The 72089-nt window shown below is 38.3% G+C and overlaps 1 protein-coding gene and 1 non-coding gene across 2 annotated transcripts; both read left to right on the top strand.

The window, feature by feature from the left end:
• The first annotated feature begins 19363 nt into the window (after positions 1-19363).
• On the top strand, positions 19364-34247 carry GPR37 (G protein-coupled receptor 37). Its single transcript, XM_059932661.1, has 2 exons — positions 19364-20438; positions 33241-34247. The coding sequence occupies exons 1-2, from the start codon at positions 19413-19415 to the stop codon at positions 34057-34059; spliced, it is 1845 nt and encodes a 614-aa protein (XP_059788644.1). The 5' UTR covers positions 19364-19412; the 3' UTR covers positions 34060-34247.
• Positions 34248-37866: 3619 nt separating this feature from the next.
• Positions 37867-38013, top strand: LOC132372266 (U4 spliceosomal RNA). Its single transcript, XR_009505137.1, has one exon. It is a non-coding gene; the product is annotated as a U4 spliceosomal RNA (small nuclear RNA).
• The last annotated feature ends 34076 nt before the right edge of the window (positions 38014-72089 follow it).

Below are 72089 nucleotides of genomic sequence, written 5' to 3' on the forward strand. Positions count from 1 at the left end.
ATCTTATAACAATGAGTTGTGACGGTGGTGGCAGGTGAGGTTTTGAATACTAGAGTGTTTTCTTACTTCCAGCATTTTGAGTATTTATTCTGTATATTTCACCTGTTATCAATAAATGAAAAATTATCTGACACGTATTAGTTAAACTGTCTTGATCTTCAATATGTCTACAGGTAAGCAGATCTTTCTGTGGTTTGTGTCATTTTCACTACAAGATTAAAGCTTTAAATTTTAATATTTGGCACTAGTACATCTGTCAGAATTCATTTTAACTCATCTATAAACATGTCATTTGCATGTTGATTAACTGTCACAATCTCCTCTGTAACAATCTCAGATTGGAATTGCACATAAGTCACAACTGAACAGATTTCTATTAATTCCAAAACCTCATATGAAATAATAGTTGTTTTTCTGAAGAAAATCTGTAGCCAGTGTGCAAATTATACATTTTGTTTATATAGTTGATGTTTTAATTATGCATTTGTTTATACATAAAACTTGGATTTCCAAATCAAGGACTATAAATATAAAAAAGATCTAGCCAAACTAAAACGCAAACCTCATGCGATCAAATTCAACAGTTTGGCAGCGGGAAGCGGTGAATGGATCCACCCTGGCAATCCGACGCAGTGCATTTCCTACCGTAAGGCAGGCGAGGGCGCTCTTCCCCACAGTATTTTGGTTTAATCCTCCAGGGGCAAATCAGGTGTGGGAAGCCAGCCCAGTCAGAGGAAACACCGCACAAGTTCAAGCAGCATCTTGGCGGAGTCCTATTGGAGACCTTGAGAAACTAAATTAAACCTGTCACAGCTCCGGGCGGGAGAACCTTTCTCAGTTCTGTTGAGGTTCTCAGAGATTCCAAATGGCTTTGGAGGAATACTGAAGTTACACTGTCCACTTAGAACTAAAAAAAGGAGGGTTTCAACCCAGTAAGTGCATCCAAGTGCATTCCCAGCCAGCAATCTTAAGTGTTCGATGAATGCTTTCTGACTAGATTTCCCTAGGTAATTAGGGCAGCATTTATTTACTCCTGAGTAGGGTTCTAGAAGGTGGAGGAATTCACAACTCTGAAAATGCAGTAGACATTGAATTCTGGATCCCTTCCTTCACATGTCCTTTAACAGTTTGAAATACAACATTAAAGTTCATGATCTCTGGAGGGTTGAAGCTTTGAACTATCTCTGCCCTTTAAAGAATGGTTCTGGCTCTATGTTTTGGGAACTCAACAGCTAGAATTCTCCTGCATTATTTTTATCCTCCTTTAAATTACACTATGATTGTCATGAGCCTCATTTCTTAAAGTAGTATTGATAGCATGGAAACATTTATTTATTTTAGTTAACGATGAGAGGGAGATTCACATACTCCCAGCCTTAAGAGTGAGTGACTATACCAATAACTTTTAGGTCTATTTTTAACTGAACTGTTACCTTTAATCCTGTCCTCTGAGTTAGTTTTATGTAACTCTACATTATGGAGGCTTTGAGATGCTCAGCCTTTTATCCCAATCGCTGTTATTAATGCCCAAAGAGCACTATGACCTTGATTTTAGCAAATCCGTGGGCATTTCTTAGTTTCAACAATAGGCTGAAAATAAAAACAGGGTTGACACTTAATTGTGATAGGATGAGTTAAATAATTCACATTTGTTCTCAGAAATAAATGAAAAAATCATCTATAAACATAGGTTATCATGTTGAAATGATACATCTTTCAATAGGTTTCTAACATTCAGAAAATAATTGAAGGGTTATGTATGTTTTCAAAGAAAAGTAAGTAAAATGGAATGAAAAGGCATTTATTGGCAAACTGATCTCTAGCTATTCTTCAACTAAAATCTTTAGCTAGGGAGGCAGTTTGTGCCTTAGAGGAAAAAGCAGGAAAGTGAGGAACCCTGGGTCTTGGGTTTACCATTAATTAGCTGTATCACTGTGATGTTTATTTCCAACTCTGAGTCTCAGGCTACAGAGTTGTCAAATGTGCAGGATGGGGCATTGCAGATGGAAAAGTCATCTGAGGAGTTAAAATTATTCACACTTATATGGTATTTATTAGAACAAATAAAAACATATATATATGTATCTATATTTATATAGCTATAAAGAAACTAATGCCTATATGATAGATTTAGATAGATATAGATACACACACGTGGCCAGTAAGGCAATATGGTGAAACAGGAAGTAAAGGGTAAGAAAGGAAGGAGAAAAACAATTTGTGGGTAATATTGCTCTTCTATTTTTTCCTGGCAAAGTTGCTTCCAAGTTTCTTGAGTTAAAAGGAAAAAAAATTATGTAAGAATTATTTTCGTCCCTTGGAAATACGTTTTGTTCCATTTCCAAATTGAATGAATTACTTTGACATAATTACTTAAGTCAAAATGTCAAGGATATTTTTTTTCCAGAAACTAATACATAAATTTTACAAAGCACTTTTCCCCAACATCTTTTCAAGTTTAAAAGGCTGCAGCTTTGCCTGCAGTCCTACACTTTTGCACAGCTCCTAACAACTGACCCATTTATTTCCTGGGTCCAAGGATATGTCTTACGGCCCCTCCCCTTCCCTTCCTCCTCCCCCTCCTGCCCGTGTTCTTCCCCCTCATCCTTACCCTCTCTTTCCCTGGCTCACTCCCCCGCCCCGACCATCTCTCCTTAGGCCCACACTGTTCTTTCCTGGAAGTCCCCTGATCCATGAGTCTCCTTTACCATCTTTCTTGATCTGTTTCTTAGTTTGTCTCTCTGCCTTTTCTATTTTTTTCTCTCCCTTTCCCTTTCTCTATCTCCTTTCTTGTTTCTTCACTGAGGACAATGTAAAATGGACCTATAGTTTAAAAATAAATGAATAAAATTGTGCTTCCTCTTCTAATTTCAAAATAGGGTAAATTGTTTCCATGTTTCTTTTAAAACAGCAATCAAACCACAGTAATTAAAAGAAGGCTCTGTGCAACGTGCAGGTGTGCACACCCACGTGAGTGTGTGAGCGTGCACACTGCACTTGTGTTGTTAATCGGATATCTGTTCAGGAGAGCAGTGCAGTTCTTCCGTTGAGACAACAATGCAGTGTCTCTGTTTGCTCTTCAGGATCCACGCTCCACCCTCCTCTCCGCTGGTCACACCCCCTTGAGGCTAATCTGCCTGAACGAAGTCAACAGACATCCTGTTCCCTCAAGTCAGGTTTAGCAAATGGGAATTCTGGGAGGATGCAGGAAGAAGGTCACTGCTCTGTGCCGGTTGACCCACCCTTTCTTTCTGAGTTTTGGTAACTTTACTTCCCACCATCTCTTTAGCTTGGGTTTCTGCCCTGTCCTTTCACTTCCCCTTTTAATTAGATTTTTGATAAATAAACCCTCCTCAAATTATCCTAGTTCAAGTGTGTCATAGGTAGCCTGTTGGAAACCTGGTGGACACAGCAACCTTCACTCATGTATTCATTCATTTAGTAAATATTTTTTCAGTGCCCACTAAGTGTCAGGCTTGGCACGGAGCTTCAGGGAGATAAGTAGTTGGCAAACAACAGTCATAGCCTCTGACCTCATGGAGATGAAAATTTAGTTTGGACATGTTTTTCCACCACTGTGGGTGGCCGACATGGATTGAACTTATCTTTTTTTTCATTCAATACTCGATAAAATCTAGCTCAAACTCAATGTAAATGTCACACTCCAAGCATTGTAAGCAGTTGCTTTATCTCCTTAAAATACTTCCTAATAGATGTTCTGCTGGAGTACATGTGGGAGCAGCAGGGGCAGGTATTTCCAGACAGGAGCATACTAATGAGCTACCAGCATGGTCCACCAGTTGGAGCTGAAGTCTGCAGCAAAATTCCCTCTTGCTTGGGGGAGGTCAGTCTTTGGTTCTCTTCAGGCCTTCAACTGATTGGATGAGGCCCACCCAGTGTATGGAGGACAGTCTGCTTTACTCAAAGTTCACCAATTGACATGGAAATCTCATCCAAAATCACCCTCACAGAAACATCACATTTAATATATCCCCCAAATGACAAACGACATCTTTACACCTTAATTAAATAATGAAATATTTCAGATCAAATACATTTTGAAAATTTAAGAATTTAAGTACATATTACATGACTATGACGTGCATGGCTCTTTGCTTGATACTGGCCTTACACAGATGAATGACATAGACAGATTTCCCATATTCATAGAACTTAGTTTGATGGTAAAATAAATATATTCATGAGATCATATGGTTTTTATGTGCAACATGAAAAGAAACAATTGAAAATTTCTCCACTCAGTGTCACAGGTACACATTTATGAAACTGATATCTTCTTTTATTCACGATGCTTATCCTATAACTGTTCCATCAGCTTCCCTGACCTTTTCCAACAGTTATATCCACAAAGACCACAGCTGTGTTATCAGGACCTCAACACTGTCACTCGTTAATTTGGATGAGTTACTGTAATGCTCAGAGCCTTGTGTCTTCATTTCTAAAGCGAGTGTGAAAATTTCTGTGTTGTCACAATGGAATGGTAATGTGTTTGACAGAGAGACGTAAGGTTTTAGTGGCAAATGGCAAGGAAATTTACAGCAACGGGAAAAACAGAGAATAGTTACGTAAAGCAAGGGTTTACACAGTGAGGTTTCAGAGACCGGGATGGCTTCTCATATGGCCCCACATTCCAATGAGATCATGCAGCTTCAGATGGTGCCGCCTGAATGGAATGAGGATCCTTCCAGCTGGTAGAAACTTGCTTTGCCATTTTCAAGAGTTTTTTAATACCCTATTACTGGTGTCAGTCAGGCTGTCCTGGAGATTCTGGCTATATGCCTGCCTCCAGACTAGCTGCAAATAACTAGCACAAAACAAAATTAGCACCTTCCTGAGTGTTTACATGGAGGTGGGATGAAGCGAGGTTCTATTACCCATGATCAAGCTTCAGCAGGCCTGGGCTTCAAGCTCTAGGAGGGTCCCTCCCGCAAACAACTAGCTCACAAAGATCCGATATGGAAACGTTTAAAGCACCCGGCCCATGATGGGCACCCAATCAATTAAAAACTAGAATTCCATGACACGAATGATCTTGGTCATATTACTATATTAGTAAAACGACAAGAAAAGATAATAGTCTGTGAACTGGGTTCTCTTTATTGCTAAAGTCACTCCTAACAGCAAGTTATTATTGTTATTTTTATTATTATTTGTTATTCTGTATATTATTATTTAATATACTATACTTAGAGTATATTCGGGTTTTTCATATTCCCAACCTCGTACATTTACTGTACCCCAAGTTTCTTAAAAAAGCAATACTTCATCTTTGAATGTAACTAATACTGGTGGTTACATAATATTTTATTCATTATTTTTCTCAGGAACAACAGTGTGTATGCTTAAAGACGATTATTCAAATATTTAATTGGTTTTAGTCAGAATGAGCTTCCTCTTGATTTTCTTCATGTTAAGAATAGCAAACTATACTATTTTTGAATGCAAATCATATGTTTTAAAAAGCCATTCAGTTGCCTTACATTACAAATGAAAACATGCAGAACTTGTGATTGTGTTTTTATATATACGGTTTTAATACTTTTTTTAAAATAAATTTATTTTATTTATTTAATTTATTGGCTGCATGGGGTCTTCGTTGCTGTGCGCGGGCTCTCTCTAGTTGTGGTGAGCGGGGGCCACTCTTTGTTGCAGTGCACGGGCTTCTCATTGCGGTGGCTTCTCTTGTTGCGGAGCACAGGCTCCAGGTGCACAGGCTTCAGTAGTTGTGGCTCGTGGGTTCCAGAGCGCAGTCCCAGTAGTTGTGGCACATGGGCCCAGCGGCTCCGTGGCATGTGGGAACTTCCCAGACCAGGGCTCGAACCCGTGTCCCCTGCATTGGCAGGTGGACTCCCAACCACTGCGCCACCAGGGAAGCCCAGTACTTTCTTTATATAGGATGCCATATTTATGTTTTCCACAATCTAGATATAAAACCACTTTATATTCAACTCCAATTACTCTTATAATATGAAGAAACTGTTAATAAGGACTGCTGTCTGTCAGTAAAATTAAGAAGTGATTAAAGTATAGAGTATGAATGCAAACTTCATCATGCCACACCACTCAAATAGCATGACATCTCACGCAAACACACACCATCATGTACACACACACACACCTGAAATACTCCGTTGACTTTATATATATCTCGGGATAGAGTCAAATCCCTTTACCATGCCTGGGAGGTCTTTCATGATCTGGCTCCATCACTGCTCTTCAGCCCCACTGCATTCTGCAGTTCCTTGGCACTCTCTGCTTTAGCCACAGTGACCTCCTTTCAGTCTCTCAGCTGATCATACCCTCTCCTGCCACCGTACTTTTAAGACATGGATGTTCTTCTACCTGGTGCATCCTCCCTTCCCCTGCTGAGTAGTTAAGTTCTAAGAATTCTTCAGAACCTCTTTATAGAAGTTCTCTTTGACCTTCAGGATTTCAGAGAGTCTAAGCATCACATAGCTCACCATCAAATTTGTCTCCACTGCAGTTTCACATTTGCTTGTGCAAACGCTTCCTTTGCCAGCTTCCCCACCCCCATTAGACCGTGGGGTTTGTAGGGGAGAGTCCTGTCAGTTTCTGCTCACCATTACATTCCCCCAGAGCCCAGCACTGTGCTTTGGAGGAGCTTGATAAATATTTGTAGAAAGGGTGAAAGGTGAATATGAGCCGTGTGTGAAAGCATGTAATGTTGGCCAAATTTCCAGCTCATATATTAGTGCAATTGAACGTCAGAAGACATAATAGATGGTTTAATTTATCTGTTTGGAGTATTGAAATGTAAAGATTTCAGCGAATGAAGGGTGATTTGTTCCTGCCCCTGCTTTTGATTCCTTAGGGAATCATTTGCCGAGTGCCTTGGATGAAAATATTTGCATTTTGCTTAATTTTTGTTTGTTTTCTTGTTGTCCTCGGGGAGCGGAATGCCTGTCTGACTCTGCCTGACAGATCAGCTGTGGCAGGTCTGCTGTTATAGAAAATTCTCCCCCCCGAAGGCTGTAGATCTCCTGCAGGGAAGCCTGAGCAAATGCTGTCACTTGCAGCCATGCAATGCTGAAGACATGCAGTGAGAAAACATGGCAGGCATTGTTTCAACGTACAGGTTTTAGCAGAAAACCATGAAGAATTTTCAGGATATTGATTACAGATTAAAACAACAATAACCTTTAACTTAAATCCTGAGAGTTCCCCTTGTCATTTTTAGTTTCTTGTTTTTCTTGCCAATTTAAAACAATTAATGCATTTGCCCCCATATTTTTCAGGGAAAGATGCTTTCATCAGAGACTTTTTTAGCTATACTATTTCACTTCACTTTTTACATAGTCTATTTCATATTTCTTGTTTTAAAATCATCAAAAGAAACCTTCCCTAAAGCTAGGACAATAGGTATACGGAGCTTCCTGAGATAAGATCTCTCTTTTCTTTTTTTTTTAAATGTACCTGCAAGCACACTGCACTGTTTTGTGCATAACCGTCAGTGAATATTTGTTGAATTAGTAAGCACTTAAAATAGTTACATAATCTGTACATTTCTCCTCTAATAAATCATTCTGAGAAACAGTAACATTTCATTTAATTTGGTCAAGACAAAAATGTCTTTTACTATTCAAAACTATCAACTAGAGTAATAATCCTTTGGTCTGTATGGGGCAACCAAGTTGGGTGAATGGACTAATTTGACCAAGAATGAATTCTCTTGAAAATAACAGTTATGAGAATAATAGTCAAGATTCAAAGCAGATTGTTAATGGGTACTTCTGAGATAATTGTCTTCAGGATCTTTTCTTTCAGGTTGTTATACTTCAGGGTGTACCTATGCTTCGTTGATAATTAAAGAAGGACTTGAAAGGAATGAAAACATTAGAGGTTCAAGTGTAAGATGTAGTAAGAAAGGAGCCACAGAATGATTACTGAATACACTGGCATCTAAATAAATAGTTATAATAGAAAGTCTCTTATCTGGTGAGTAGAACCTGTTGTTGGTTACATCACTGAAAAGCAGTGAATGTGAGGAAGCATTAAAAAGTGATTAATACATATCTTAAATATTGTATTTTAATTTAAAACATACAAAACATACAAATATATTGTATATTATTGTATATTAAATATTGTATATTATTGTATATTTAAATATTAAAATATTAAAACATACAAATATATTGTTTAGTCACCAATCTTTTGAGATGAGGCCAAGAATTTGAGTGGTGTCTTCTTTTTTTTTTTTTTTTAGCACTTTTCTTTTTTATAGCTACTTTATTTATTTATTTATTTATTTTATTTTTGGCTGTGTTGGGTCTTCGGTTCATGCGAGGGCTTTCTCTAGTTGAGGCAAGTGGGGGCCACTCTTCACCGCGGTGCGGGGACCGCTCTTCATCGCGGTGCGCGGGCCTTTCACTATCGCGGCCCCTCCCGTCGCGGGGCACAGGCTCCAGACGCGCAGGCTCAGTAGTTGTGGCTCTCGGGCCCAGCTGCTCCGTGGCATGTGGGATCTTCCCAGACCAGGGCTCGAACCCGTGTCCCCTGCATTAGCAGGCAGATTCTCAACCACTGCGCCACCAGGGAAGCCCCGAGTGGTGTCTTCTGATTGAAGGTCCTCATCTTCTTTTTTACACAAACCACACCCATAATGCATCATTCACATTTCCAGTTTGAGTTTCATCATAGTAGAAAAAGAAGTTAACACTTGTAAAGCAATCTAAAAGTGTAAACATTTTAAGTTTTTGTCATAATATTTTACAGTTGTCTCACTCGCACTTAATTTAACAGCATTTTAATCAATTCTTTATAAAATATTCAAAGAAACATCTTTATTTCATAGAAACATCTCAATTTTTATATAATGTTAATTTATGTAATTACAGTGACAAGAACAACTGGTTTTCACAGGGGAAGAAACAAGCACAACTGAATTTGACTTTGGTAAGCAACATAGGTCAAGGAGCAAGGAGAGAGCAGAAGAGCCCAGGTTACCTAGAGGACAGTCTATCAGCGATTGGACAGGTCATCTGCAGCCTGTGTTTTACAGGTAGAATGAAGAGCATTAGTGAATCCAACTTTGGTTAGTTCTAATCAAACAGTTTTCTTTTAAAAAATTACTTTTCCTTACTTTAAAGATAACATGTTAATTATAGAAATTTAAAAAAATATGAAAATAAAAACCACACAAACACAATGCACCACCTGGAAAATCACTCTAAATATTTTCCATCATTACTTCAGTCATTCTAAATCCATAAAGTTCTTTTATGCATGGATCACATACAATACAATAGTTTAAAAAAATAGTCCATGTTTTTAGCTAATAGTGCATGTATGAATATACCCTAAGATATAAAAATATGTACTTATAATGAGCCTGTCATAGCTCATAAATATTAGTAGTGATGTTGGACCTAAAATCAGAGTTTCTAGATTTCCTTCTCTTCCATAAACATCCTATACAAAAGAAAGATTTTTTATAAACTATATAAAGAATGTGAATCACTAATATGAAAATTATATAAACATTTAAAACACTTATTACTTTTTTGAATATTATATTCTTTAAACAGTGCCTTAACCATTTACAAATGAAGATACATGGGTAACATTAGAGACACTCCCAAGATTACCCTGCTAGGTAATTAATGGTAGAGTCAGAATTAAAACCCAGATCTCTTCTCCACATTGTAATATATATTGGTACCTGTGAAAAGTCTAGTCTTCATGATCTAGGTGAACAGTCTGCTGTAATGGTCTGAGGGTATGTATTTTCCTAAATGTACTTTCCTCTAATAAAATGGCATATTTCTAATACCTTTAAATATATTTCCCATTAATAATTAAAAATTATAGCAATTTTATAAGCAGTTACAGAACAGCAATAAAATATCTTCAAAAAACAAAACCCTGAATTGCTTTTTCAAAATGGTACCTGAAATTAAAAGAATTTCAAACTTGTTAGAAGTAAAAGCGCCCTGTGTTATTGCCTCCAAAGTCTGGTACATAATTTTGAAGCCCAGTTTTAGACTGCAGACAACTCCAAGTTAAGAACTACCTCGGCTCAGCCCACTTCATCACGCACCTAGCACAGCGTCACATAAAATGGTGCATACTTGTTGGTTGACTGACTGCCTCCAGTCATTTTTTTTCTTTAATAGAATCTCCAAGTCTTTCTTAAATGTTGTATGTATTTTATTTCTCTTCATCTTGAGCGTGGAAGAAAGAAATGCTTTCTCCACACACCTCCCATATTCAGTGCCAGAGTCAGGTAGAACTGTTGTCCTGAGCTAAGGACCTGGGACAATTAAATCGTGTGGTTGTACTTCCTGTAAAAGTGTGTGTAGCTGGTGGTGAGACAAACAAGTGGCCCTTGTAAGAACTTCAATCTCTTCATTGATATTCAAGCAACTAAAACAACTCAGTCCAACAGTTACCGAGGACCTGCTGCAGGTCAAGGTGTGCTTTGAATTTATATACATTCCCTTTTCAATCATTACAGCAAACTTGCAAGTCAACAAAGTGATCACCCCTGACTTTTCCTGGTCAGAACCCCTTCTCATATTGGGAAATGCCCCCATAATTCTTCTGTGAACTCCCTTCTCTGTCTAACATAACTTGCAGGTGTCTGTGGAAGCTGTTTATTTCAGTTTTGTGCATGCTCTCTGACCACATCTGAGAGACCCAGGTATGATTATCTGACCATGTCGGGTCCTTTCCTCAGATATTGGAACTAGAAAAGGGAAGTTAATATCTTTCTCCCTCTAATGATTGAATTCTTTAATGTGTAAATGTGTAAGGTGTCGGCAGGTGTATTTTATCATATGTTTGAGGTGACAAAAGAGCTGGGATGCTGGAAGAAAGAAAAAATGGCAACTGGCAGAAAGAAGCAGAGACAAAGGATGGATCAAGGTTCGGATTAGTTTCCTGTGCCTCCATTCACTTCCATCCCATCCTCAGGGCACTCTGTAAGCCCTCCTTGCAGGGATGTGCCCTTTGAAAATGGTTGGTTCTCAAGTCCATTCATAATACCTCCCTTTATTGCCTCTCTGACCTGTCTCTCTCCATTTCTACCTTCAACTCTATTCCCAGCCACACTGTACTACTGCCACTATTTTAAGTCTATCACGTTGAGTTTTAGTTCTGCCCTCGTTTTCCCTGGATGTCCAACCCTCCCCTTCTCCCCTGCCTTCCCTACCTCCCCAACATTCATCTGCAGGTTTACAACTTTCTTCTTCAAGGGCATCAACTTTGACCCCTCCTCCAGTCAGAGTAAAACACCTTTTTATGTTTTCCTAAGCAACCCTCACTTTGCCTATTTTAGAGCTAACTTTGTCATCGTATATTCTAATTAAATGCCTACGTGCTTGACTGGATTCTCTGTTACAGTGTGAGCTCCTCAAAGATACAGATCATAACTGTTTTTCTCACCGCTATACATCTAGCACACATAGCACTGTTCCCGGCACGGAGCAGGCAAGCAAAAAGTATCTCTGAATAAATAAAAGATTAATATATATTTTAATATCACAGAGTAAGGAGATCTCTAAGTCAAATATTCCTAAGTATTGTGATTGAGCACTCTTCAAAAAATAAAATTGATGTTAAGCTCTTTTTAAGAACAAAAATTCTCATACACTATTCCTAGCAACACTGAACCACTTGTTCTATACACTTCCTTCTTTTTCTCTTCTCCCCATCTTGGCTGGAGTCAGTCCCTCTGCTTACAACATGGTTTCTTCCTCCTACACTTCAGTAATTAACGCCCACCCTCCTGCCCTATTACCTTCCATCTCCTTCAGGAAGCCTCTCTGAACCACTGACTGGTGGAACTTCCTCTTCACTCTCAAAGAACTTGGTTTTTAGTTCAAATTCGATTTCTACCGCACTGCATGATATAGGGCAAGTAACTCACCCACTTTGGCCTCAGTTTCCTTATTTCTAAAATGAAGGGGTTGAACTAGATTAATCATCTTTAATTTCTTTTTTAGCAGCCAAATTCTCTTAGTTTATACATGAAATTCCTTTATGAAGTCCAATCTCTCCATTAATGGAAGTCTTGTCAGAGAGTGAATGTATCTTCTCTCCAGTGAGCTAAGAATCATCTTGGAATCATGGAAACTACCCCAGCCTACATTGCCTAAAAGAGGCCACCCTTGTGATCACCAGGGGGTGCCTCTCTCAGAAGGTAGACCACTGCAAGGGGCCTTGGTCATATTATCACTTAAGCATCCTCTCTCTGATGCAAGAGGAGCTAATCAGCTTCTTTGTTATCTGCAAGTGGAAATGAAAGCCTTCCCTTCTCCTAAAAGGGATGCTCAAGGAAGGAGATTGAGTTCATAAAGGCGTGAACATGAAGCCAGTCCTGAAAAAGCACACTGTGGACCAGCTGGGGCCCTGGAAGTAGCTGTGCATGGGAACCAGAAAATGCAAACACTAAAGAACCAGTAGTCTCAAGTATCCAAATTTGATTACCTTGGGCCACATCTTAACATTTTTACTTGACCATTCAAAATTTCTGTCATCAGACCAATTTGTTGTGGTAATAATACCCAGTCCCACCCTCTCCACACACTAGGTTAAAAATAAATATAAAGCAGATCTCCTTCTAAAACAAGTGAACACAAATCAGAAAGTTTATACTGGAGAAGACCATGGTTTCCTCTTTGTTGACCAATCTTTGCGGTAGAGTTTTATGACTCTCACAAAGCAAACATTGTTTTGGCACCATGTATATTTCAACTACTAATCAAGAAAATAATGGCTAAAAGTGCCAAGACTCAAGGCTTAGATGAATCCATTGGATCGATTTCTTTGCTGGATCTAAATTTAATAGCTTGCCAAGAGAGCCAATCAATGATGCATTCTTTTTAAAAATGATTCTATCTCAGTGTTTCACTTTTCATATAGAAATGCATGCTCTTCCTCACTGGCTTTGTACAGAAAAATTACATTCTAGTGAATTTGCTAAAAATTCAAATTTACTAGTATTTTAAAATTTTAAACAAAGACCATGCTTCTGTGGTTTAGCTTGACTTGCTTTTATACTCGAATATCATTCAGTATCAACATTACACAGAATATTGCTTGGTCAGAGATGGAGCAAAAGTAGAATAGGATGATTTGTTTAGGAGAGTCTTAGAAGGAGTCTTACTGATACAAAATACAGCTTGGATCCAAATAATGGAAGAAGGAAGTAAAATAGGTACCGTTATAATATCACATTTTCTTTGGGTAACTTGAAAAGTTCTGCCTACTGTGGTTATTTACAGGATTTAAAACTAATGTGTTGTAACTGCTAGGGAAAATGTATTATTTGAGAAGTTATGAGGGACAAAAGCCCGAGGTGGTCTGGTCTCCTGCTATATCATATTGACTCAGTGCCAACCAAGTACCTTTGCTTCTCAACACATTACCATCAAAAGGTGGGGCTGCATTTCACAGAGAATTTACCTCTAAAGAGCTGAGAAAGGTTAGAATGTTTGTTTACGTATGTGTCAATGAATCTTCAATTTTACCCTTTGTACCCTTTACATTCAAATTTCTTTTTTTTTTTTTAATTTTATTTATTTTTGGCTGCATTGGGTCTTTGTTGCTGCACGTGGGCTTTCTCTAGTTGCGGCGAGCGGGGGCTACTCTTCATTGTGGTGCACGGGCTTCTTATTGCGGTGGCTTCTCTTGTTGCAGAGCACGGGCTCTAGGCGCACAGGCTTCAGTAGTTGCAGCATGCGAGCTCAGTAGTTGCAGTGCGTGGGCTCGGTAGTTGTGGTGCACGAGCTTAGTTGCTCCGTGGCACGTGGGATCTTCCCAGACCAGAGATTGAACCCATGTCCCCTTCATTGGCAGGCAGATTCTTAACCACTGCACCACCAGGGAAGTCCTCAAATTTCTTTCCAATTAAAAAAAAAGACCTGATTATGCAATATAGTGTAGTTTTCTAAACATTTTATGTATCCCAACAGCTACATTTTCTTCTGTCATAGTTAAAGAACTATTTTAATTATTGTTGATTCATTTAAAAATTTAAATACTTTAACATTGATATTTGATTTTTAAGGTAGACATGATCATGTTGGTGTTTTATCCCAAACAATACCATTTTTCCCATTAATTAATTCTAGTTGAGCTCTCATATGTGGCACGGGGAGGGGATGAAGCAGGTAGTCAATAGAGGCTTCTAAACTAACAATTTGCAATTTAGGGACAGAGAGTTTGCAACCACAAACTGTTTGTAAAAAGAGGTATTTTGAATCTCAGAACATAATAGTCTGCTGGTTGCATGTTACAGTTTCTTTTAGAAAGTGGTCCCTTCGAATTCTATGAAGCCAAACAAAAGGAAAGAAAAATTACTTGAAAAGTGAATTGGGTGCTGAGTAAAACTTCTTCCCTTGTTCAGTGATGTATCTTAGAACCTGAAATAGTAATTTCTCTTATTTTGTCATGTGCCTTTTTTCAAACACTAAATGAAGTGTAATAGACTGTATAGAAATGCCAAGACAGGTAACAATTCACACGTTCTCTTTTGTATATAAAGTCAATATTATATATTATAAACCCTGTGGGATGCTGACACAGAAAAATCCATGTTCAAATCAGTTCTTGTACAGATAAATGACCTCTGATGTAAACCAGACAATGATTAGCCAACATCTTTTCTGATCTATTTCTCTAAAACAGAAACTACAGAAATAGATAAATTGTGACTATTCCAATTTTAAAAATTATAGTTACATATGAGATAAGCTTTGAGAAAAGATTTGAAAGACTTGTTTTTCTTTTGCAGTGAATGCTTTCTAACTTTTCTTATATAATAAGCCCACTTTAGACTTTTACGTATCAAGCATGATCTCCTTCAAGGCTTTCATGTTCTTGATGGCATTTAAATGTTGCTAATAGCAACAAATAGTTGAACTACTAAAAACAACAACACAAATATTGTCCATTTGTAAAGTCTTTTCATATCTGTGTAATCATCACAACAACTTGGGTGGGCAGAGCTGAGAGGAGATACGGGTAGCCTTGTCTTACAGATAAGAAAATTGTGTTTCCCAAAAGATAAATGATTGACATTGTCCCAGACTCCAACAGGGTGGTTGGAGGTCTCTGTGATTTTATTCATGGTCACAATAAGTCTTAAGGAGCCAGAGCATGGCACATCCAAGCTGGAAGGCATCATTGTTCAGGTTAAGGAGGGAGCTACTTATGAATAAGAAGGTATTGTTTCAGACAAGCACGGACAGCCCTTTCACCAGGATTTTCCTAAACCTCTCTCCAAGCTGGCTACCTCAGTGCTTCAGCTTACCACTTGGAGAATGATGCCCAACTCAAGCCAATTACATATTTTTCATTGTATTTTCTCCTGTCTCTCTAGATATTCTTTTTTTTTTTTTTTTCCACTTCAAAATGTGTAAGGAAATAGAGAGTAAGAGAAGAGAGTAATGGATGGGGAAAGGTTGTCCTTTTAAAAGAATGGTCAGTGAAAGCCTTTCTAATAAGGTGATTTTTGAGTACTTACAAACATATATCCAGTAATCCCAAAGAAAATCCTGACAAATTGAATTCAGCACCATCTGTTTTTAAAAAAATACTATAGCATACGATAAGGCTTATCCCTAGGAATGCTAGGCTAGCTTAACATTCAGAACATTTTTAAAATAATTTATGAAATTGAGATATTTAAGGACATGGATCACCTCTTTTAGTCAGCACTGTACTGGAAGTACTTAACAATGAAATAAGACAAGGAAAACAAATGGTTGTTGTAAAGAAATAAATTTGGTGTTATTTGTAGATTAAGTCTACATATAAAATTTAAAGTTATTAACAAATTTTAGAGCTACCATATGTACCTTACCAGATATTAAGACTTATATAACTGCAGAAATAAAAATAGCATGATGTTGGTACAGGGATAGCCAAATAGACCAATGTAACCAATGAATAGAACAGAAAACAGGAAAGCATACGTAAACTTATGTGGGAGTTCAATAAAATAAGAGAACTGTCATTACAAATGGTAGGAACGGTTGGGCTAGTTGACAACCCATATAGGTAAAAATAAAATTATATATATTTCTTCATATTATATATAAAATATATTTCATATTAAAGACCTCAATATGAACACTAAATATTTAAAACTTTGAGAAGAATTTTTAGGAAAATGTCATTATGACATCAGAGTAGGAAAGATTTAATAAGCAAAACTCAAGAAGCAAAAGTATAAAGGACAATAATGCTAAGTATTTCTAAAAGTTTTACATTTCTGAACCAATAAGGACACCATCAACAAACTAAAAATCAAGCGACAAGTTGGAAGCAGACTGTGGTGCAGAAGTAGTGAGATCCAGTGTCTATCTAGGATGGGATCAGGAATGTCACAAAAGAATAAACCCAACTTACCAATAAAAGGTGGAAAGATGCTCAACCTCACTAATAATTATAGAACTACAGATTACAATAACAATGAAATGCTATTTTACCTCCATGAGACTGGCAAAAATGAATGACAATGACAATATCCAAACAAAACTTTGAGGGGATAGGAAGAAAAGGGGGGCTCTCATATCCTGCTCTTGGAGAAAGTAATTTGTCAATACCTTAAAAAGCTGATGGTGTTAATGTCCTATGAACCTGAAATATCATGCATAAGTATAAACCCTAGAGGAGCTCTTGCATGTGGGCACAAGGAAACTTCTATGCTTGCTTTTAAGAGTAAAAAGAATGGAAACAACACAAATGTTAACCAAGGTAGGAATGTAAAAATTAACTATAGCATATGCATAAAAAGGACAAACTAGACTTACACGTATCAATTAGGCTGAATCTCAGAATTATAAGTGTAAAAGGAAAAGAGCAAAATTCACTGTCTTAACTATTCTATGCCACCATTTGTGTAACTCTTAAAAAGCACATAGAACAGTATGATAAATCATATATGATCTAGCATAAAAGTACAAAATATGTGAATGAAAAAATACACATCAACTTCAGAATATTAGTCACCTCAGGTGATAGAGAGATGGGAATAGGGTGAGAGAAATCTTCTACTTTAACTGTAATACTTCATTAAAAAAAAATTCAGGAGGGGGTAATCTGGGTTAGTTGTGAACAAGAAAAAAAAAGTTGTCAAAATAAAAGCAGAGATATTGCCCCCCTTCTCATCTCATTAATTTTAAGTCTTGGTTATACATGTGAGCTATTTTTTTAATCCTTTTTTTTACTCTAGATCACATTAATGTGTCACTAATTTCCACCTCTACCCAGAGAGAAATTCAAGTTCAACAAGGAAATAGCTTTTGCACCCTTCCCAGAAACTCCATTGCAATTGATAGGTGGCTTAAAGTGGCTTAAAAAACACAAATTCATTATCTTATCATTCTGGGGGTCAGAACTCTAAAAATGATCAGGCACGGCCTATTCCTTGCCTTTTCCAGTTTCTAGAGCTCTCCAGCATTATTTTAGCTCAGGGTCTCACTTGACTCAGACCCTCCTACCTCCCTCTAGCACGGACCCTTGTGATTTCAATGGACCCACTTGGATAATCCATGATCTTCTCCCCATCTCAAGGGGATGAGAATCCCTTGAGAAATCACATCTGCAAAGTCCCTTTTGCCATGTAAAGTAACATTTTCACAGGTATTAAGAATTAGGATGTGGACATCTTTTGGAGGGCCATTATTCTACCTACCACAATAGGCATTATTTCTCATTGTGTTTTCTCCTGCCTCTCTATATGTTCCCTTTTTTCAAAATGTGTTTATTTCTTCCTCTATCACTTGCTCTCTCTTAATCAGTTTGTCTGATATTTGTCTGTCGTATTAGCTATATCCTGACAGCTGTGGCCTGAGTGTGGGGTTTTATAGTATAAAAGGCTGGAAAGGCCTGGTCAGCCAGGCTGGAAGTTCTGTTCAAGTTAATTTCCCCCTACCTATCATTTCCTTCTACTTCATCAAACAAAACTACTTTCATTGTGGTCTGAGTGGTTCTAAAGTAACCCCTGGTAGGATGCCTCCTAACCCCGTGTTAAAGGGAAAGGGGTATCCTTCGCATCCCCACTCTGCGTCCCACTCCCAGAACTGCTCATTCTCTATGATGGAAGCCTCTGAGCTTCCTTTCTTTCCCGTCCTCAGTTCTTGGAAATACCTAAGGAGGCGAGCGCCTCACCTTACGACTCCCTCGAGGACCCAGGCCTGGAAGCGAACGCACGGATCTCTCCCCACAACCCGGCTCTGGGACCGGTCAGGCTGGTTCAGACATCTGGGGAATTAACATGTCCCGCCCATCCCTAGCCTCGAGCCGCGCAGGCTCCGCGCCTCCGCCCTTGTTCCCTCGCCGCTTCCAGCTCCTACGCGTGGAAGCCGCTACAAAGGGCTTGAATGAAACGTGTGTGGGTTTAGTGACCTCGTAAGCCACCAGGGGATCCCGTCTCCCCACAAACCAGCGCATCTCCCGCAGGAGGCTGAGGAGGGGGAGGAGGCGAGGAGCGGAGCGCGGGGTTTCGCGGGCCCGCGCTGCGGCTGGAGCGGCGGCGAGGGGCTTCCTGGCCATGCACCGCCTCGCCCGCGGCGGTTCCGGGCGCCACACTCTCCGCCCGGGCTGCGCCCGCTGTCGCCGCCACAAGCTCCTGCGGCCGCCGGCACTGTCCACCGAGGAGCAGAGCTAGCCCTCCCCATCACCGACTCCCTTCTCCGCGGAGACGCGCCGCCCGGCAGCCCGCGCCGCCCCCTGGTCAACTTTGAGCAAGAGGACAAACAACTTTGGCCGTGGCCGCGGGCTTCGCATCCCGCTTCTCCTGGTCCGCAAGAGCCTCGCGAGTCGCTGGGGTTAGGTGGGGCGAGAGTTTCCCCGGCGCGTCTGCGCGGCGTCTGGCCGTGGGCAACCTGTTTCCAGCAAGCGGGAGCGGGAGTGTGGCTGCTAGTCATCTGAAGGTGGGGAGCTCGTTTTTCTTTCCCTTGAAGCGCCCTCGTCTTGCTGCTGGATAAAGCTATATCGAAAGCGTGTAAATAGGCAGAGCAACTGTTAACAGGAAGGCAACCGCCCCAAAGGCAGGGAGGAGCGTGGGGCTTCGTCCGGGCTTCTCCCAGTCGCAACATTAATCAACAGTCAGGCGTTGGTTGCAAGTTTTCAAGGCCAGCCACCGGCAGCAGCGATTCCCTCTCTGAATCTTGGGGATACGCAGCGCTCGGGTTGGCTTGGGCTGAGAAATGCACAGGACACCAAACGAGGAAGGATTGTAGAGGGGAAGGGCTGTGACCCCCCAAGACCCATCCCCCCAACCTCCCCCTAATCTCCCGTCCCCCGCTGCAGGGGCGGGGGTTAGTATGTGACATGTGTCTAACTCTCAGCGGCAACTTTGGCAGCAGGTGTCGGTCCTAAGCAGGAGCCGCCGTTGCCGGGTGCGCCCTCGCCCAGCCATGCGGGCCGCGGGCGCGCCTCTCGCCCGCACCTCGCGGCTGCTGCTTCTGCTACTGCTGGAGGTTTCCGCTTCTCCTGTCCTCGGGTCCGCCCCTGCGCCCGGGAACGAAAATTGTCTGGGGGAAAGCTGTTCACCTACACTGATCCAGCGTCGCAGCAGGGACGCTTGGGGACCGCGAAATTCTGCAGGAGACCTTCTGCCAACCCGTGCGCCCAGGGAGGAGGAGCTGGAGGCAGCGGTGCGCTTGGCGCCTTCATGGGACCCACCCGCGTCCCGCGGCGGTGACCCAGGTGCGGGCGGAGGGGCGGAGGCGTCGGCAGCGGAGCCCTCGGGACCTCCAGCCAGACCACCTGGCGCCTGGAGGTGGAAAGGTGCCCGGGGTCAGAAGCCCCCGGGTACTCTGGGGAGAGGGAACCCCACGGCTCTCCAACTCTTCCTTCACACCTCAGAGGAGAAGGAGAAGGGTCCCAGAGGCGCTGGCATTTCTGGGCGCAGTCAGGAGCAGAGTGTGAGGAAGGAACCCGGAGCCAGCGACCTTTATTATTGGCCAAGGAGAGCCGGGAAACTCCAGGGTTCCCACCACGACCCCCAACCCAAGACGGTCAATGGACCGTCGGGGCACGAAGGGCGGACGATTGCACCCCCTGGCAGGGCGCTGGCTCTGAATGGGTCCTCCCTTGAAGGAGTTCACGAACGCGGGGGTCCTCGGCGGGGGAACAGCACGAACCCGCGCTTGCGACTGAAGAACCCTTTCTACCCACTGAGCCAGGAGTCATACGGAGCCTATGCGGTCATGTGTTTGTCGGTGGTGATCTTCGGGACCGGCATCATAGGCAACCTGGCGGTGATGTGCATCGTGTGTCACAACTACTACATGCGGAGCATCTCCAACTCCCTCTTGGCCAACCTGGCCTTCTGGGACTTTCTCATCATCTTCTTCTGCCTTCCGCTCGTCATCTTTCACGAGCTGACCAAGAAGTGGCTGCTGGAGGACTTCTCCTGCAAGGTCGTGCCCTATGTAGAGGTAATGCCGTCCAGGGGGTCTCAAGCTACGGGCTTTATTCATTTCCGGGATTGATAGCATCAGACCGGCTGCTCCACGCACCTACCTGGCTGCTGAAGCCCTTCACTTTTTCTCAGGGTCCCTCCCTCATTTCTCTTGCCAATCATTTATAGACATTGGTATTTACATACTGGGCACAGGGGCGGACCTGAGCAGCTTTGTCCACTCACTTTCAAACTCATCTGCTCCAGGATTGGGAAATAATTATGATCTCATAATGTATAGAATTGTTTAGATTTTAAATTTATCTCTCTGAATTATGGTTTTATACATATAGATTTCTGACTTGGAGACTATCAGAGATTCTAGAGTTAATAAGTAGCCAGTCCATGACTGTCATTATTAGAACCTAGCAAGAAAAAAAACCCCTGCATCACTTATCTACTAGGTTTCTAGTGCTCCAATATGATTTCTTCCCCAAGGATATTATCACATTTCTTCTTAAATATCAAAATTGCAGTAATAGTTTATTTAACAAAAGAAATCTGCTTTTCTTTGTTTGTCACTTGGCCTGGATATATTAGTAACCTCCCAAGTTAGTTTGTCTGGCTGTCTGCCATGCTATCCCACCTAAATTCGTATGTCATTTCTGTTTCTCTTTTTTTCCTTCTCAATTTTGTAACCATTTTATTTATTTTGTATGAATGAGCTTAAGCAAAAATAACACTTTGTACATCATGGCACAGAATTTATTTAACATTCTCAAAGTATATAGTATATATTTGTCGTTTGTTAGAGTATAAGGGATTGGCTATTTTTCCAAGACTAGACAGTTTCTTAAGAAGAAGGGGACACATAATAGGTTCCAAACTTTGGAAACGAAAATCTTTGAGTAAAATTTGACTGTTAACATCCTACAGCTAGTGTCCTTAACCGTTATTATGGTAGTTGGAATTTGCTCTTTAAATGGCATTTTTTTTAAACACCAGCTCTTGGAAGGAGCCCAAGTGCTTTGTTGCCAGTTGTCTTTTTAGCCAGCTGGCCCTTGATTTACTCCATTCACACTGCCCATTTCGTTTATGGAAGCAGAAGAAGGGAAACTGTAAATATTCCAGAGCCCCTGATCCTGTCTGGCACCAGGGCCAGTGACACTATGTTCAACATTGTTCCAGGGCCTAATGCTAGGGGACAAGTAAACAGAAAACCATACCTACTTAGAAGGGCCAAGGCAAGAGACTGTAAATAAGACCCTCTGTTATCCTGGCAGGAATCAGATGCAGGATCATTCCATGCTTGCTAAATCAGCTGTTGCTGCTTTACCAAGATCTAGGATTTCTCTTGTTGCCAAGCTCCAAGTAGCTCCGAAACATTGAAATACTTGGTAGACAGCTCATTTTTGAATTGCAGAGAAGGAAGTGAAATTTATGGAAGAGAATATGTGTCTACCAATTGCCTTTTCAAGGTCAATTTCAATTTAAGATTTCTCTGATTGTTTGAATAATGCAGAAGAAATTGATGTATGCAAAAAAGAGACAAAAGTAAACTATAAAGTGAATAAGAGAGTTACCTCCAATAAGAGGGAAGCATACTGGCTTGTTTTAAATGTACTGGACAGGATGAAATCATTATACCTTAGAGGGAAAAGCAATAAAAAGGACAGAAAAAACAAACTGGGGAAAGAAAAAAATTACCAAAGTTCTTGAAAAAAAAACTTTAAAAGAAAAGAATCCCATTCAAAGTCAGAAAAGAATATACAAACTTCGGCTAGTTTAATGAGACCTATGAGTTTTGAGTGATGGTATTTATCATGTATGTGTTTTAATTTTCTTTCTCTCTAATTCTGAGGATTTTAAAAAATGTATACTTTCATTTGTATTTCATTTTTAAATTTAATTCTCAGCTCCTTAAGAAAAACAATTATTATTTTTTACTCTCTATTTCCCCCCTTCTTCATAGCCCTTTTCTATTTTTTAATTATTGGTACTAGGCTCTTTTTTCCCCCTGGAAAAGCAAAGGCTTGGAGAAAAAGATTCACTCATTTGTTTTTTCTTGAAAAATTAAACTATAATGTACATTTTTACTGTTAGAATAATGAATAAAAACCTTAAGATTTAGTGTTTCTGTATTCATACCTAATCCTAGTCTTCTGAAATAATTCTATAATGTTTCATCATACTCTGAAAATGATGATCAGACAGTAGTATCAGCTCCATACTTCCTGATTATGAGGACAATCCAAATCTCAGAATAAAGCATTTCTACTTCCAGGAGGCACTGCTGTTTTCACAGAAGTAAGAGGGATCTAATGCCTATTCCATGTTGGGTTTCTGAAAAAAAAACAGATGCTAATATGGAGATCTGCTTCAGGAAGTTTATTGGGGTGTGAGCTCAGGTTCAACACCTGTTAGGGAATGAAGGAAGCAGGACTGGGCAGAGAGGGACGTTGAACTGTGATGCAGATGCCACAGAGACCTCAGCTGACACCACAGGGAGCTCAGGGCTGGGGTGGTCCTAGAGGGAGGTCCTGAATGGAGGCAAGACGGCCCAGCCTTTATAGCCCCTAACAGACCAGTCATTGGATGCAAGTTGCTCCCAGGAAGGGGGCATAACCTTGAGCTGGGTGGATCTCTTTGGTTAAGGGCAATTCCTAGAGAGGGATGCAGCTAAGAGCCATCAACCACCCATAGTCCCAGCAGCTGGGGGAGATCAGCATTTCATTCCTAAAGGACTTTTGGGAAGAAGCAATCTGGGTGGGGAACCATAGCAGCCACTACAGTGGCTTTTGAATTGCCACGTTAAATTAGAACCAGATGGCATTCTAACCCAACCCCCTCATTTTAAAGATGACACATGACACTCAGAAAAGAGAAATGACCATCCTACGTATACATATTTAGTCAATGGCAACCAGACCCTTGTTCTCAACACTTGATGTTGATATTTGTTTAGTAGGCAAACATCTATGAGGCAAAACAGTGTCCAGTGAGTGTTTTCTTTTTCTTTCTGCTCCTTGGCATCTTTTAGAAAGATTTTTGTATCCAACAGACAGGAAAAACAATAAGCCCCGTTAACATCATTTGTTATATGATGAAATTTGTAGCTCTTTATATTCTTAAATTTCATCGTTTCCCGTAGATTCCATAGTTGGTAGCTCATTAAATTTTAAAAAATTGCAATAATCTGAGACAATGGCATTTTTTCATGTGCCAGACATGATTATTTTAATAATCAAATAAAGATACATAGGTTATATTTTATGTTCTTAAAAATCACAAAGTGTTCTAGATTGGGGAGGACATTGCAAATCTTTTTGAAAACTTTCTCCCTGATTTACCCTCATTCCAAATCTTTTTCTTCTTGACCACAAGACTTCTGAAACTTACTTGACATTTTATCTCCTTTATTATCTAGATTTTGCCTTTTCTTTACTTTCTAGTCTCTTATATTTATTTTACTTGTTGGATATTCTTTTCTTCCCACCACACACCTTCTTATTGATTTATAATGTGTGATTTACCATTTTTCTAGTAGTCTTTTTTGCCTTTTTCAATGTTTTTATTTTTAAATTTTTCTTAGTTACTTAAAAATTTTAACCACGATTAATTTTTATTGATCTTTACAATTTTTCTCTCCCATCTTCTCCTTTGCCTTCTTTTCCTGCTCTACCACAGTTCGTTTTTTCTACAGCTTGAGTATTAGCATAATCTTAAGGAGGAAGTAGAATTGGGGGTAGAGTTGGGTTTGTGTAGAAAAATAGGTGTTTCTTCAGCAGAAATTATAGGTCTTTGCAATTCGCATTCAACTCTTCTTTTTATTTCAATTTGTTGACCAAAGCTTAAGGAGAACACCCAGCTTCCAGAGTCTCCCTCTAGAAAGAGAGGTTTATTATAATACTGCTATGAGTGGGAACACAGTAGGAACATTTGTAGTTGATAATTTCTCTCTTTCTGTCCCAGGATTATGATGTCTCTGTGGCCTAGTGATAAGTCCCATAAAGCAGACGGAATGGTAGGAAAGGGGGATAGGAGAGAAGGAAATCTGGGTGGATGGTGGCCATCCTAACAGCCACGTCATTTTAAACTGGTTTGTCAGAGAGTCACCAGAAAAAACTATACTCAAAGCAATAGTTGTATGTAGAGAGAGAGCGTGTAGATGTGGGTTGGATATGGAGGTCTGGGTGTAGATTGCAGTAGTAGAATGGCAGAGGAGTTCCCTACCACACCATTCTCTTAGGGATCTAAAAAATGGTTAAAGCCAAATAACTCAGGCATTGAATGTGGCTACTAGAACAGCTCTCTGCTAATTATTTGATGAAAGCCAACCAGAGTCAGTGTATCACGTGATCCAGATCCACTGCTAACTATTTATTTCCATTTGGATGTTAATTGGACGTTTTGAATAATATAGACAGCTCCTTAGTTTAAAGAACTCAAAGCTTCATGGTGAGTGGTAGGGAAGGAAGAAGGCTTCAAATAGTTCTAAGTTAACCCCAGATCTAACTGTATTTTTATTTTCCTGGGATACAAGATTCCTGCATGAGGGTGGGGAGTGGATAAAGGGAAAGCATCTCACCAGGGCCTCTGGACCAGGGATGATTTGTGAAAGGTCTAGAATCTTTCGTGATGAAAAAAGCCAGATTCTCCAATGGCTTTAGAAATACTGGATTTAAACTGAGTGAGCAAATGACTTTTTCATTGTCTTAGATTGTAGTTGGCACTGACAGATACGAAAAGAAGGGTACTGAAGCTGAAGATGATATTGCTATACAGTTTTGTGAGTCTACACAGATTTCCCTAAAACTCCTAGATTCAAGTACTAGCACATTGATCATGGCAGACAGTAAATTTGCTTGAGGGGTGGATTAGCCATTGGGTATTCTGATAGACTTTTAAGTGGAAACACAGTTTTGTGAGCCACTTGAAAGTTGCTAATAATACTATCAGGGAAAATAGACACACTGTGTGAGAATGGTGCTTAACAAATAGTGTATGACTTCCTATTAATCCCTTTATAATAATTTTCACATTCCCATGCAAGTGACAGTATTTGGCTGATAACTCCAGCAGAAAACAAAAAAAGTATAAAGTGTGCTCCTATGTATAACTCCATTCATGAACAGTGTACGGTGAAGTTTACTGAGTTTGGGTTCCACATAAGAAATAAAAGCTTTATGATATTCAAATGTGAAATTCAAATAATTTCCTTGACTATTGATTGTAATAAGAATGTCATCCTTTTTTAAAGCTTGCCAATGAAGTATAAACAGGAACATGGATTTTTCTTTACTTGCCTTCTAGAGATATTAGTTGGCATTCAGCTTTTAAGGATTATACACAAAACAGCAGCACCCAATAACTGATTAAAGAACAGCTTGTATAATTCATTATTTTCTATAGTTCTTTTCCATAGATGTCATCATTCATTCCTTTATATACTATCCATTCATTCATTAAACATTTATTGGGCTTTTCTGCTATGCTAGATACTATGTTAGGAGGGAACAGGAGTGGAAGAAGAAGGGAAAGAGAGGAAAAAGTTTCCAAAGATGAGTAACATAGATATGATACTGCTATTATAGACAGGTGAAATCATGTGCTACAGTGTGATGAATACTATAAAAGAGGCTTAAACAAGGTGTTATGGAAGTTCAGGCATGGCTCTGGAATGGGTCAGCTCACATTTGTACTTAGTTATGACCAAAGATGGAGAAATTCAAGTGAAAACTGTGTTCCCTCTCATTCTTTTTCAAGCATGGTCTTACGCTTAGTTTTCATAAATGCATACAGCCTAGAGCCATGGTGAAAAGTTACAACTATGAAAGTCTTTTAATTCTTGTTTTCTCAATTCTTCCTGGGATAGGAGGTCTACAAGACAATTGGGCAGATGGGACAGTCCTAGAAATTTCATTTAGAATACAGAATTATTCTAAATATTATTAAATATTAAATTATTATTTAGAACACACTGCCTGAGATAACCATTTCTGCTTTAGAATTAGTCATCCTTATTAGCCATAAGGACATTAAGTAAATCAAATTTTTTAAAGTTTATTTAAATGAATTGTTTAATTAGCAATGTAATAACAGTACATTAAATTGAGTCCTTTTCTTCTGAAAATCTCTAAAAGTACCTATCGTTTGATTTGACCTTAGAGAACATAGGAAGAAAGGCTGACGAGGGAGATACTTTAGACCCTATTATAGAGTCGGGGAAAGGGAAGCATAAAGAATGGACCTTCCTGAGAACTGGATTAATTTCTCAAGCCCACAGTCAAAGTGAGGACGTATCCTCAGTTCCTGAGGGCTGCCAGCGTATCTGGTTATATCAACAAAATATCTCTCAAGAGTGAAAAAGAAGCAAATATTTCCACAGAAGCAAAATAGATCTGAGCTTATGAGTGTACCCAAGGCTGAGGAAGTAAGGGTCTACCTTGCCCTTCACGCTTGTACTGCATGGGCCTTGAGAGAGTGATCCCACCTTTAATAGCTCTTCCTACATGCTGCAACTAGGTTTAACAGTGTCCCAATGGAAGCACAGGGATCTGAGTCTGGGATGTGGACCGTGTGGGGAGAGGGTGGGCAGACAGCTATGCAGGGAGGTTTGTCTCTGGCACTGCATTTCTGTGTCCATCCTCCAGGGATCCTCTGTCTTTTTTTTTTTTTCTTAACCACAAATTGACCTGCCAAGGTCCCATAATTAACTCAACCTTGTTGCCAAGACTAACTCTTAAGTATCCTTATGAGAATGGTATTCTTTGCACCAGAAGAGATGATCTCACCTATAATTTCAAGGTTGAGTGGAGAATGGAATTGCTACAACCTCAAATATGGGCCCTTTCCATTTGCAAAGTAGGTACAGATACTTTCCACAAAACCTCCAGAAGAACCGGATATCATCACAATTCCAGACTTATTCTTGAGACAGAACACTTTCAGTTTGTGAATTTATGATGGTTTTCAATGTGCCCTGTCAGCACACTTGAAAGGTTGATAGCGTGAATGATGCCAAGGTCACTGACTTGATCCTAGCCTAGAATGAGTCGTTTCAATTAGGTCTGTGACTGTACGCAGGGCTGCCATTTTTTTACTCCCTTCTCGTCACTCCCTGCCTTCAGGGAACTTTCCTCCTACCTTTACTGTCTTCTCCTTGGTTCGGATTTCTCTTATAGAGGAAAAGCATCTGTTAACTAATTCACAGTAAGATGTGAAATTTAGAGATACTTGCCTTTGAAAGAGGAATGAATAAAAAAAGGGTACTTCCTTAACCTACTACCGACAATGGCATTTTGGTTAAGAACAGAGAAATTTTGTCTTAAAATGTGGTTTCTCATAATTACCCAAGCACAAATGGATGAGGCCAACTCTGATTTTGTCTTTAGTTTAGGTTCACCATCATGCAAATCAATTTCATTAGTCACAAGAAAAAAATAGGTGAAAATTTGTTACTGCTCTTTGGAAACTTGTCAGAACCCTTAGGTGCAAAACAGAAATTCCAGTTCATTTTAAGATTGATTAGAAACATCATAATAATATCAAGGGTTGAAATGTGGACTTTGAGCTTGTGGGAAATATTACATTTTGAAATGAATTTCTAATTATTGAGAATAAATATGGAATATATAAATGCTTTAAGACCTGTTGATTCCAATAGATGGCTTCCATTTTAGGACAAATGATGTTAATCTTGCTTCATTTGCATTTTTGCACTAATGAGCATTGGCATATTTATAATTAAATTATAACATTTTAGATAAGTTGTAGTAAAATGATTATTTTTTTTTAACTGAAAAGGAATGTACTTCTACAGAAGTCAGAAGTTGTCATTGGTAGGAATGTCAAGGTGGGACTATAAAGGTAAAGAAAGATTTATAGGGTCAAGACAAATTTTAGGATGATATACTGGCTTTTAAATAGTCTCCATTGTTTTTTAAATAAGTAAGAGCATGTTATCAAGTTTAAAAAAAAAGGGAGGAAAGTTGAAAATGAGGCAATAATGACAGTTGATATCTTCATTGGAAATCACATATAGATGAAATAGCCTGGATATAATAGAAATAGATAGATATTTATGATATGTGACTGTATCAGATTAAATCTCGGTGATACTGATAAAGGTAAGAAACCTTCTTTTCAACGGTGGAAGAGTGGCCATGAAGGGCTCTGTTTCATTTCAGAGATGTGTATGTCCTTGTGAGGGTTGAGACAAATCTCTCCTACTCTATATTTTGGTTTGGAAACACTAATGCAAGTGTGATGATTTGCATGCACTCTGAAATGAAGACCTTTTGATAAAGGCCATCTCATTCGCAGCAGTCTGATAAACAGGGGCTCTGAGAAACATGCTGTCTCCACTGTTGCTCAAAGAAGTGTCTCTGGTGGGGAAGTTGCCCTGAAGTGTTGCAAGGATAAGGATATGGAAAATGCAAGAGGAAGCCAGGGCACACAAGCTCAAGCCATTTAGAGTTTCAAAGGAAACTCTACCCTGTGCTCCTCGTGCTTTTTTCCTGACCGATTGTTAGGTCTCTAACCATGGACTTATAATAGGTTATCATTCATGGCTCAAATGAATGGGTTTTGTTAACAATAACGCCCTTGTTTCGAGAGTTACTTGTATACAAAGGACAGCACATAAATAGATGCACTTAAACGTCTTTTTGAGGTAAAATATAAGTTAGGCTAGAGTAAGTTGTCATGACTTTGGTTAGAAATTTTCCTGTTTTATAAAAATCAGTGTATTCCAGCCACTTCACTGCACTTAAGCATGTAGATTTGATTTCATATGAAAGAATTTTTGCTTGGAAGTACATCGGTCTTTTCTTTCCCCATCAGTGTTATCACTGATGTAGATCAGAGGGTTTAGCAAAAGACACTGTTTATTTGGTATGAGTTGTACCTTCATAGCTTAACCTCATTCATAAAGGTTTCCTATTTGTCTGTCTGCAGTAAGCTTCTGAGAAATGGAGCAATAGCTAAAACAGGAGTTCCATAGATGACTGTTTTTCTTTCTTTTTTTTTCGGCCACGCCATGCGGCATGTGGGATCTTAGTTTCCTGACTAGGGATCGAACCCATGCCCCCTGCATTGGGAGCGTGGAGTCTTAACCACTGGACTGCCAGGGAAGTCCCGACTGTTTTTCATAAAGTATCCACGTGCTCTTTCTTCACCTCATTTTGAATGAACTTAATATAGTACTAGGTAAAGATGGTGGCCAGGATTTCCTCAAGGCTGGATGTTTGTATTGAGTTAGCACCTTGAGCAGTGAGGAGAACATTTTGACACTGGAGCTGCCTCTTTCCCACGTGAGTGTCTCCACTTGCCCTGTGCCTGTCCAGTGCCTTGAAGCAACGCTGCAGGTGACCACAGGTGACCACAGCTGCCCACAGCCTTACCACTCTGGATGTTGACTGGACAGGGGCTGAAGTAGCTTTACTGTTGTTATTCCAGGCCACAAAGAAGAGCAGAATATTGCTGTTGGAAGAAAAGATTTTAGATTTTGTTTAGATTTTGTTTTAGATTTTGTTTATTTTGTTTATTTCGATTCTCTAGTGTCTGTATTTTGATGCCAATCCCCTCAAAATTCTCAGTACCTTATTTTCCTCACTAGTTAAAGATTTCTGCTTCCAGCTTTCCTCTGATCTTGATTCTCACAATTAATAGTCTTGTCTATTCAAAGTGTTTACAGTTCTGCTTTTGTTGATGTTCATTATTCCTTCCATTGCAGTTTAATTAATAACAGATTGCATCTCACTCATTCCAGCTCTCAGAATATTGCTTCAAAGAACTACCCATCTAAGCTAATGCTTAACTGCTTTACTCCCAAGAGCGTATTTCCTAGTGATATTGAATTTTAGCAATCAGATATGGTCATTAAATGCAGAAGATCCAGCCTTCATGATACAGTTTTATAACTGTATATAATCGCACCATGCATCTTGGTAGAATTTCTAATGAGCTGTATGTAAACAAGTACATTTAAAAATTGTGATAGAAATCTTTTCATGTTACCCCAGCATTTAGCATTCTAATTACATGGATAGATTCCCTATCTGAGTAGGCAGAAATTAGCCCACCACCCATTGTCCAGATGATTTTTATCAATTAGTTTCTGAGGCATGCAGTTAAGCCTTTACAAAGGTTTACAGTCTCCTGTAAATAATTTGGGAAAGTACTGAGCTGGGACCTTGTACCCTTTTTGCTCTTTCACATCATAAAATCAAGTGTATAAGTGAATTTACAGAAAAATATCTGGAGTAATAACACTGCAGGCAGCGGCAGCAAGAGGGAGTAGCTATGTGGGACTGGCATTTGGGCTGTAGTTGCTGTTGGCAACTGCGCAGTAAGTGCTATCTGCATTTGGGGCGGTGTTTGCCTCAGCGGTTCCTTTAACAACTCTCTGTAGCTCTTGTGACCTTCCTGGACAGTTCACCCCGTTTCAGCTGGATCCTAATTGCAGAGGATCCTATCAGAGAGAAGTACAATTTGAAAATAGGAAGCTGGACACAGGAGCTTCCTGAAATTTGTGTATGACAACTGGGAAGGTTCCCTCAATCCATGATTCGTCTAATATGTTTGAGGTCCTCAGTACTGAAGCCCTTGGGAGTATGGCTGAAGAACTGAGCGTCTTCAAATAAGATACAGTATAGAAGGCTTCCTGAGCGAAAAATTGAGGCACATCTTACTCTTGCTTAAAATTTGTCCTGTTTTTTTTTTTTAAATCTTGTGAGATGAATTATACAGAAGCTAGAACCCCCCCCCACCCCCTTTTTTTTTTTTTGCTTTTTGAAGCAGTGAACATCTTTTAATTAAGAGTGGATGTGCAGCACCGTTTATGATATCTAAGGAGTGGTAATCTAACACACCTGTCTTGGTACCTGTCCACCCACATTCATTTGTTCTTTGCTATTACCTCTCATGAAATGCTTTGTAACAGACTTGGAGATAGGTATGCAAATGCTAGCTCCTGTGATAATTGGTCCAGATTTTAAATCTCTAGATTTAAAATTAAAGAGGTTAGTTGGGGAGAAGACGCTATCTCCTGTGTGTTGTGCGTTCTTTGTAAGGAATGATAGAAAATTACCAAGCACATAGATGTTCTGAGCCTCTAAGAGATTGCTTCTCTTCAGAGTCTCGTATTTTCAAATCACCAAGCTGTCCTTTTATCAGAAATGTTATTCATAATTTAAAAAGAATGCACAGCATAAACTTTTGTAGCTTTGTATTTGTGGACTGACTCAGGATACAGAGTGACAAGGAAACATGCACAAGATTTGCCTCAGTGAAGACAGTGCAGAAAGCCTTGCTGAGGATTTGTGTACATTTGATGGCACGAGAATTTTTTTGTTTTTGTTTTACAGTCTTATAGAGAGATGAATCAAAACATCTGAAAAGCTAATATGTAAATTAAAACTTTCAAAAATCTGTAAAATAAAATACAGCAATTTCCCAATAATACTGTTCGATGCAGACCTTTAGAAAATGGCACATCCTTGTCAGATCTGCATTCAAACTATGACATTAAAAAAATTACTGACATTAAAACAAAATCTGATTTTAAGACAGTTGCACAGTGTGGACTTCAATTTTAGAATTATTTTGAGTCTCTAGCAGAGATGCAAAATATATTTCCATCAAGTCAAACAACTCACTAAGTTGAAAGTTAATTTTAAAAAGGTGAATGTAGAGATGACTCTTTTTTCATGGCAGGCATATTAGATTGATGTTTCTTACACCCGTGTTTATGGGAAACTTCATGAATTTTGTAGTACAAGAACTGTGGTTATAAGTTCAACCGTGTCCTCTTGATTTGCCCTGATCTAGACTTTGTTGGTCATATTTTGCTTCATTTTTGCTTTTCAAACAGTTAACCCCTCATTATATCTCATTTTCAGACTGTCTCCACCAAGTTATGAGAATAGTCAGGACGTGGATACAGTGTCCTTATTTCCCACATGAGAACTAGTAGACACTGACTAATGTGTAGTGTGTAAGAAGAGAGATTATTTGACATTGGAACTCTCATAGAATCCACAAGGCAAGTTGTCATCGTTCTGGGGAGAGTGACAGCTTGAATGTAGTAAATAAACAACTAATGTTTTGAGTACTAAAATTGTTAGGACAAATGGTTTTCCTTTTGTCAACATGATCCCTTCGAGTTCTAAATATGTAGACATTAATGTATATTATATATATGTATGTATGTATATATTTCCTTGCCCCTTTGCCAAGGCATGACTTATGCTTGTGCTTCTTAAACATTCCCACTTAGCGGGCAGGGGAGAATGAATGCAGGTATTTGGGGTATACCCCAAAGCATCCATCCACCTAGGGAACTTTCTTTTAGTCTCCTGGTTTATCTTAACCCTCATGAACATTTTACATCCTATCCATTGTCCTTGTTTAAATATATAAATAAAGACTCTATTTATTAAACATGAAGTTATTTTAATTTCCCCCCAAACAGTGGGGTAAATCTGATGCTCCCAGATGATTACTGTGTTTATCTTGTGACTTGACAACCACCTCGCCCCTCTAAGTTGACTATGACCTAGCTGATCTTCATGGCTCCTTCCAGCTTTAATATTTTTTGGCTCCATGACCCTGAACCACTATATTTCTTCTTCTTTTTTTTCTTCTAGTTTTATTTGTTGTCCTTACAATGATTCAGCTGAAGTCACCAACCCGGTTACTCATGCCTCATTCCAGGAAATCGTTTCCTTTTTTTCTTTTTTTTTTTTCCGTACTTTTTGCCCATCTGTATTTATTGCCTAACGTTTTGATCTTTCAGAGATGACCCAGGAAAAATATATTCTGTGTTCCTCCCGCAGGCTGCTTCTCTCGGAGTTACTACGTTCACCTTATGTGCTCTGTGTATAGACCGCTTCCGTGCGGCCACCAACGTCCAGATGTACTACGAAATGATAGAAAACTGTTCCTCCACAACCGCCAAACTTGCCGTTATATGGGTGGGTGCTCTCCTGTTGGCACTGCCGGAAGTGGCGCTCCGCCAGCTGAGCAAGGAGGACCCGGGCTTCAGCGGGCGCGCCCCCGCGGAACGCTGCGTCATCAAGATCTCCCCGGATCTCCCCGACACCATCTATGTTCTAGCGCTCACCTACGACAGCGCCAGACTCTGGTGGTACTTCGGCTGTTACTTCTGTTTGCCCACACTTTTCACCATCACCTGCTCTTTAGTGACTGCAAGGAAAATCCGCAAAGCCGAGAAAGCCTGTACCCGGGGGAATAAGCGGCAGATTCAGCTAGAAAGCCAGATGAACTGTACAGTCGTGGCTTTGACCATTTTATATGGATTTTGCATTATTCCTGAAAATATCTGCAACATTGTTACTGCTTACATGGCTACAGGGGTTTCCCAGCAGACAATGGACCTTCTTAACATCATCAGCCAGTTCCTTTTGTTCTTTAAGTCCTGTGTGACCCCTGTCCTACTTTTCTGTCTCTGCAAACCCTTCAGCCGGGCCTTTATGGAGTGCTGCTGCTGCTGTTGTGATGACTGCATCCAGAAGTCTTCCACGGTGACCAGTGACGACAATGACAACGAATACACCACAGAACTGGAGCTGTCACCTTTCAGTACCATACGCCGGGATATGTCCACGTTCGCGTCCGTTGGAACTCATTGCTGAAGCACAGCCTTTGGTTTGCTTAGGTTTCTTTATTTGTTTCATTTTCATATCCTGTGAAAGTTTTTACTTCGTATTTTTCCTTAGTGGGAAAACATGCAAAAAAGGAGAGAAATATTAACTACTGTAGAACTGATTTTGCAAATTAATATCTGTGCTTCGAAAAAAAAAAAAGTTTATATTTAGTTATTTAAGAAGTATGAGGAGGCCAATAGTTTTAGATCATTTTATCTGGTATGGTGCTAATATTTTATTTGAAAAAAGTGACTGCACCTTAATTAATTGCTAACTTTCTTTTGTTCTTTTAAAAATATAATCACTGTATATTGATTATAGCCATGTGATTTTGTAGGCTATTTTATGTTTGAGTTGTGATCGAAAGTATATTGTATATGGTATCGTGAGGTGAGTTGTAGTTAAGAAGCATTCACAAAGTAGCACCAAATAAATTACACTTTATTCTTTAACGTCATTGTCAATCTACTTTTAACCAAGATTCAATAAATCTTTTAATTGCCTTAAATACACAATTACTGATTCTATGCACATTTAAAATCAGCCTTATTGTTTTATAATTCTATTTTCCTTTAAGGTGGGCAATCACTATGATATAAAGACATTTTCCTAACAGTACTATTTTATATGCATGATTCATAAAACTATACTGTATGTTTAAAAAATTGTATTTTTAATATTCAGCTGGAGATATAAAATTACTTCCAAATATTTATAAAATATGAATAGATAGACAGCAGAGTAGGAAGAAACTATCTTTTTTTAAAAAAAATTCACCTCTGAACTAGCATGTAGAGCTACAGGTTTTCCCATGAAGAATTATGAACAGAACCAAGGACTAAAAAGCAACCCACTTGTCATCTGATTTCATCTAAACACTGACCTTTGGAGCACCATGAATTCTGTGTGAAGCACTTTGAATTCTAATTTTTCTCCTTTTAAAAAATGAACTTGATTAAATCTGTGTGACTTAATTTCTTTAAGAAATTACAGTAGTGGAATAATAAAATATTCATACATCTTGATTAGAACACTTGAATATTCAAATACTACCTTTAAGTTGATATTCCATAAACTCCCAACAAAAAACGAACCCTCTCCATTTGAATTATATGAACCCCTTAAGGAGTTCAAGTTAAAGCACTTGTGTAGGATGCCTGCCATGTGGGACACATGCCTAATCAGATGGCAGAGGCAGTGACTTGAACGACACAGTGTGGTTGTAATGTTGCTGTCTTCAGAAAAATCATATAGGGGAACCCAATTTTCTGGCTAGAAACTGCCCTATGTGTTTTCTGCTTGTCAATTTCTGTACTATTCAGCTTAACTGGTACTTTCTTTCTTCCAGACTATATATAACATGATGTTCTTTAAATCGTTAAACTTTAGTACTAGAAAAATTAAACGTACTTAATTCAGACCACTGGTCTTCTGCATGAAACCCAGATTAACTAAAAGACAGTGCCCAGAATATCTCCTTTTTCCCAGTCCAGTACTCTTCAAAGGGATTTTTTCCCCTACTGTCTGTATTCTAAGGGGTTTGAGGAAGAATAAAAACAAGGCACCATTGTCCTCTTACAGCTCCCTGTAATAGGTCTTTGGAAAACAACTGAGGATGCCTAAACTAGCTTTTGGCTGCTGAGCAGATCAACAGTTATAATTCCACAGTGTCTCTCATGATATTTAGTCAACTTTATAGATCAAGAAACTGATTGAGCATATGGTGTAGGAAAGGTTCTGTGTTATAATCTGCAGTAAATAAAAGTAAATAGAGCTTAGTGTCGGACTTTACAAAAGCAGACAGGGGTGGGATGAGAAGAAAGGAATAAGACACATATGTAAACAATTATGATGTAAGCTGGGACCGGTTGGGAGGGTGTAAAGTTCTGTGATAATTCAGGGAGAGCGCCTCGGATGGGAGGAAGTCATGAAAGATTTTCTGGGGTACCTGGAGGGACAGACCTTCAGAAGGAGTCGATGAAAGGCAGTGCGAGAAGTGGACACTTCAGGAGGAGAGAGATTACTAAGCAGAGGAATAGAAGAAGGCATACTGGGGTGTGACTGAAGAATAAATAAATAAATAGTCCAGTTTGCTTCCTATGCTATGTGTGAATAGAAGCCTCATGAAGAATACTGATGAAAATATGTGAGACCATATGATAAAAAGGTATGGCTTTATGTCTTTGGCATTCCAGATGCTCTGTGTTCACATGAGAAGCCCTGCCCTCCCTGTCCCCCGTACTCTCATACAATGTGTTCACTAGCAGTGGGGCATAGCAGCTTCTGCTCCCCGCATTCATACCTGGTCCTGAACTGAAAAATATTTTGTAGGCAGCTTGATTCCTCTGAGAAATATTTAAAATACTTCTATCAAGAAATTTTCTTCTCCTACCCTTCCCTGTCATTTTAAAAATTAGATGGACTTTTCCTGATCGTCAAGGATTCTCCAAGATAACAGGTTGAGGTTTCTTCCTGATGATTTGAATTCATCTTGCATTTTTAAATCCTCTTCAATTACCTTCTGTTGGTTTGGCTTTCTCTGTTCTCTTTCTAGGCAGCATATTCCCAGTATATCCGATTATGGTAACCCTTCTCATAAAGAAAGAGGAAGAGAAAACATTAAAAGTTTCTACAATTTCACTATCATGTCTTTTTTTTTTTTTAACATCTTTTTTGGAGTATAATTGCTTTACCATCGTGTGTTAGTTTCTGCTTTATAACAAAGTGAATCAGTTATACATATACATATGTTCCCATATCTCTTTCCTCTTGCATCTCCCTCCCTCCCACCCTCCCTATCCCACCCCTCTAGGTGGTCACAAAGCACCGAGCTGATCTCCCTGTGCTATGCGGTTGCTTCCCACTAGCTATCTATTTTACGTTTGGTAGTGTATATATGTCCATGCCACTCTCTCATTTTGTCACAGCTTACCCTTCCCTCTCCCCATATCCTCTTATGAGTGTTCTCTCCTTCTTTCTGGAGAGTAGAAAAATATATGCTATATTTTCTTTGTCCTGGTCTTTTAGTGAAAGCAATTGAGGAGTATTTACTGAACCCCAGTTTTGCTTTGCTACTTAGATTGTTAGTTTTCGAATTCAAAGCATTCAGCATGGTGCCTACAATAGATCGGAATTACATTACTTCAGAGCTCAAAGTGATCTCAAAGTCTTCCAGTATTAATTACCCAGCTCTTTTTTTGTATGTACAAAACTGATATTCTGAGAAGTTATCTGAGTTACCCAAGGTCACATAATTTGACCCTGGTTGAATACTGACTTATGAAAATTCTAAGAATAGAAGATCTCCTTTTAGGGATTATAAATAATAATTCTTTTCTACTTAATCAGTTGGCTCACAGCAGTCTGTGAAATACTGTCTTGATTAAGATAACATATAGTAAGTGTTCAATAAGTACTTGCTCAGTGAAAGGATAAACAAATCTTTAAATGAAACAACACTCAGAAAACACAGTTTAGCAAAAATACAGATGGAAAACCAGGACTCTGAGTTAAGGTGTGACAAAAGGAAAAGTAAGAAAATATAGTTTTTGGTAACTGTGTTCAGACCATAAAATTAGCGGTCCAGCACTAATCAAGTTATGTAAATATCTATGGCCATATACATGGTATATATATGTTCTGGACAAATGATAAAAACTGGATGCTATAATTCGCTTTTCAAACCTCTCTATCCCAAAGTTATTAAGTCCAGGTATTCTAGAAGCCACGTTAGTCCTTTGCACATTTTATTCCTTCAATCATTCACTCCATTCATTCAGTTAAAGGCCTATTGCCGGCTTTGTGCAGTGGCAGCATTGTAGCCAATGAGGTTTATCTGAGGCACAGTTATTGCTAATTGAAAACACCTACATGCCAAACACTGTGCTAAATCCTAGGGACAGAATAGTGTGTGATTTAGATACAATTCAGTCTCTTTTGGAGTTTATATTATGTGCAGTGCCTACACATAAGATTATTCCCTACTCATAGATTATTCCCTATATCAAGTATTTAGTGACAATGTGAGTAGTGCTGAGAAAGAAAAGTTCAGGAAGAAAAGTGCTCTGAGAGTTTGTTATAGGGGATCCTGACCTAATGGTAGTGTCAGAGAAAATTCCCTTGGGAAAGAGCTCAGGTAGAGGAAGGGAGTGTATTAAGGCTCTGTGTGGATGCAGACAGAGCAAGTCCAGGAACCAAGAAGGACCAAGAAGTCTGGCATGCAAAAAGCAAAGGCAAGCATAGAGCAGAATGAGACCAGAGTTGGTAGGAAACAAATTGCTGTTCATCTACAAAGGGTTTCGGTTATATATGGGTAGAGTAACTTCACTTCATCAATCTTAGACTGCCCTTCTGTGGTTCATGGGAGACTACTTATCATTGTTATTAGTAAATTGACTTCCTTTTATATTTTAATATAACAGCCTCACAATTGTTTGATTTTTTATTATATTTCACTGAATTGTGTTTCCACACTTTCACCCCAAATATTGCAATATGAAGTAGGATAATAATTCATGAACTGAAGAGACTGTATTGTTATAAGTAGAAGATAATTATTTACTATCAAGTTATGAGACCTTTGATTCCTAGAACTCTGGTGCTAAATCAATTGTCCATTGCATTTGCAAATTTGTAGAGGATTAGCAGTCTTTTGCTTCCAGTGCTCAGAATTTAAAGATTGACTTAAAAAATAGTTATAGTAATCAATCTCAAAGTGATCATTCTCTTGAACTAGTAATACTTTAATCAGTTGCATGGCTGTTAAATGAAACATTTTCATTTCCTGTTAGTCCAACTGTTGTCAATTCCACAAGCTGAATTCAATATTTTTCTTCAATTTTTAAGAGATATAAATAATTCATATGCAATACATTCTGTGAAATCCATAGAAACCTGAGTTGAATGCCTTGCTATATAGACAGGGATGTAACTGGTTTGTTTTACTCTCTCTCTACATATACACCAAATTTAAGTATAACCATAGACATTTTAAAATTTCCTAATTAATATTTGTTTTCCTGAGTTTTAAGAGAAAAAAATCTTGTGTAATTTTATTCCTTTTATTTGTATTGATAATGTATTTAGAAATTTAGGTCTACCAGAATTTCTTTTCCCTAATCAAATAAAGTATGATGAACTTGCTAAAATTTGAAAGTTTGCTACAGACAGAATTTGGAAGTTTAAGGGGACAGTGTCTCTGAGGAGAAAAAGAAAGAGAGAGAGAAAAATAGTGAGAGAAAGAGAGAGAGAAGAGAGGAGAGGACATTTGGAGTGTCTAGAAGAAATTGTGATGGTGTGAGGGAAGCTTTCAAAAGAGTTCATAAAAATGACATAATCATATTTTTTCTTAGACCCTCTTCTCTCACTAATGACTTTTGTTCCTGAATTGTTTTTAATTCTGTTTACCAAGAAGAGTGGGCTCTGATCACCAGTGCTTTCAAGGCAATGGAACAATGACCTATATCAGGAAGCATTTTGGTAATGGGGAAGTTATGTTGGGAGGTATGATTATGTGCTTTTGTCATTCTAAAAACACACCCGTGTTTTTAAGAACATGTTTTAAACATGTAGACACATTTAAAAACTCTTCAGCTTGCTTCTGTCACATTGACATTTCAAGTTTAAAGATTTTAAGAACAGTTTATAAAGACAAATATGTTCTTTTGTGAATTACCAGTATATGAGCAGGAGGGACATCAAGAATCACACTTAAGTCCCTGAAAGTCACGTGTGCCATGTTTTCTTTCATTTTGAAAATATGCTCTTGTACCGTATAGTTATGCTATTGTGGACAGGGTTTTGTTCTATTAAGTTTTATTCCTGCTTTCGCTACTCCTAGAAAGAAGACCTTTTTTGGTTTGTTTCTCTACATTTGGCTTAGCCTTAGTGACTTGGTGTTGGGGTAGCATTCTGTCCTGAATTACTCTGATTTGAATTCCAAATTGATTGCACAAACCCCACATCAACAGGTTGGCATTATTCTATGGGCATAATACAGTGATTGTTGGAGAAGTGTGGCTTGAAAGTCCACCCAGGGTGTCAGAGAGTAAATGGACCTTTTGTTGGCTTTGGGGGGTGGATTATTTTTCTTTGTCTTGCTGATTTTGAGATTGTTGGACAGAAGTTTAACTTTTTCTTTATTTTCATTTTGGCAAGAGATTAAAAAATCTCAATAGTGTTTCTTTACAAGGCTTCATTGACTTCCATAAAACTTGGTTTCTGAATTAACTTTTATCTCCTGAAAACCTTTGGGCAGGACAAGCCGGGCATTTACATGGCATTTGCAACAATTAGAAAGTTCACTGGTTGGGACTGATCTTTGGTCACCGAGTTTAAAAAGATGGGATGCTGTAATGCCCACTGATTGTGTGATTGTTTAAACCTCACTCATAAAGGATTTTAGCTGAAGAGTCTTTGTCTAGGGCAGGCCTGTGAGATCCAGCTGCAGTGGTCCGGGAATGAATGCCTTTGTGTCAATGGTCAGCTCCCTCTGATATTTGATCAGCCCGTATTTGTATGGCAACCTATTTCTACATCAGCAAAGTATGCATATAACGCTGGGCTTTGTAATCTGGTTGAGAAAATGTATGGGTGTTCAGAGGTTTCCCCTATACTGTTACCTTTGGATGATTAAATCTAGTAGAAAGAAGTGTTATGTGAATAATGAAAAACACAGAATGATCAGATGAAGTTGAGTTAGGACCGTGACTTTGTTTCCAGTGCTGAAACTTCCTGTGGCCAAGATGAGCTATCTGACTCGGCCACTTCGATTTTTCAAGTTAACTAGAAAGTTTACAGAATCTTTATTTCATTTCCTCCAGACCCAAGGACTATGTCATCAGGCTCCAGCCACTGAAAAAGGAGAGACAGTAAATTTTATGTTAGAGTCTTTTGGAGAGTAGAGAAACTCATACAAAGCCAGCTACACACACACACACACACACACACACACACACACACACACACGCTGCTATACAATGATACAGAAATGGATAGTTAAGCTGGTCATACCGTTTCCTGATCTAGCTGTGGTAAATGCACTTAAACCTCCAGCGTCTTTCTGTTTTAAATGATAATCTCAGAAAGTCTCCAGCAATCCTTACATCATAAGAGACTAGGAGCAATGTTTCTCTACAGAAATACAATTGGCATTTACGACAAGACAGTTCTTTGTTCTTTGTTAGGTGTGACTTTCCTAATATTGCCACATGTTTAGTATACCTGACCCCCCAGGACCTAGATACCAGTAATATCTTCGAGTAGTTGTCCTAGAGAAATCTCCTTTCTTGTCATCCCCATCCCCCATATTTCCAAGTGTCCCAGGGAAGCTAAGGAGTGGTGCCAGATCAAGCAGATTGCGAACCTCCGTAATGTATTATTATTACTGAAATAATCTGAAAAATACAGAGGCATAGCCACTACCCATAGTTTACCACGTTTCATGAAAATTAGAATTTAAAAAGAAACATTCAATCCTAAAATTATAGAATACATACAGATAACTCCCGACTTTAAAAATATTATCCCAAGAGGGCTTTTATTTTTTTAATTAGTTATTTGTAACTTTATACACACTTTTCCATAGAAACTGTTAGGCTATATCTTCAAAATTTGTTTAACAAATCGTAGACTTTTTTTTGAGTGCCATCCGGTAAGAGATCCTACAGAGATGAATTTGCCAAAGTCTAAAGTTTATTTCATGTCCTTGAACTATTTCAGCATAATCCAGGGACAATGTGACTTGGTTTGACAAACTCACTGATTGAGATGTGATAGAATATCAATTAGTTTGTGTATTATGGGGTGTATACACAAGCTCCACGGCGCTGTGTCCTGCTATCAAAGACCTGAGGCTTTACATTAGTAACCACCACGCGGGTGTTTGGTGAGTGAAGGGAAATGACAGGTCTGGATGGCTAGTCCCCTTAGGTCATGGCGATGCCTGGGCAAAGTCCTTTCATGACTGAGATGCCCATGTCTCTTGGATTCTTCCCTTTGGAAAGTGATAGAGAAGCTGCAAGAACTTACTTCTGTGTTCACTTCACTCATTGAATCGAATGCTGTTTCTAGGCAAGTTTACTGTCCCTGCATGTCTAAGAAATGATCTGTTACCTCCTATTTAGGGTTGACATTAATTTTACCTTCAGAAGGAGAAAGGTCTTCCTTATACCTCAGGGTTACTCTGGAAGAAACTCAGAGCCATCTCATTTACAGCAGATACTCATTATAGAGGTAACATAGCATCAATAACAGCAAATATTTATAGTACTCACTGTATTCCAGAAGTGGAAATAAACATAAAGTGTTAGAAAACAGGTCTTTGGTTTTTTTAAAAATTAATTTATTTAATTTATTTATTTTTGGCTGCATTGGGTCTTCGTTGCTATGCGCGGGCTTTCTCTAGTTGGAGCGAGCGGGGGCTACTCTTGGTTGTGGTGCGAGGGCTTCTCACTGCAGTGGCTTCTCTTGTTGCGGAGCGTGGGCTCTAGAGCGTAAGACCTTCAGTAGTTGTGGCTTGCAGTCTCAGTAGTTGTGGCACACGGGCTTAGTTGCTCCACAGCATGTGGGATCTTCCTGGACTAGGGATCGAACCTGTGTCCCCTGCATTGGCAGGCGGATTCTTAACCACTGAGCCACCAGGGAAGTCCAGGATTATTATTAACATCAGAGATCACTGGTTTTCAAATGTTTTAAATCAAGTAAGAGAATAGAAATTGTAATCATATATTTAAAAGAGTAAAGTAGAAGTGCAGGTACTTTAAAAATCTTTAATAATAAAAGTGTATAATCATCTCCAACATATTTCAGAAACACACTAGTAAAATATTGCAAAAAAACTACTCATTAGTTTCTGTAGTTTTTGTTTCCTCACACAAATTATCTCTTCATCTATGATCCCTAATACTTTTCTGTTGACTGTGATATTAAACTTAATTTTAAACTATTTTTACTACTTATAATATAATATTGACTTTTATCCAAGCTGGCTGAGGAAGATTTTAAAAAATTATCAAAAGTTCTACTGGCAGGAGTCTTACCATGTGATTCAAACAAAATTTTCAAAAGATTGAAGTCATATAATGCTTAGCGGTAAACTAGGTTTTAACACTTAATATTTTAAAATTCATGCTTTTTCCCTCATAAGAATAAGTTAAAGATACGATGGTTTAAAAATAAATATTATGAAAATAATGACTGCAAAGGCAGGCATTTAAGCCTTGAATCAGTTGTCCAGGAGGATACATTTTTTTTTATGTTCTCTTAGAATACTATGTCTGCTTTTAATTAAATGTCTGAGAAAAATTTTGTATTGATTTATCAACAAGAAAGTAAACCTTGCCACAATAGTCAATATCAGTTACATAGAAGAGAATAAACACCAAACCTCTCAAACTGAATAAAAATATCTTTTCCATTGGAATTCAATGTGTTGCTTTAAAAAAAAAATAGAGGTGCAGCAGGGCAATCTCAATATAGAATTTTTATTAAGTTTGGGTAAATTTAAAATCAAATCGAAATTGTGTAAAAGAGTTCCATTTTGTCCTAATTCTCTAGAAATACTCTTGTCAGGGAGCCAAAAGGAGACTTCTTTATTGGATGCCCTAAAATTTCGCTTCTTGAGTAATCGCTCCCCAAAAAGCTCCTGGCCCTGCAGAACCCCATGTGGAGCTCATAGAGGCAATGAGCTTCAATGTGTAGTATCCAATTCTTCATTCATTTTCCAGCATTCCTGTTATTTCTTCAGGCAGCTGCAATGGAGGGTGTCAGGATAAATTTATGTTTGAAATGGGTACAGAAAAGGAAAAGGAAAAGAATTGCAAATCTGAGGAACTTAATGCTTCTGAAGCCTTACTATCAGGGCTCACTGTAATGTTGATATTTCTTTCTCGGCATTCTTTTAACGTGGCTTGTCTCTGTGCCAGGATGTCTGTAGCTTCAGTTGGAAGACTCAAAGGGTGGGGGGCAGAAGTGATCTGGAGGATCACTCATTCACACATCTGGTGGTTGATGCTGGCTGTTGGCAAAGACATCAGCTAGGGCTCTGGGCTGAACACCTACTTGTGACCTCTTTATGTGACCTGAGCTTCTCACAGTGGGGAGGCTGGGTTCTGAGGGTCAGTACCCCGAGTAGAGCCAGATGGAAGCTACATCTTTTTTATAATCTAGCCTCAGAAATCATATAGTGTTACTTTATGGGTTGGAGCAGTCACAAGCCTGCCCAGATTCAAGGATTGGGGAAATAGACTCCACGTCCTGATGGGGAGTGGCAGTTTTGGACCAGAATATGGGTTTGGGGAGTATATGGGACCACAAATATTAATATTACTGTGGTCATTTTGGAAAATACACTCTTTTGCATCCTGTAGAAAGGCAGCTCTAATCACTAAATCACTTTGTCACAGAAAGTCTAAATCTGCTTTAAAGCAGCCCATTCATTTGCTCTAACCTTACTCTCTGCACATGAATAGTATAAACAGTGTATTACATGACAGCTCTTTATACACTTAAATTCTGTCACTGAATCCTTCTTTTCTTTATTTAAATACCCTCATTTTCTTTTAAAATCCCTATGGATAGACTCTGACTTATCAGTGTACTTAAAATGTGATATCCCAAAGTGAACACAATATCCCAATGTTTCAGGCCAGGTTTTAGAAAAGAATAAAATAAATTGTGAGCCTTCTTATTCATGTATTATACCTTAGATGGTGTAGCCTAAAGTAACTACCTTTTTAAAGTAAATCACATTGTTATCTTAAACTGGGTACGTTGCTAACTAAATCCGATATTTTATTCTGTTGTGAAAGTTCCAGCTTGAGTAATTTCTTTCCTATTTTATTTTTTTTTCTCTTCTCCTTTCTTGCTCCCTCCCTCCCTCCCTTCCTTTCCTCTTTATTTATTGTTCCCTGAGTTTAGAATGTGAACAAGCATTATTTTCTCCTCCAAATGTTCTTCATAATCAAATTTAGGACAAAATTTATGCTAATTTAACCTATCAATTTCTTTATGAAATTATAACACTGCCCTACTCTCAATAAACCATTCTCTCAGGTCATATACTTACTGGCTCAGTTCTTTATCCATGGCAGATATAAAAATCCATGGCCATGAAAATTAGAAATGAGAAAAAAAAGTTTTCTGTCACTCAAGGAGGAAAATATATAATGAAAACTGAGTAGTAAACACTAGTTTAAATCCTTTCGAAAAGCCTGCCGTGATTATATAGTTGTTAGTACTCTGCGTTGTGTGAAAAGCTTGCTAGGGCTTGACCCTATTTAGATGAATCTTCAAATAATGAAAGTAATGATAAGAACATAAATGAAAATAACTACAACTAACACTACAGTCATTTAAAAATACTTATCATTTGTGTATTGTATAAATGATTTTTTACAACAATCGTGAAAGGTGAGCATTATAGTATTACTATCCCCATTTTACAACTAACAAAACTGAGCTTCAGGGAAAATGAAATAACTTGTTCGAGATTAAAACAGCTAGTAAGTGGCTCAATTTGGGATTCAACTATTGACAGTTCTAATCCCATATTGTGTGCCTTTCTAAGTATGTAATGGATTTGCCCTTCTGAAGAATGCAGTTGATTTTTTCAAGTCAGTTATCTCATAATAACACAAGGAGTTACAGCAATGGAAAGATTCTCCAGCTAATTTAAGTGACAAATTTATTGAAAGGATAAGGGTGCTTATATCTGAAAATACTGGAACCATGGTAGCTCTGGGATCCAGATTAGGAACTAATGGTCTTTTCTGGGAAGCACCATGGAGATGAATCTGACCAAACTCTTTTCTGCACTAGCACCACTCTTCTAAGATTCAAATCTCGACAGAGCTTCACTGGCCCTGGTTGGGTCATGTGCCCACCCTGTGGCTTACAGGAGAGTACTGTGATTGCAGCCCCCCACGGTTGCCATAATAGGGTTTGGAAAGTGGTGGGAGATTCTCTCAAGGGAAGCAGGGATATTCTTACCAAGAGAAGGCAGAAGGACCCTGGGCAGCTAAAAACAACAGACGTTCTCTATGTTACCTTTCAGGTTTGTTGGGGGAAATTAAATTAGATAGGACGTATGAGATGGCTGTGACATAGTGCTCAAAAAGTTGTTATTATTATAATCATCACTTAAGTAAAACCCAGCAGTCAGTGCCTGACACATCAAACATACAGTTCAAGAAAAATCAATAACATTAACCAGGTTTTCTGTATGGGAGAAAGATTTACCCCACAGGAGGCCGATGCATGTACTCCTGCACATTCAGAGTTGTCAGGTAGTAAGCCAACCAGCTAAGCACTTCAAGTGCAGAAACACCAAAAATTGTCTCTCCTGTTCCTTCCCAAGCCAGTGCCTAGACTAGGACAAGCTCCACCAATGGGGAGGCTAGCCTTGGTAGGCAGTGACTATAGGTTTAGAGCCACAGTTCCTTTGGAGGCACCCAAGCAAGACAGTAGCTGGTTTGCTGGATGATGAGCAAAGGCATGTAAGGGTCCAGCTGGGAGGCTTATTCTCATATACCTACAAGTGCTAGAAAAGTGATGCATGGTTACAGAGCCAATAAGAAGGATGGGTTGGCAGCAATTTGGGGAGGATGTGCTTGATCCAAGAGGGCACCTGATACTCTGTTCCAGCCAACGTAGTGAGGAGGGGAAATGCAGGCTTAGGGTGGTCAGACCACTTGATTTTCCAAAGAACTAGAAATCCTGATTTTTAGGTGAAGTTAGTTTGCAATGAATTCAAAAAGTTAAAAAAAATACTTTGTAATCTAACACTGTGCAGGCCAAATAAAACCCATTTGTTGATTAAATTTGTCCCATGGTGGTCTGTTTGCCATTTCTGTTCCAAGAAAGGTTATCAGCTCATAACCTCATTGTCGGTAAATAAGTTCTCTTTACTCACAGTTGTGCACTCCACGGGTTGCTGCATTTTCTACATTATTTTCCCCCTCATGCTGCCATTCATTGCTATTCATATTAGCATGAATTTAATTATAGAGGGGAGGTGTCAGGGAGAAGGTAAGAGGAGCCCTGGGGAGAATTTTTCTCAGGCAGTGACTCACACTGCTGTACCTATTCCTCAGGCTTAGACTATGAAGCTAAACTACCTCCAGAAACTCAGGCTGCAGAGGGTGGCCGCACGTGGTTCTTGGAAAAAGGAGGAAAACACAATTCTCCCCCCACCCCCCAAATCTCTTCAAATGCTCCTTCCACAAAATACTTGTGAGTTGAGAATTGGGGTAAGAGACACATTATGATGTTCAGGTTTTTCTTCTGTGACATCTCCTTCCTTCCTTCTTTGTTGAGCTTCTCTCTGTGAAGCTATTCTGGACTACTTCTGCTTTTTGAATGAAATCTCTGCTGGATTTTTATACAGTGATAAACACCAAAGGCTCCCACTGTACTCTGCTTAGATTTTTTCAAGCTGCAAGTTTTGGCTTCTGGGCAATTTTCTTCCAGCAGATGGGCATTCCCAAATGACACTGTGATATCTAGAAGGGTCAAAGAAAGTTAGAATTTTTTTACGGCAGAGCTTTATCTTATACTGTAATGCTCCACAGCACCTAGCTTAGTACTGGTCATGGAATAAATGCTTCTTGACTGATTTGTAAGAGGAGTGACCTTACGTAAAGCAGAAATATGGGACCATGTCAATAGGGTACCTTGAAAATTCCTCAAGATATCTACCTGTAAATATCTTGTCCTATCAGTTTACTAAGGTACTTAAAATTTACATCATTAGTCACTCTTTTGGACTTTCTTCTGAAGATACGATGTAATTATTACCAAGAGAGGTGCGCTTTATTCTATTAGCTACCATTATTTTAAATAATGAAATAATTGTGAACTAATGTGTAAAAGTAAAAATAGATACCAAAGACCCATTCAGGACAATGGCTGCTTAAGGAGCAAGAAAGAACTGGAACCGGGACTCTAAAGGGTAGGCGATGTTCAGTGCAAGACAAGAAGAGGCTGTCTGGAGGGAAATTGTGTCCATGAACATTTGTCTTCTCTTGAAAGTTTGTCAAGATTTTTGGTCTTGGCATAGTTTCCAGTGGATCTCAAAGCTTCAGAAAATCTACCAAGGTTCAGGTTACATCTCCGGTTATTTCCAGGAGAACAATCTGCAGTCTATGGAACAGATGAGAATGAAAGAGCAATAAAATATATAGCATGGTCTAGTTTGTAATCAGTGTATGATTGAAACTGTTGAGGTTTATAGCCTCTCTCGATGATGTCACCTTCGGTCAACTCCACATATGAAAGAGAAGGGTCAAGTGTACTTCCCAACTTTAACTGGTTTTCTTGAGTGTTCTTAATTTAATAAAGTATCTAAAAAACATTTTGAGACATCTGAGTAGGAGGTGCACTGCAGCTACATACTCAAATACACTTGCCCCATTCCAACGGAAGCTGATTGCTTAAGTAGTTTAATAGTAATTATAAATGTTATCAGCAAATCTGTCACATCTCATTATGAATTATGAAGTATGCTTTGTTTCTTCAGTTCTAAAACTACCCATTAGAGGCTTCTTAATAAACTTAATAACAGTTAGAGACTCAGTGACCATTTTCTGCTGTTAGGCTTCTGTCCTCTCCCTATGTAAACACTCAATTCTCACCCTCGGTTTATTCAGTCTTAAGACAAATCAAATGAATAATTGATCAAAATCCTCAGGTTTTGTAATATTGTAAAAATACACACTCAGTTTAAGAGTTAAATAACTTTATGGATGTGTATGTTTTAAGCAAACATCTTTTGGGTATTTCAGAGCTGCACTGCTGGGTTTTACTGGCTCTGCATGCATGTGTAAGATACAGATCCCATTCCAAGTAATAGTGGAGCTCTACTCTACACCTGGAGACTTGCTTACGGAGATGGAGGTCACAAGGAGATTGTTGGAACATCTTGACAGAATTTGCCAGTATCATTAAATTAATTTTATAAATGCAAGGCAACCTGGAATAATACAGGTATCAAATATGTGCACTAAGAGTATATATCAGTGGAGCATAATTGCTGGGCCAGAACTTGTCCAACCTGATGGTATGACAATGGGCAAATGCTCTACCAGTGATGAAGTAAACTTTAGGATCCCAGGATCACAGAGTACATACACATAACTGAATACATTATTCTATAGTGCAATTTGTATTTCTTTAATGACAAATGTTAAATTATCAGTTATCAATTTGTCTATATAAATCAATAAAGTGATTAATTGCAACTATCATTAAATAATACCTTTTAATCAATAATTCTACTCGGAGAAAGTAAAAAAATTATAAATGCACTTATACTGTACCTATAAGTTTATAGAAACATTTCATTTAATCACAACCATAGAATGATGTAGCCACAGATGATGAGTCATGAAATTGTCAATTTCATAGATGAAAACAGTCAAATATTGGCAGTTTCATATAGCTCAGCCTAAGAGTTGAGAAAGCCAAAACTTTGAAAGAGTAAATAATTTGTACAAGCTCATATGGATTGCAGTGGCAGAGCCAGCTTTAATCCGAAGGCTGTCCATATGCACCTTCTCTTGGCCACTTGACTTTCAGTGTTCAGTTCTGTCCAGTGTCTCAGTGACAGCTCCAGTTACCTGGCAGTTATACCGCAGTCAAAACCACTTGAACAGAGAAGCACTTCCGCCTTCTGGTGGGACACAGGGACACACTACAATCTATTTCATGCCTGAACCATTTCAGTCAGCATCAATCAATTTTCCTCCCTTTCAATAAGGTCTTGTCCTTGGTTATACATCCCGAGTGAGCAACGAAGCAGTCAAGAGGAGAACTTATCCCACTTTCTTTAGAAACCAACTGACCAGTATATTCAGAAGTATATACAGGAAAAAACTAACCAAGTCCATTAAAAGACAAAGTTCATACATACCTCTCTTATAAGCCAATAAAATTGATTTTAATTAGTGGGCTAGATGTGCTCACTGAGACACTGTACTATTGTATGATACATATATCTCCCCCTCCACACACATGCTATTTAAAGCAGGAAACAAAGATAGGCTTCGGTCTTCTCATAATTCATTTCCTTATTTTACTATGTGCTTGAATCCATTTGCCATAGCTGCCTTCCTTGTTTGCTTCTTTGCCCCAGTAATTCAAAATATATTGCATTAAAAGAAATTAATTTGAGACTGAAATTTAAAAGATAAAATTGTTTTGTTTTCCTTCTAGGAGATGCAGGTATTCATGCATGTATTTTTTTTCTTTCCCTTCCTTTTCTTTCCAACAGTCTGCTGTATATGTGGCATTTTAGTGACATTTTATTTTGAACTAATAAACAAAGACCAAATTTGGCAGGGGCTAGTGTTTACCCGGTGGAGAGATGTTAGATCATGTCAGTCATGATTTCATTTTCTGAAAAACAATTTTACAGATCTACTTCTGTTCTGCAGTGGCTACTATCATCTTTTTCTTTCCTTTACCTCACTAAGATTTTTATCTTTTGGTATTTGTAAGGAACCAAAAATAAATATGTTTCCATTTTTAAAAAGTCCATTTAAACTATAACATCAGGGAAAAATGGGCTTTTGAATATACTACAAAGATATAACATTTATTTTAGTTTCTTCTTTTTTTTTTACATCTAGCCCTACAGAACTAGTATTGTGAGAAATTATTTTTTAAAAAAGAATATTAAGCCCAGAGCATCAATAAGGTATGTATTTTATTTCATGATTGTGGAGAGCATCAGATAAATCGTCAGATGGAATGCCGATTTAATTAATATAGTCCCCAAATATGCTGTAATGATAGCTGATAATATGGAATTATATGGTTGTGAGTTAAACTGGAAATAATGACTAAAGCAAGATTTGGCAAATTATGGCCCATGGGTCAAAATCAGCCTGCTGCTTATTTTTGTAAAGAGACATAGTTATTGGTTTGTGTATTGTCTATGGAAGCTCTCCTGCTACAACAGAATTGAGGAGTCGCAACAGAGATCACATGACCCACAAAGAAAATATTTACTATCTTGCCCACTTTTCCTCTTGACCCTAGATCTATAGCAGAAGTATTTCAAAAGAAGTCCTATGAAATGAATTCAAGGCAGAAGATGCAGATGCAGTCCTATTTTACATCTGAATTAAAAGGTAGGGAAGAAATTTTCCTAGGGTCATAGGCTAACTTGGCATTCCTTTGAAGGACTTGCAATTCAAAGAAAACCTGGTAAGTAGAGGTGGGTGAGTATATGACATGATGCAGTCAGTAGAGCGTTGCTTTTTAACTAACCTTACTGGACACACGACTTTCAGTAAATAGTTGCACTGAGTGCTATGCTTTACTAAAAAATATTAAACTAATAAAAAACTGTAAGCTTTGGTGATAAAGTTGCAGATTGCTTTATTCTAACATAGAGCTCCCTGTCAACATAACTGTCCCCTAATTTTGATGCCAAAGAATTAAGACATTTCTTTTGTTTCTTCCAAGTCTTCAGAGAGGTTGGAGCTTGTATTAGTCAGGCTAGACTAGGTTATGGTGCAGCAATAAACAACTTCCAAATGTCGGTGGCCTTAAAACAAAGGTTTAACTCTTGTTCAAAGTGTACTGTACGTCTAGTGACCGCTCCCCACCCCCAGGCTCCTGTCCTCCATGTGATGGCTCAGCTTTGCATCTCCATATCAAGACATGCTTCCATGATTGCAGTAGCCAGGAAGAGAGTTCTGAAAAGTCTCCAAAGGCAACTAAATGCATCTGCCCAGAGGAGACACACATCACCTGTACTCACGTTCTATTTTCAAAAGAAAAGTCATATGGTTATTTCTAAACTTAAGGAGGCAAGGAAGTGTAATTACCCTGTGTATCCAGAATGAAGATAGGAAATTTTGAGAAGTAACACGATAGTAGTTTTCCATATCTAACCTCAACCTCCTCTCACTGACTCCCAGGAGTATTTTTGGAATATCATATACTTAGCTTTTCATGAATAGGGGAGAATAAGTGGGGAAATGTTGGTATTCGAAGTATATGCAGGTAGGCAAGAGCATAGCTTGATAGTATTGTTGCAAAGATTAAACTAGATTTCTGAATTCTTGGTTGTTATGTATCTCATTCTCTGTCCCACTAGTCTGCTTCCCTTAGCTACCAGTGTTTGGTGGAAAACAAAGGCCCTTTTCTGACTGGGTTCCCAGTGCAACAACTAACCTGAAATAACACTACTATTTCTGCACCTACAAGCTCAGCTTCAGTGAAAAGCAAAACAAAACGAAACTGAACTAGGTGCTCCTCACCCTTAATTTTACATGAAGAGCCTTCCCAATCAGTTTCTTCCTTGTCCTTCAACCCAGGGTCAAACTCCAGAAGCCATTCCTCTAGCAGCTGCTTCCTGGTTGACTCAATTCCCCCTTACCCTCTGTATGTAGGAACAAACATCAACATTCTTGTTCCAGCGGCTTTGTTCCAATTCACATTTTTCCCTCTGATTTTCCCTTTGGTTCTAATACATTTTTGTCTCTGTTTCTCTTACGGATCAGCAGCTATGATATAGACTGAATATTTGCATCCATATGTTGGAATCTAATCCCCAGCGTGATGGTGTTTGAAGGTGGGGGGCTTCAAGAGCTAGTTAGAGGTCATGAGCATGAAGTTCTCATGAATGGAATCAGTGCCCTTATAAGAAGAGGCTGAAGAGCTAGCTCACTCATCTTTCTACCATGTGAGGATACAATGAGAAGTCAGCCATCTGCAATGCAGGTGAGCACTCTCGTGAGAACCTGACCATGCTGCCACCGGGATCTCAGACTTACAACCTCCAGAACCGTGAGAAATGGACCTTTGTTGTTTAAGCCACCCAGTCTATGATGATTTGTTCTGGCAGCCAGACCTGACTAAGGCTGCTTCACCACAAATGTATAACATCATATAATATTCATGAGATAATGTCAGTCTCCTCACACACAACTGGAGAAAAGCTATTCATGATGGTCATTTTATTTACTATATCAATTTTAGTGAGATTTTGTTAGAACAACAGGTGATTTTATTTTTGGAGTTTTTTCTACAGTGCAGATGGAAATAATGGGTGGTGGGCCATGTGTTCCAAGCTTTGTAAACCACTCTATGCCTGTCTCCACCCATGCACACATGTTTGTAGTGTTCATCACACTTCCCTTTCCCCAAATCTCTTATGTTTTCCTCTAACGTGGTGTATTTTTGTTTGATTCTCTTAGTGTGTACACACTGTAAAATTGTCCTGAGTTTCTTTCACATTAAATTTCTTTTTCTAAAAATAGCAAATGAAAATGCTTACTTTAAACAAAATTAGTCATTGCCATGTATGGACTAAAGATTAATTCTAGAAATTTCACAGTATATGTAATTCCCCATGCTTTAAGTTGAGATTGAGATCCCTCACAAAGAAGATATTTGAGTTCTGTTGGTCCATGGGGTCCTCAACTCTCAATAAATCTTACTATATTTGGTTTGTATTTCTCACTTTAGGGATCAGACATCAGATAGAGTCCAAAGTAATTTTATCTCTGTTCTGCTGTTTAGCTTTCAGCACTTCAGTATCGACTGAGGTCCCTCATTAATCTTATATATCCCTTCCCCAGTATCCAATTTGGAAAGGACTAAACCATCTGAAACTAAAAATAGCTATCAATTGATTAATATCCTGCAGGTGTCTGAAGGGTCAGTAAGTAGAGACCAGCTTCAAAACAGTGTCCAGAATTCATAAGTCTTTGTCTTGCCATAAGAGCAGATCAATGACCATCACCAGTGGGCAATTGAGCGTAGGCCTGACAGTTTTCTATTAACACTGGGTGTTATAGATGATGCCCTCTCACATCCAAATATTCATGTGATTCACAGTTGGCATCTTGCTGAAGATTAATGGCCCAATGTGAAATGATGGGTTTGTGATGGATTTCACTTATGACTGTTTTTTGACTATTTCACTTAACATTCTTCTCTAGCTGGAAATTCACCAGCTGGAGTCACTGAACTCATTCAATGCAACATTTTAAATTTGCACACATTTACCGCCATATCTTTTTAAAACTTTCTTTCCTCTAAAACTGTGAATCAAAGAAATAAAACTGTTTTTTTTTCCTCACCTAGACTATAGAAATTGTTCTTTTGCAGGTGTAAATCCTGGGTGACAGTTTCAAGTTTGGATTCATTCTAGGGTATAATTTATAATTATATTTAATATATTTAATATATTAATTATAAATTATAATTTATAATTAATTTGAATTTATAATTCAACGAATTCATCTAACATACTAGGCACAGGCTAGTCATAAAGCCCCATTCTTTTTTTTTTTTTAACATCTTTATTGGAGTATAATTGCTTTACAATGATGTGTTAGTTTCTGCTTTATAACGAAGTGAATCAGCTATACATATACATATATCCCCATATCCTCTCCCTCTTGCGTCTCCCTCCTACCCTCCCTATCCCACCCCTCTAGGTGGACACAAAGCACTGAGCTGATCTCCCTGTGCCATGCGGCTGCTTCCCACAAGTTATCTATTTTACATTTGGTAGTGTATATATGTCCATGCCACTCTCTCACTTCGTCCCAGTAAAGCCCCATTCTTAATTGTTTAAAGGACTATAAAAGAAAGCGAGACAATAACTGGAAAAAGATAAACATTTTCGAAATTGTGATTGAGTGTTCAATAAAAATAAAAACAGAAGTTTAAAATCAAATCAAACAGTTATAGCACAACTTGAAGATTTTAGCTCTGGCTTACTGTCTTTAATAATACTCTTTGTATTATGATGCTTGTTGACTGATCTCAATATAACCGGACATGATATTCTGGACTCTAATTTCCTTGACTATCTATCAATAATGTCCCTCATACAACCTCAGTCACCTACTCCCATACTTACACCTGGATATTGAGTTTTTTCTCTCTCTCTCTCTCTCGTAGATTACTACCTCTTACCCTAACCTCTTTCTTCACATGGCCAACTCTGTTTCCACTACCCTCACTCTCCAATGAAAACCTTGATTCCTATTTCATGAGTTAACATGAAGGCAATTTTCCAGAACTACACGACTCCTGCTCATCTACATCATCACAGCCTACATCCTTTGTCTTCCCATCATCACTATGGATCCACTGTCTTGGCTCCTAATTGAACAGCTGCTTTTGTTGAGCACTAGCTCCCATCCTCTCTCATCTAGTCAGTTGCTTTGGCTATCATGTCCTCTCTCTCCCATCAGTTTCCCCTCTTTGCGATATCATTCCCATAAATATAAAAAATGTTGTTGTTTCTCCTTGTTAAAACAAACAACCTTCCCTTGACCTCACTTCCTCTCCATCTACTGTGTTTTTAAAGCAAAATTTTTCAGAAGCATTGTCTATAATCTGTGTCTAATTCATTTCCTCCCCAGTTCTCTTAAACCCACTATAAATAGGCATTTGTTCCTTCCATGCCACTAAAAATTTTCTTGTTATGGTCACCAATAACCTCCCCATCCACTCAGTGAGCAAATCCCATTGGATCCAGCCTCACAGTGTATCCGAAATCTCATGACTTTATATCACTTCTATTGCTATCACCCTGGTCAGGTCACCTGGATTATAAACCACCTGGATTACTGCAATAGCCTCCTAACATGTCTCCCTGCTTCAACCTCCCATTATAGCCCCTCCCTACAACACCTGTTTTCAATACAACAAAGTGATTTTTTTTTTAAATTTATTTATTATTTATTTATTATTTATTTTTGGTTGTGTTGGGTCCTCGTTTCTGTGCGAGGGCTTTCTCTAGTTGCGGCGAGTGGGGGCCACTCTTCATCGCGGTGCGCGGACCTCTCACTATCGCAGCCTCTCTCGTTGCGGAGCACAGGCTCCAGACGCGCAGGCTCAGTAATTGTGGCTCACGGGCCTAGTCGCTCCGCGGCATGTGGGATCTTCCCAGACCAGGGCTCGAACCTGTGTCCGCTGCATTGTCAGGCAGATTCTCAACCACTGCGCTACCAGGGAAGCCCCAACAAAGTGAGTTTTAAAAAAGTAAGATGAAGCTAATCACCGATTAAAGTGTTCCAGTGCTTCCTGCCTTCTTCAAAGTAAAAGCCGGTGTCCATGTAATGGCCTGTGGGATTGGATCCCCCTCCTTAACTTTTTGATCCTTTTCTCCTACTAATCTCTCCCTTGTTCATTTTACACCAGCCTCCTTGATGTTCCTCTAACATTCCAGAACACTTCTGCCTCTGAGTTTTTGCCCTTGTTCTCTTGCTTTCTGCCTGGAATGCGTTCCCCTATGTAGTTCACCAGGCTCGCTAGGTCTTTGATCAAATATCTCCCTCTCATTAAAGGCTTCCCTGACCATCATTTAAATTTGCCCCCAGCCCCTGCCACTCTCCCTACCTCCCTCTCCTGCTTCATTTTCTCAACTTTTATCACGATCTGGAATACTGCATATTTTTCCTTATTAACTTTTGGACTCACTCTCCACCACTGCAGTGTTAGCTCAATGAGGGCAGGAATTTCAGTCATTTTCCTTTGTTGCTGTAGCTCCGGCAGGACAGTGGCTGGCACATGGTAGGCCTTTAATAAAATGTCTTAAATCATAAATGAATGGTACTTCATACTATGCCTGGTTGGAAGTGCGTGGCAGATGTGGCAAAACTACTAAGGCATTTCTTTAAAAGCGTTTCCCTCTACACTCCCACAGGAAACTCTACTACAAAACTGATCTCAATCCTTTATCTGTCTTCCTAGGACATGTTTTGGTTTCTTGAGGGCACATATGGTGATTTTAATTTTCATATTTTTATCACCTGGGGAAAGGGTGTATGCAATAAATGTTGAATGAATAAATATGTGAAAGAACAAAGAATACTTTGATAGACAGCCAAGACCCAGCTATTCTGGGTCTGTTCTGTAAGCCAAAACCCTGCCTGAAGATTGAGGCTCTAAACATCCTTGTCAATAGGGTCATGAGGACAATGAGCCTGAAATTACTCTCTGACCGTAAAGAACATTCTATGCTTCTCTGAAACTAGTTCAGAAATGAACATTGTGGATAGGAGTCAGATAATGCCAATTGAATTAGATTTTGAAACAAGTAGAAACAGAGTTGGCTTTCAAGGTTACCTTCAGTTTCCTCACTTAGTCACAAACAGCTAATGGCTGCTTTCCTAACATCATAATCATCATCGTTGTCATTTACACATACCAATCAGAACCCTTTCAATTTCTTTAGCGAACATTGAGCATTTACTACACATTTGGCATGATAAGAGGCAGAGGCAATACAACATAGCAATGAAGAAAAATCAGACATGGTCCTGGCCTTTTGGACCTTACAAGTGATTACAAATTGCTACTATGATACAGAATGGGGCATTTTTTTTAATCTTTAAAAAAAACCCAGCTTTATTGAGACATAATTCCCATACTATGAAGTTGACTATTTTGAAGTATACATTTCAGTGTTTTTCAGTATAGTCGCAGAGTTATGCAACCATTTCCAGAATTTGAGACTATTGTTGACATCCCCCAAAAACTCCAGCACCCGGTCACTCAATCCTTACTCCCCTTATCCCCAGGCAACCACTAATCCTCTTTGTGCTTCTATGGATTTGTCTACTCTAGACGTTTCATATAAATGGAACCATACTCTAAGTTGCCTTTGTGACTGGCTTTTCTCATTTAGTATGATGTTTTCAAGGTTAATTTATATTGTAGCATGTATCAGTACTTTATTCCTTCTTATTGCTGAATAATATTCCATTGTATGGATATACTACATTTTGTTTAACCATTCATCAGTTGATACACGTTTGAGTTGTTAACAATTTTTGGCTGTTGTGAATAATGCTGCTATGAACATTCATGTACAGGTTTTTGTGTGCACATATATTTTTCATTTCTCTTGTGCTTATACCTAGGAGTGGAATTGCTAGATCATATGATAACTCTAAGTTTAACGTTTTGAAAAACTGCCAAACTGTTTTCCAAAGTGGCTGCACCATATTCAATCCCACCAATAGTATATAAGGGTTCCAACTTCTCTACATTCTCGCTTTCACTTGTTATTGTCTGTTTTATATTTTAACCTTCCCAGTTGGTATACAGTGGGGTCTAATTGTGGTTTTGGTTTGCATTTCCCTGGTGACTAATAATATTGAGCATCTCTTCATTTGCTTATTGGGCATTAAGAATAGTATATTCTGAGAATATTTATTTTCAGGGAAGGCCTTTCTGAGAACAAGTTATTTTAATAAATATGAAATGTAAGTAGGATTTAGCTGGAATGAGGATGACAGAAAGAACTCCTCATGCTGGGAGCACAGCTGTTACAAAGATCCTGAGGTTCAAAGGCACTTGATTTTTGGAGGAACTGAAAGAAGGTTAGCGTGGCTGGCCAGTAGTGAGTGAGGTAGAAGTTGGCAGTGAAAGGTTTCGAGAGATCAGCAAGAACTAAAGCATACAAACACTTCAGAGGACAAAATTCAGCAAATTAATTTCATTCACAGGGTATAGGGAAGACAGCAGATTTTTAAGCAGAGAAGTTAAAAATCTGATTTATGTTAAAAATAGCTGATGCTACATAGCACCTAGCATATTCTAGGCACCATTCTAAGTGCTTAATTTTTATATATATTTACTACATCCATAACCCTATAAGGTAGTATATTATTTTCCTATTGCTGCTGTAACAAATTACTAAATTGATACAGCCACTATGGAGAACAGTATGGAGGTTCCTTAAAAAACTAAAAATAGAACTACCATACGACCCAGCAATCCCACTGCTGGGCATATGCCCTGAGAAAACCATACTTCAAAAAGAGTCATGTACCACAGTGTTCATTGCAGCTCTGTTTACAATAGCCAGGACATGGAAGCAACCTAAGTGTCCATCAACAGATGAATGGATAAAGAAGATGTGGCACATATATACAATGGAATATTACTCAGCCATAAAAAGAAACGAAATTGAGTTATTTGTAGTGAGATGGATGGACCTAGAGACTGTCATACAGAGTGAAGTAAGTCAGAAAGAGAAAAACAAATACCGTATGCTAACACATATATACGGAATTAAAAAAAAAAAAGGTTCTGAAGAACCTAGGGGCAGGACAGGAATAAAGACGCAGACGTAGAGAATGGACTTGAGGACACGGGGAGGGGGAAGGGTAAGCTGGGACGAAGTGAGAGAGTGGCATGTACATATATACACTACCAAATGTAAAACAGATAGCTAGTGGGAAGCAGCCGCATAGCACAGGGAGATCAGCTCAGTGCTTTGTGACCACCTAGAGGGGTGGGATAGGGAGGGGGGGAGGGAGACGCAAGAGGGAGGAGAAATGGGGATATATGTATATGTATAGCTGATTCACTTTGTCATACAGCAGAAACTAACACACCATTGTAAAGCAAGTATACTTCAATAAAGATGATAAAGGAAAACAAACACAGCTTACTATCTTACAGTTTTGGAGGTCAGAATCAGTTTCACTAGGCTAAAATCAAGGTGTCAACAGGGCTGTGTATCTTCTAGAAGCCCTAGGGGAGAATCCATTTCCTTGCCTTTTTTCTGTTTCTGGAGGCTTGACTTTTTTTCTGTCTCATAAGCCACATTTCTAGGCTCATGAACCTGCATCACTCTGACCTCTGCTTCCATCTTCACATCTTCCCATCTTCTAGGGAGACATTATTCTGCTATCAAGGTATGTGCTATTATTTTCTGCATAGTAACTTGTTCACAGTCACATAGAGAGTGACAACACCAGGATTTAAACTAGAGGTTTGATTCCAGAATGCACATCTTTACCCCTTAAGCTAGGTTATGTCTCATAGTTACTAGATTTTCACAAGTGGATAACTATTTCTTTTCCAGTGCTGATGCCCTATTGAACTCTGCATCAGAATATTGTTAATATAATTGATGTGATTCTTCTGTGTTCTTGTGGGTGATGTTCAATATATCTGGTTCCTTTTAAACTTGTGTGTTTTTTTTCTAGTTTTTACAAATGCTCTCCTACCTGTTAACATTGGTATCTTCCTTTTACCTTTCCAAAAAGCTGGCTATTCCATGGAAAAAATCTAAATGTTAGATTTCTGCCTGTTAATACAGGAAAGAAAACTTGACATTTGTGAGAGCCAGCTGTTCTGAATATCCTGGTATATGTATCAGTTTTCACAAACGAGTATAGTGAGGAGATGTCCAGGATAATTCTGTCATCTTAGGCCACTTGAACTTTCTAAGGCTAAATGTTGATGAATAATCTCTGCCTCAGAGGGTTCTGCTATTTAGAGGATTTACTGGAGGAAAAAGTATATGAAATAATTTTATAAAAAGAAGAGGTACACATATTAAGTACCTAAACGGAGAGATATCCTAACTACAACTTTTCTGTTAAACCCTGAATATGTTAAATAATAGCAGTTTTAAAGTCTGAAGTTTCTTTAAGCCTAGTCAGTTATCCCATAAATTGAATAGAAAATGTAGCCTACGATGTAAAGTTTAATATCTGAATTTATATGCTCTTCATTAATTGCTATTGGTAGAACAATTACTTTTGTCTTTTGGGAAAAAAATTGCCACAATTTTTCCTCATCTGTAATTTAGGCTTTCTCATTTTTTATAATTGTGTTCAAAATGAATACAGCTTTGTATTGTTTGGGGGAAGCAAGTATTGGAACCAACAAATATGCCCGTCATTAATACACGATGTCTTACATCATATTGGAACAAAGCTTTGCTTTTTGAATTGTTGACTAGAACTCTCCTAAGTTGCACATATATTAAGATGTGTTCTGAAAATAAGAATGTTCTGTGAAATGAAACATATATCTTTACTACTGGAAGTGTTGATCATACTGTTAAAAAAAGTCTTTGTAAAGGAAAAATGTACCCTTAATAATAACAAAAGTTTACATGTATATATTCACATCTAACTCTTGCAAGTACGTAAAATGATTTAAAATCTGACTGAGATCTTGGTGAAAAAGAGAATGATAGAAGCTCGTCTTACCTATTGTATCTCTATCTCTTTAATTACAGTTTCCTTGTAAACACTGAAGGCCATACTAAGATGACAAGCCAGCTCATGCCGTCTTGTATGGTCCATTTCTAAGACACAGGGCAGGACAGGGGGGAACTTGAGGGGTTTCCTGTAAATGTGGTTCTCTCTTCTTCATCTTTCCTCTGTCTCATCTCATGCTTGAGTGGAGCACAGTTCAGAGGTTTTTGATGTTGTAGCACAAGCCGAGACTAGCAGTGTGGAAAACTGGGTTTCAGAATTAGCTCTGCCTTAAATATGACCTTGGACCAGTCATCTAGCCTTTTGGGGAACTAATTCACTAAATTACAGCCTGGAAGAACTGGACTGGGTGACTCTGAATGTCTCTTCCTGCACAAAGTGTCCACCCTATAAAAGTATAAATAAACAGTGGCGTAATTTTCGAGGAATTGATTACGTAACGCACACTGATACAGGGTCGACAAGGTCCAGGGATGGCCAGCACAGGGTCATTCCTCCTTCTTACTCTTAGGCTTGGGAAGTCTCTGCCCAGACGCTGAAGTCTTGCCTCACCCCAGCTGAAGTCCCATGTTTTCTTGGTTTTCTTTGAACTATGTTTTCTCAGATCCTCTTTGTTTTACCTCCAAACCAAATTTAAGCTCTTCCCCTAAACTCTCCTGGTCACTGAAGAAACCAGTTTTCGTCCCCTTGGTTTTTTATTTCTCCAGGATAGAGAAAGGAGAATAAGTAAGTTCTGAAATCCCCACACTTCCTACATGTACATCTATGCGGGACCCATGGGATTAGAAACCCCCAGTGTTTTCTGTTTCACTGGCTCTCACTTTTGGCTTCCTCTTATTCACTCTTCCTTTCTTTTCTTTTTTTTTTTCTCCCTGCGTTTTTATGACCATGTGTGGGTTATCTCTCTCTTTTCTCTCTCTTGCTATACATTTTCTGTATTGGCCAGTTAACCAAGTGTCTTACCCTTTACAAATCAGCACACGTGAGCCGTTTCTTCCCTAGAGAAGACATATTTGTGTAATGACTACTAGCAAATTTAAGGGCATAGAAAGGGTCTTTCCTCACTCGTTCCTACATCTCAGTGACCAAATAAATATTTTATGGGTTTTGCTGTTAAGATGATTACAGCTTGGAAGTGAGAGGATGAATGGTCAAGTTATTTGTATTTCTTTAATTCTAATTAAACATCTCATCTGAAATAGCAAGAGTGATAAGCTTTTTCATGTACAGTATGAGAAAAATTTGAACTCAGTTGATGATACCATGTGTTGTAAAGTTTAGATACTTTCAAAGGTCTCTAATGTATCTATTTCTGCTATGTTAACATAACGTCAATTCTGTTCCAATGATAATTCATAATTCATAAATATAAAATTTAAACTAAAATATTTCTCTTCGATGAAAACCTATCTTGGCTACTTAAGAGGTATATTCCAGACAAAGCCTTGCTACTCAGTGTGGTCCTTGAACTAGCAACATGTGCATCACCCAGGAGCTTGTTAGAAATGCAAAGTTAAAGGCTAATAAATCAGCTTCTGCATTTTAAAAACATCCCCAAACAATTCTTATGCACACTAAAGTTTGAGAAACACTGCTGTAGAAAGGATTAATACGAAAAAAGACTAGAATAAAATATCCATATAGGTGTGAAAATATAAATACATGTTTTTGATTGGTTAATTTCCAAAACTTACAGGGAAATTAGATTTATGTTCACATGTAAAAATCGCTCAGTTTTATAAAACCACCGTATTTTCATTACAGATAATCCCAACTGTCTCCAGGGAAAATTGAAATTCAGAGGTAGCACTATTTACAGGTTTTCATTTGACCAAAATATATGATAATAATTTCAAACAAAACATTAAAGGTCCTCGTGCTTGGGAGGTGATATATAAGGAAATTTATTTTTCTATGTGTTGGTAATATAAGTAAGGTAAGTAATATTGTGTATGGAACATCTCACAGTTTAAAAGCAAGTTGCCTTTATCCTAACTTCATTTGTTTCTCTTTATTGTGACCCCCACTTGCATTAAGGGAATTTTCACAAAGGCTTAATCACACTGTTCTTTGTCTCCCACCTAATTATAAGCACACTACACTATGCAGTAGACAGCTAATTGTTTCAAAATAGAGTTCTGAAGCAAAAGCCTCAGGTGTATAGTTAAATGAGGTGTTAATTGGATGGCAGATGCATTAACTTGAGAGTAAGAAAATCAAGGGGATGGTGGTTACAGACTCAGCTAGAAGGCCAAAGGGTCACTTTATGAATTTACTAGTCCATTTTAATGGTATATATTTACATCCTTTTGCAGTCACAAGACCTGAAATTCAGGTGAGTTCTGGGAGAAATCAAATTGTGGTCAAATGCTAACTGTGATGAGAAGTAGAAATATAACTCGTCCCTTTTGTATGGTATTTTTCTGTTTACTTGTGCAGAGTAGAGACCCAATTTTAGGAGTCACAACTACTGGATTCCCCTTGCTGATACCCCCTGCCTTCCTGCCCTTTCCATTCAGACGAGTCCTGGCTGGGGTGTTTGTTGCCCTCTCTTGCATCTTCAGCACCTCTCCCCCAACCTGCATATGTTTCTGTGTATCCACCAATAGCCATAACCACTTCCTTATCACAAAATGGGTGCTTCTTTTTTTCTATTTCCTAACTTCACCACTTAGCACTTGTCCTGAGACGTTTACCATTTACTCCCACCCCCCTACTTAAGACACAAGAGAAGGGTGAATTTTAAGAATGGCAAAGGGAAAGTGAGCCAGAAATAGAGGGCAGGAAGAATCCAGAATGGTGTCCTGGACATCACAGTAACCTCTCTCCTCATCCCCTTGTATCTCTCTCTAGCCAGTTAGTTCATACGGTTACTCTATCTTGTGTGTGCCAATACTACAGATAAAATCAGTGTTTTCAAATATGGCTGTGAACCACCCTGATTATAGTCACCCGGGAGATTGTTAAAAATGCAGATTCCTGGGTCTCACTTCAGTCATACAGAATCAAAATCATGGGAGAGGGCTATCAGAAACCTATCTTTACACAAAACCTTCAGGTGGTTAATTTAATCAATGAACCACTAGTTACATCCTGGAAGAGACAGGACACTAGGCTCATTCAATCCACTATCACAGATTGCTAAAGCAATTCCCTGCCAATCATCCTTTCCTGTCTCTAGAAAAACCAGCAAGCAAACCAACAAAATCCTCACTTGTTTCAGTGTGTTTTTAAAAATGTAGAATTTTTAGTATGGGAAAGATAGGTGAAAATTATATAGGTCTTATTTTTTTTAACTCTCCATTAATGCTCAAAGTGGGGTATCTTTAAGGACTCTTCAGCAATTAAATAGAAATATAACCGACCCACTTAGCAGCTACACTCTGTAAGGATGACCAAGTTAACTGAAAGGTAACACAAAGGTAGGTTAATGTCTGTGTCATCATCCTTTCATAATACGTATTTCATTCACACAAACATATATAGGATATGATTATTCTAAAAAGAAAAGCTTTCTGCATTCATGTGCCATGATATATGCTAACCATGGCTGCAGAGAAACCATAAGCATCAATAAGGCCACAGTAGAGCATGAATAGTTGAAAGAAAATGAGAAAGATGATGAATGGGAGTTCCATCTGAGGAAGCAGTTGCGGAGTCAATCACTATAACCTTTAGGGGCTAATTAGCAAGGTCCATAGGGTGCCGTTGATGCAGTCTGTGCCCCAGGATACTGAAAATATAATAATGTTTTCTAATTTAAAAGGCAAGTTAGATACTTAAAATAGGATTTCTTTTTGGCTGATCGGAAGCATTATTTTGCTAATTAAACTGTCAATTGTTAAAACACCATTAATAAGTACTAAAACTTATTTACGTGAACATATAAATTGACATATTCTAGAATATTAGATTATAGCAAACTATTATTTTTATTCCCTTAGTACTCAAGAATTTGCAGCAAATGACAGGGAGAGTATATATAATGCATTAAAACTTGTTCATTTCTTTTGGAAGTTTTGGTGTGTGTAACATTAAAACATCATTTTTAACAAGATCATTAAAATGTTACTGTTTTCTATAAAAAGGAAGATGTTATAATATGGTCAAGTAAGAGAAAAAAAATTTTATTACTGATATCATGAAGACTCAAAGATCCTGTCAGTGATTATTAACTGCTAGTTAAATGCCTTTTGCAAATTGACTTCAAAATTTTAGCTGCCAGACTGAATTATATTCTTTTGAACCTCGGAATGAAAAGTCATAGTGGTTTTCTGACATAATTAGAAAACCTTTTATATCAACCTATGTATCATTCTTTCAGGGTAGATTTGGTCGACTTAAGGAAAAAATTTCATTTATTAGTTATTTCCTTTCTGAAATAATTGCAAAAGTATATGTTTTAGCCAAATTTAGGTGTATTCAAAGCGAACACTAGTTTGAGACAATTATATTTATTACCCATGACCAGGAGCCCCATGGGAATCTGAACACCCACATAGTTTTGTCCTTATGTCAAGTATATTTACTAGACAAACTGCTTATATAATCAGTATTCATATATCTCCTTCTGAAGCAAAAGTTTTCAAATGTGTATTTTTACCACCTATATCTTTATGCTCTATTGGTTGATTATCTACTCTGGAATTTAGTACAATGAGTTGATTTGAGCTTCATTTTATAATTGTGCAAAAAGTGTTAAGGTAGAAATGCTCCCTGTACACCTTCAAGTCAGTAGCTTTGAAATAACTCCTAAATTGTGCTCCATAACTTGGTCCCAAGTTTTATTCTTTTTCTATTCTTTGTCTAGAGTTTTTAAAGATAGATGGGGATAAGAAATCAATTTGTGGATGACTAAGCAATAGATGTCAAAGGTTTGGAATTAGGATATTAAATAAAGCCTAAGTGGCCACAGCGATTTTCACCAGATGATTATTCCCTGACATAATTTTTATATGTTCATGCATAATGTCACCTCATGTTTTCAGCAGAATCAATTTGCAGCAGTGCAATCTCTGCAACATCAAAATTATTGAGGATATGAAGCAACTAGAACTCATACATGCTGCTACTGGGAGTGTAAAGTGGTACTGCCACTTTGGACAATAGCTTCATAAAGTTAAACATATAGTACCCAGCAATTCTACTCCACGTACAAAAATTTACTTAACATACAAGGAAATATGTCAAAAAAATTGTGCAAGAATGTTGAGAGCTTTCTTTTTAACAATAAAACCAGAAAACAGCCCAAATTGTCATCAACAAACAAACTGAGGTATATCTATATAATAGACTACTACTCAGCAATAAAAAGAAACAAGCAAATAGACAAACAAATTGAGATATAACCATACAACAGAATACTATACAGCAATAGAAAGAACAGGAGACTACTACACGGATGGATCGCTCAGAGGTTTTGTTGAGTTACAGAAGCCAGAAACAAAATAGCGCATACTATAACATTCCATTGACATGAAGATTACAAACATGCAAGACTAATCTATGGTGTTAGAAATTAGAATAGTAATTGCCTCTGGTGGGGGGTGGTGGTATGGAAATAATAAGCAACGGATACAAAGGAACTTTCTGGGGGTAATGGAAATATTCTTTACCTTGATTGGGCAGGTGGTGGCCCAGGTGTACACATTTTTCAATACTCATTTAAATGCATACTTAATATCCGTGTATTTCACTGTATGTAAATTATAATGCAATACAAAGACCTACATCCATGTGTAAATAAATAAATGGATGGATGAATGAATGGATAAAATATATAGCTTCTGGATTCAGAAAGTCTAGATTTGAATCTTGGCTTTACAACTTCTGGCTGTGTGACCTCACACAAATTATTTTATTTCTTTGTGCTTAAACTTAATTTGATACAATACAGTGTTGTGAGGATGAAGTAAATTAAGACATCTAAAGAGCACTGGACAGTGCTAGGAATATAGTAATGCTCCAATAATTCTTATTATGACATTTTTCTCTTTGTGATATGAAGACATCAATTGGTTTGTAACTCAATATCAATGCTCTGTTTCATATATACTGTTTCTTTCTGAGAAGCAAGATAATTTATAGGCCAGCTACCAAGGTGCCTTCTTGTTATACAAACAATTATTTATATTATAAAAATGAAGGTACTAAATGATCACTTGCCATTTTACTGTGTCTGGCAATTAGCTAGATCTGTCCACAATTAGCTGTTAAAATCTTAGCTGTCAGTATGGCAGGTGGAAAACCAATACCTAAAGTTTAACTGAGACCATTGAAAAATTTGGTCTCACATATTTGTATGTTTTTACATTGAATTCCAAAATTCTTGGTTTAAATGTGGAGCCCTATGAATAAAAGTCTTAGACACTTTCATATAGTAGGCAGAGAGAAAGCCACTACTTTTCATAATTGAAATAATAGAATTAGTAGGAGTGAATATAACTCCCAGTTCATTCAATCCACCGAGTAAAGCTTCCTTTAAAAACACCAGGAAAAAGAAAAAACTTTAATAATTTAAACAATCCTTCCCTAGGATTTATCTGTTAGCCGAAAAGGTCTTGAATTTCCTATTAGGAGAGAAAGTACTGAAGGCATTATGGACGCTCAAGCCTGTCTGACTTTAATGTCTTCTATTTAGCGCTGCATATGTGAGCAATAAGGAAGTCATCCTGTCATCTCCCAGGACAGCTATAGTCACAATGAATGATTGGGGAAAAATTGGTTTCTCCCACTGAGGTCATTCATTATCGCCCATGATTTCTTACTTCTAAGGCCACTAGAAAAGTGTTAGCCCCTTAGGAGAGTGGTTAGAAAAGCAATAGACTTACCTGGTAGTGTTCACATTTACTGAGTCATAAGAAAGTGTTCTTCCTTTATTAAATGCAATCTCATCAGACTCCTTGTTTGAGGCCTTGTTTATTAATATAAGCATATCAAGTTTTCTCCTATTCTGCTCAAAGAGATAGTTTATCCATCTTCCCTTTAAGAAAAGGTTTAGATTCTTGGAGGTCTGAAATTCTTGTGTCCATTTATACCAAATCTGCTAATGAAGCTCCGATTTTAATCCCTGTTTGGGTTAGTTATGTGATCATATAGATTGGAATCTGTAAAAGGGGAACAGTAAAGAGGTTGATTCACCATTACTTAAAAGCAATTTAGGGTGCAGAAAGTTAATTAGCAGTTATGCTGTGTCCATTTATATTAGACACTATACTAAGCACTACACATCTTTTATCTGATTGATTTCATTTTCTACATACTTATTACTTTAAACAAGAACAGTAAAGTCATTTTTCTTAAATACAAAGACTAGTTGGACTTCCATACCTCCTACCTCTAGTAAACCTTTTCCTGGTCTTATGAAGGAGGCCAGTCACCCTAGACCTATAAACTTTTAACATGTTGTGTACTTAAGCCTACAGGTTATGATTTAACTGCAAATTCAGTGGCAGTTCTTAAAGTCTTGATAGCTCTCCATTAAGTCTTGGACTGGAGTGAACAACTCATTTTGTGCATATAGAAAACGTTTTCTGAAAGGGGGCCATAGCTATGACTGGCTATGGGAACCCAATGTCAGCCATCACAACACTTCATTAAATACCTGTATCCAAATGATACCAGACTCCAACAAGATTATATTAGTCCAAATTACCTTCCTTTACAGCTCTCAGGAATGTTGGGATTTTCCTATAAATATTTCTGACATCTCATTGGCAGACTCCTTATTGGATGCAAATTGAGGTGTTGGAGTGGATAATTAATCCTTCTTGCCTTTTGACTGTCGGTAAGCTGTTCAAAAGGCTTTTGCTAGGTCAAAGTTTCATAAAGGGGCATTAAGGAAGAAATCACTAAGCACTAGGAAAATGGGGGGAAAACATCCCATATTTTGAGTAGGCTTTTAAAACCTCTGTTTGAAAACTGCAGGGAAGTTTATTGCAACATCTCTGTATGATTATTCAAAAACAAAATAAGAGTCCTAATCTTATGCCTCTGCAGGGAGCCTCTTATAATAATGGCCTTCTAGTTAAAAAGGATATGAAAGCAAGATTTCCCTCCGATGGCATCCATATAGCTAAAATTGTAATTTGTACAATATGGTTAAAGAAAACATTTTTCCCCTGGGAATAAAGGTTAAAAATTTTCAATTTGGTAGTTTAATATTCCCTCTTATTTTCCTGTGTTCATTAATTTTTTGGGAATCATGAGAGAAATAGTCCTTTTTAATTCAATTTCAGTCTGTCTACAAGATGTTGCTTATAAAGATAATAATGACAACAATAATAAGTTCTATCAATTTAATCATAGTAGTTGGCTATAGATTATGATTAGAAAGTTTTACCCTTGTTCTCATAACAACCTCCAAAGGTTAAACATGGTTTCTTTCTTTGGTCTATTTTGAGGCAATTCTCTCATGACTTACATGGGAGAAGAAATACAGGTTTTCCTCCAGGCCCCAAAGAACCCTTATTGTAGTTGCTTCATTTGCATTGTAGCTAAGGCAGGACTTGTGAAGCAGGAAAGAAAGGGCACCATGTGATGCCTGGACTGAGGCGTGAGTACCAATGTTGATGGAACTGACCAACAGCAGAGGCTGACTGTAGAAGCACAGCCTTGAGAGTCAGGCCTCCATGTGTGTTCAGTTCTTGCTTCCAGTCAGACAGGTGGAGCAAAATAATGGCTGGTACTCAAGAGTCAGCTAGCACACCACTGTCCTTAAGATGTGTCTATAGGTTGTTGGCTCCAGGTCCAAATCTGCAAAAAGAAAGCAGATCTCCAATGTCCCCAGCCACCAAGCTAGAGTTGGTGTAGGAGTTCAGGGAAGAGAATTAGGATTCAGACTGGGAACTATGACTGAATATAAGGTTGGCAGCAAGTAAAACTGGTCTGATTAGTTATAATTATGTTAATTATAACCATGATTGGACCTGAGACAGTGACAATTACTCTGTTTTGTTTGGTAATTATACACTGTGATGTATATATTTTTAGAAAAAGGGTAGAAAGGGCATATCTCATGGCTATCTCTTGCTTTAGACAGGGTTGCCATGGGTCATGGGATGATTCTGAGCCTTCCAGTGAGAGCCTTTCCTAACATCTGTTTCCTACATAACAGATGCTGGAAAAGAGAAAGGTACAAGGAAAGAGGCGGGAGGTAGGGCACAGAATTTTCAAGTCCACGATGGGACTCTACCCCTGGAATGACAGTGCTTACTCCCTTGGGACTTAAGATACAACTGTCTTGAGTGTCTCTTAAATTTTTCTTTAATGTTATATTAGCTGTTGGCTACATTTTAGATATTCTCTGCTTGAACTGGGAGTAAGCTGTGGTTCAAACAAACAAAAAGATTATGTTAGGTAAGATTTGAAGACTAGATTCTTTTCTCCTGTAAAATCTGTGTTGTAGCCTATACAGCAAGATGGAGAGAGTAGGAAAAGTAACTTAAGTGGAGAACGTGGATGCCCTTTTCTGCAAGCATGGATCTTGTAACTTTGCCAAAGGCAGAGAGAAGTGTAGGAATATGGACACATTTCAATTGCAATGAATAAATGCTAATTTAAAAAAAATCACATATCATAATATTATGTCCTCAGCTATTTTCAAGTTGGATGAGCAGAGCTCTGAGGGAGTGAAGTGCAAGACCACAAAATGCAAATATGCTCCTGAAATTAAAACCTAGTTTTATGTTTTTTACCCGTCTTTAAGGCATAATTTGCTACCCAAGTAAACAATTAATATATTTACGTGACATGTAAACTGAGGATGATGTAGTAATTTACTAGTTTTTCTTTCCCTTTCCAGATGGCTATTAATTGTGTAACTCTGAAATGTTTTATATAGTAATAGTTGGGACAATGGAACAATTAATTGAATGATAAAGGTTATCTCATTGAAATTCAGTACTCTGGCTTGTAGAGAGAAAAGGAGACATATTTGGCTCCAGTGGAAAGTGCCACAAGATGTACTACTTGGACATAAAAACAAAGAAAATCACTGAAAGGAAGTCTGTGCAGTGTATGGTACTCAGGATCACAGGGGGTCAGCTTACACTGAATGCCCTTGGGGCAAAGACTTTCATGTTTGTACATGATAAACTCATCTTGAATGTTCGACAACAAAAAGGAAGTGACAACAACATTAATTATAAATACACGAAATCAAATACACCAACATGAAATACTGCCAGATTTTTTTTTTTCTTTGACGCTACCTCTTTGAAGAAATGTATGTTCAAATGCTCAACATATCCGCTCCAATGGCAATTTTGGAATTCAAAGAAAAAATGAATTGTAGTTCTATTTTCATCAGAGTTTGAGTGCATATAATTTCTGGTTTCTTGAGATTGACACTGATAGGAATTGGCTTCCTTTTTAAGATTCATAGGTATGGTTTTTCTGATGATTCTCTAGAGATATTTCTATCATAATAAATTGTGGCTTTTTCATCATTTATCTCAAGTGACTTTCAATAGAACAATATTTTCAGATACCTACTAGATATCAGGTATGGTTTAGCCTCAAGCCTAAATATAATAATAGTGAAACAGTAACAATAATAGTATTATATATAATAATACTATGTATATAACTATATATTCAAATATGTAAGATATCTCAATCAGTATATAATATGACAATAATAAAAGCTATTATAAATTTTGAGCCTTAGTGTATACCAGGGATCTTAAGTGTTTTTTAAAAATATAATCTCATTTTATCCTCAAAATAGTCTTATAGGTATAGGATTTATTCTTCCCAATTTTACAAATGAGGAAATTGTGAGGGTAAGTAACTTGCCTAAGACCTTACAATTAGTAAAAGACAGAGCATTATATGCCCCAACACCAACACTGAATCAAGTTTACTTACCTACCCAAGCAACCTAATCCATTAAGAATGGCACACGAGAGGGTCATCAAATGCAAATGTACCTTTAGCACTGCCTGCCAATCCTACAACATTTCTGTGTTCAATTCACTCAGCCAACTCTCTGCTCTCAAACCTCTTGCCCTCCCTCCTACT

This window comes from Balaenoptera ricei, chromosome 9, assembly GCF_028023285.1.
Source record: "Balaenoptera ricei isolate mBalRic1 chromosome 9, mBalRic1.hap2, whole genome shotgun sequence".
In the NCBI taxonomy this organism is placed as follows: domain Eukaryota; kingdom Metazoa; phylum Chordata; class Mammalia; order Artiodactyla; family Balaenopteridae; genus Balaenoptera; species Balaenoptera ricei.

Coding starts and splice junctions, on each gene's coding strand:
- GPR37 (XM_059932661.1), top strand. CDS start 19,413: ATGCGGGCCGCGGGCGCGCCTCTCGCCCGCACCTCGCGGCTGCTGCTT. Junction 20,439..33,240: donor AGGTCGTGCCCTATGTAGAG/GTAATGCCGTCC, acceptor TTCCTCCCGCAG/GCTGCTTCTCTCGGAGTTAC.